Raw genomic sequence first — 72089 nt, forward strand, 5'->3', positions numbered from 1 at the left:
CATCATGAGATGGAAGCACTAGAGCCATATAATAAAGCCCCCAAAGCTTTTTGCTTTCTCAGCGGAGCGCTTTTAGAAAAATTAGAAAAAGCGGCTCAAATACATATCTGAGCGAAATACCTAACTCGGATTCAATTGTAGAATTTCACGAGAAATATGGTAGTTTGCACAACTAAAATAGCAAATAATCTTCAGTTTCTCCTTAAGATATGCAACACTTTTTATTCTTCCCTTGATGGGCATTTACGTTGCGAATGCAGAAAGCTGCTACTTAAAATTTAGTTTTTTGCGCCTTAGAAAAGGATTTGATTGTTCTTAACACCTAATAAAGCGCTCGAGATGTTAGTTAACTTGCCTGCTCTAAATCTGGTAGCAGAATACGTTTACGCAGCTTCAGCGAATGGATCCAAGCTAGAAAATAAAGTAGGCTATGTAGTTTTTTCAAAAGAATTAGAACTAAAATTATGTGCCCGACTTCCGGACTGCTGTAGCGTCTACCAGGCAGAACTCCTACCCATAAAGGAGACAAGTGTGTACCTTAACACACACGCCGCAACAAGAACTTCGATAAATATCTTGCCGAACAGCTATGCCAGGCAGCCATAAAATCAATGGAGGCAGTTCAAGGTCAGCCTTATATGGGTTCTGAAAGAATTTGGAAGGCCGATGAGCTAGCCAGAAAGGGTACTAATCTTCCACTGCTTGAAAACAGAGGCAATATTGGGATTCCTATGGGGAAAACAATATCAGGAGAGAACAGCTTGACGGTCGTGGCTTGTGGCACCAGTCATTGGCTGTTAGGTAGGCACTCTTCTAGGCTAGGAGTACTTTCGCATGAATACTGCAGGAATTGGAACGACGAGGAAGAGGAAGAAACAGTAGAACACTTCATCCGTAATTGCCCAGCCTTAGCTAGAAGTAGGAAAATACCATTTTGGCTCTCCTACGAAAATATCCGGTGTTCGGATAAAAATAGGTTACTCTAAGCCGACTGCCTCAAAAACCTAACCTAACCTAACTATTTGTTCATAGAACTTTCTTTGTGTTCGAATATACAAAAACACCTGGCTAATAGTGATGCATTTTATTGCATTTTCAACCTTCAGTATATCGGTAAAATTCTTTTAAATTACTTCTATATTAGCACATAGCCCTTTTCTCGTGTACTACTTTGCAGTCACGTTTTGAGATTTACGGCAGTTCGCTACTGTTTCCGAATTAATCCTGACAAAAACACTAGGTGCCTTGATAATTGTTTAGATCTCTGAGTAGATATAACTTAAATTTTTTTGGGACAGCATTTATTGGTAGCTGTTAACAGCTTCTCACATTACAGCCAATTCGGCCTTAAGTAGTCCGAAACGAGGATCAGTGTTTGAATAAATTCGCTCTTCTCTACCGTGTTAGTAGCAAAATATTGGGTGTTTTTTTAAGAGCTTGAGAACTTGAAATGATAACATTTTTGGAATCAAAAATTCAGCCAGCATGGCTCTAAAAAGATTGGGTACAGTCCTTTATCGATTTTTATGTTAGTGCAGACCGAAATTGCCAGCGCCTCAGCCTGAAAGGCGGGTAAGAAACTTGCCCATTGCGGTTGAGAGTTTGGCGCCCGCCGTTCATCGTAACTGCAGCTGATTTCTTCATTTCGAAAGAAATAAGGACCGATAATTTCATCAGCGTGTAAGTCGCACGTAAAATGGAAAAAGTGCTCTTTTTCCAAGTAAATTCCCACAATTTGGAAGCGTAAGTCTTGCGTTAAACGATTCATGACGACTTCCAAAACTTTACTGAACAGAAATGTCAACACAGTTTTGCCATTCTCAGCTGTCACACCATAGTTATCGATATCGATAGTTTTCATGCAGCTAAAAAACACCCGATATAAGTTGAGTTCGATATCAACCCCATTTTCTCGGTCAGAAATTGCCGAGGTAAACTCCTGGCTTCTACTTCTTATCGGCTATAAAAAAAACTTGTTAATGATCGATAGTTTCTATCATAACAACAATACTTTCAACAAATGGTAAAATAAATAGATTGATGGAACAATTAGATTTTGTTCAGGCTAGAATTCCACTCCATTGTAGCTTTCGAAGTTGTTTAGACCTTTGACTCTCCAGTTGAAAATTCGACTTTTCCTTCAGGCTTTCTACGCTTTTCGAACTTCGATTATATAGCATCGTCCGTACAATTTTAATAAAGTTTATTTCTTTTCTCGTAATATTGTCACATTTATTCTGTTCTGCTTCAGTTAAGTTATTAGTGCCGTAAGTCACAGAGCCTGAAAGGTTTGTTGTGCCATTCTAGCACTATTTGAAAAGATTGGAAGTAAACGTCCGATCATAGAAGACCTTCATGGTCATATGGCCATCTAAAAATATGCCAATAAATAAATGCGGACTTCATACCTTTGACGAGTTTTATGTTGCCGCAGCTCGAAATTTGCCAGCAATTTGCCCATTGTGGTGGAGAGTTTGGAGTCAGGCTAGAAAACTGATTACTAGGGATTTACTCTCCTCGGCATACCATTTTGCACAAAGAATAGAGGTCCTCGTCTCAAATGATCAAGTCATCATTAACCCTGTAATCAAGGGTATTGTTGAAATTCTTCTCGATCCCATAAGGTGTAATGTATTTCGACAGTTTTCAAAGTTAAAGACAACTTATAAAAAAGTAAATACATAAATAATTGGCGCATACATACATTTCTGTTAGGTGTTTGGCCGCCTCCTATTTGTCGCGTGCGTCTTGATGATGTTCCACAAATGAACGGACCTACAGTTTTAAGCCTACTTTGAACGAGAAATGGTTTTTTATGAGAAGCTTTCCCATGGCAGAAATACACTCGGACACTTGTCATTGTCTGCCGAGGGGCGACCGCTATTAGAAAATACTTTTGTTATTAATCTTATTGATTTGGACAAATAAAGAGGACTATTCTATCCCCATCGAACCTTAGTTGAGGATCAGAGGAATCAAAGTTCATCCGCGACAGTGAACTGCTAGAATAAAAAAAAACAACACAACAGGGAGTTCTACGTTCGCCGCAATGCTCCGGTCCAAGGACTTTCACTCTAACAGCATTCACCAAGTTTTGGTCAAAATCAGCAAAATAGTTTTTTAGTGACAGCACTGATCGCACAGTGCTCGCAAATTGTTGTGTCCAACTCCATCCTCATCGAACTAAAATATAATAACATACATGTCGTGTCGTATACGCCAAAGAGCAGCTCTGCTCAAGGAACGAAGAACGGCAGAGACATAAGAGATTTAAAGAAAATAGCAAGGGGTGTCTGCGCACTGACTATATACGCTGCGCAGTCGCGACGCTGCGTACAACAGCCGAGGAGCCGAAACATCCACATATATTCGAATTATCCAGCTGCTTACGTTGCGGTGTGAGGCGAGAAGCGGCAGCTGCAAACACAAAGAGCAAACAGGCAAACTTCACATTAACCAAACAAAAAAATCGTCTTCGTTGAATTTCCTTGCACGCCTTGTGAGTGCCAATGAAATGATGTTGGTCGCATTGTGTATGTGTACGTTTATGTGGTGGTGGCCTTCATGCGCTACGAACATGCTCGACGTCGCTTTAGCAATCGCTGACGCTACTGCCTTTATTGAGTGCAGTTATTTACGTGGTCATTGTTTTACTGTGTTGTTGTTGTTGCTCTGCTGTATGACTGCTATTTTTTCGTTTATTTCTTGCTTTACGTTTGTTCGTTCGATGGTATTCTAGTTTGAAATTTTTGAGGAGTTGAAGTTTGCGTGTGCATTGTGGCTGAAATTACAGTTGGCGTAGTCGCTGCTCAGTTGGTAGGCAGAGCATTTTTGTAGAATCAGTAGCGACAGCAGCAGCAGCAGGAGGCAAATAGCCGTTGTGCGAATCTGTGACACAGAAGGAATCACTTGTACGCGCGCCATCGAAATGGACGGTTGTTCTCTTAAAAGATTCGCTTGGAACAATTTTCATCAGACTAGCGAGGCCGGCTAGAGTGGCGAAACCTTCTTGAGGAAATCACATAGTGCAATAACTATCATTGACATAGAGAGATTTTATAGAATATAGTTGACTTGGAATTCTACTTCTGGCGTGGGAGAAAAATGGGAACTACTAGCTGGTTGGTGTGTTCAATCAAGTCCAACTAAAATGAACAGTTTGTTCCGTATTGTGAACTTTTCCAGTGTAATTTGTATGTACCTGCGTGTGTTGACTACTGAGAAAAAAATGGAAAACCGTTAATTTTTTTTCGGTTTTTCGTGTAATTCCAGTGCTTTGACAAATTCAAGAAGAAATAGTGCTAGTTCGTGCTACCTAACGTTATAATTTTAAAAAGGATATAAAAATACTGGGTGCGCTCAATTTAACATTCTTAGACTAAAACAAAGTAATTGGTAAAAAAAAAAATGTGAAACGTCCAGTGAATCTCCCAAAGATAGCAGGAAGTGAGTTGTTAACATGAAGATGACATTAACTGGGTATAATTGTTGACGAAACTAACTCGCGGTCTTCCAGCGCATAGTGAATCCAGTAACTTTGCTTTAGGGCGCAAATATTCGAACGCCTGTTGTTTAGATGGTAAGTAAAATTAGAAAAGACAGAATCAACAGATTCTTTACTCATAACTAATTTTTAATAATATAATAAAATTTAATATAGGTTGCCATAATCACGAAATTTACATGCTCTTTCAAGTTCGAGTTTTCTATCTAAATACGAATTGGTCACATATTTTGAAAGGAAAAATTCTTATCTTTGTATTGATATACATATATACATATGTTTGTACATAATGGAGAGCCTACAATTTATGAGCTATACATAAATCATAATATCCAAATGTCTACAGATTGAGGATTCTGTCTTAGAAGATTACGCGCCGAATGTTGCCTTTAAATTTTTTCTGGTTTATGCACATTAACTATTTTTGGAAAAACTTTCCTTTACTACCACGATATATTTGAATGGGGGGCGGAGGGGGAGGGGGCGTGGCACCACCCACCACGCCCATTAGAAAGAACAAGGTCACACCATTATAACTGTGAAAGTCCCAACCTCCTAGGGTCCCTATAGAGCCCCCAGGAGAAGTTTAAAAATTAGGTTTTTTCCGACCACATTTGCAGTTTGTACTGAAATACAGTTGAAGAGAAGAGAATACAGCAGTCGACAACCCAGCAAGCATTTAACTTAGGTTTTATAATTCATACCACTTATGAATTTGTTGTTTCATCGTAAAAGTTATGAGTGCCGATGGCGAAAATTTAGGCGATTTTTATTCCAAATTTTCAGCTTTTGTAAAAATATTTGTTTTTGTAATATATATGTATATTTGAAAGCAAAAATGCGCCGCAGGCGAAAATTTGGACTAAAAATCGCGCGATTTTTATTCCAAATTTTCAGCATTTGTAAAAATATTTGTTTTTGTAATATATGTGTATATTTGAAAGCAAAAAAGCGCCGCAGGCGAAAATTTGGACTAAAAATCGCGCGATTATTTTTCCAAATTTTCAGTGTTTGTAAAAATATTTGTTTTTGTAATATGTATGTATATTTGAAAGCAAAAATGCGCCGCAGGCGAAAATTTGGACTAAAAATCGCGCGATTTTTATTCCAAATTTTCAGTATTTGTAAAAATATTTGTTTTTGTAATATATATGTATATTTGAAAGCAAAAAAGCGCCGCAGGCGAAAATTTGGACTAAAAATCGCGCGATTTTTATTCCAAATTTTCAGCATTTGTAAAAATATTTGTTTTTGTAATATATGTGTATATTTGAAAGCAAAAAAGCGCCGCAGGCGAAAATTTGGACTAAAAATCGCGCGATTTTTTTTCCAAATTTTCAGTGTTTGTAAAAATATTTGTTTTTGTAATATGTATGTATATTTGAAAGCAAAAATGCGCCGCAGGCGAAAATTTGGACTAAAAATCGCGCGATTTTTATTCCAAATTTTCAGTATTTGTAAAAATATTTGTTTTTGTAATATATATGTATATTTGAAAGCAAAAAAGCGCCGCAGGCGAAAATTTGGACTAAAAATCGCGCGATTTTTATTCCAAATTTTCAGTATTTGTAAAAATATTTGTTTTTGTAATATGTATGTATATTTGAAAGCAAAAAAGCGCCGCAGGCGAAAATTTGGACTAAAAATCGCGCGATAATAATATAAGAGTTATTCCCTTTTTGTTGACTGGGTTTTTCTCATTTCGCTTTGTTCTTCTCTCTCTCATCGTTCGTATGACAGTTCGCTCCTCACATTTATTCTGCACGGCATTACAAACGTTTAGAAGAACATTTGTAATAATAAAATTCTAATAGAATTTGTAGTATTATTTAGTGAAAATAGCTTTAAATCAAATCTTCAATTAATAAAGAGTGTTTATAAGTGAATTCGTTACTTTTCTGTGTTTGTATTTAAGTGAAATAAGCATCTGTAATAGGGCATTTTTTCAAGCTTATGCAAAAAAAGTGCATTTTTAACGTTAAATATTGCTATTAATTCTTAATTTTAATTTATAAAAAGTAATATAAATCAAAAGGCTGATATAGTGACTACATTTGCGTGTTATAATTTTTAAATTCGGTCCACGCACTTAGACATTATAAGCAAATATATCGTGGTAGAAAAGGAAAGCTCAGCCCTATTTTTATATACATATTAGCGGTACAGAAAATAGTCAGGCTTTAGATCCTGTCGTCAATGCTGGCTCTTTGTCGGACATTAGTGTACAGTGCCAGAGACATCTAAGATTGATAAGCTGTGCTTTTGGTCCGTTGTTGGACTACCAAAATTTTCGAATTGTTTATGGTATCCACCTTTTTTCAGATTTTGGATGTGTTTAGTTTTAGATGTTCAATGATCTGGTCATGACATTATCTTTGTAAATATCGCATTTTTATGATCGTCTGTCGAATTCTGTATTCTTGTTTTACCGAACATGCCAACATTTTTTTAAACATTCAAATTCAAATAACTTTATCCCTAACAAAATTTCGCAATTTTATTTCATTTCAATATATGTATGTACAAAAATATTATTGTAATTTTTCAAGTTTAATATAGTAGGTTTTTCGAGTTATTCGAGGATGCCGAACTTTCTTGAGAACTTAACTTTATTTTGACAGTAGCAGAACCCAGAAAAAACAAATAAACAAATTGTCCTTAAACCAAAATAAAAGCATAAAAGCGGAAGATGTATAAACTGATTGAGTAGCTAAATCTGATTTATATTCCTTTGAAACATTATTGTCCATATTAACAAAATTACATCTCCACAATTAAAATTATTTGCTTATTGGGCGTAAAATGAGCCTGAATGACACGAGACACCACGACAGCTCATCTTTAGGTCGCATATGTTTGTAAGTGTGCGCATACATACATGTATACGTCATTGGACTAGTCAAGCAACTATGACCATTTCCCGCTTAGCTAGCATAGTGGCACTACTACTAAAGCAGCACCACGAACAACTGTTGATCTTTGGTTTACTCCTCACAGAACTTGGCAGCAACTCATCATTTGCCATGTGATGATCACCACAGTGATTCCTTCTTGTCGTCGTCTTCGTGGCGGCATAACAACGCGTGGCATACCATAGCCATAGCCATTGCCATGGTCAAATGTTGCTAGATTATCCGCTCCTCTGTGGATATGTAGGTATTTATGCACATACATACATACATACAGATGAACATCAGTTCCTCATTCATGAAAACTGGTCTGACTGTTCTACTGGACCATTTGATGCAGTCTCTAGTTGACTAGCTTCAAATTCAGGTTTTTTTGTGTTGCGTTCAAGAGCATGCAATATTCAGTATTCCTAGCTGCTGCTGCTGTTATTGTTGATTGGACTGTGGATACCCATACCCATACTCTGATATTCCTGCTGCTCTTGCTCCCGTAGCTGTTGATTTTGCCAAGGTAATTTTAGCCTTAGGTAATAAAGTGCCGTTAGCTTTTATGATTGCACTATTCTGTTTAAAAAAATGTATACCTACTTCTCAAGCTGCTGCTGAAAATCTTCCTCATATGCCCCTGTTGATAGTCTTTCAAGGAGTTTACCCATTATAACTCGGTAAGTACGTACATACATACATACATACACATGTAGATGAGCATAGCATTCACTATTGGTAGACTACTGGTACAATTGTGTATTTTGTTGTAATTTCTCTGTTATTTATGTCCACGAAATTTAATGTAGTTTTAAATACTATAGTTTCCTGCAATTGTGTTTTTTGCCCAACCTTCAATGTTTGGAGTTTAGGCCGGGCATTGGACTTTTACGTATTGCTACATAAATATACATACACATGTATGTACATACATTGATGGTTAAAATTAGAGCGATTTGCCTATGACATTCATGTTAGCTGTACAATTTTTTATGATAAAGAAAAGCTTAATGTTTCGACAGTTTTAAATAAAGCTGTGTGTGAGAAAAGACATTTCATTTTCGATGCACGTTCAAAAATATTTTTGTACACACCGCTCTTGCTAATCCAGTTGACATTTCAAAAGGCCTCGGGCGAATTTCGCGAATAATTTTTTGGCCTCTATGCCGCGAAGTTTTCCGGGGTCTTCCGCCAGAATTCACTTTAACTAAGGATTCCTTTGAGTTACATCGACTTATTATTTGCGAAATGGCAGACTTACATACATACAGTGAGTCACAGTCAAAGTGAGCCACACTTCCTAGTCATCAGATTTAGTAGAAATTTGTTTAAAAATACCACAGATTGGAAAAAAGATTTATGTGTTTTTATTGTTTGAATATTAGCTTCAATAATTTATCGCTTTCATGAAGAACTTTCTTTGTTTATTATAAAAAAATGAACAAAAACTAAAATAATTCACAAATCTATCTCACAGTGAAAGTGAGCCACCTTAGCTGAACTGAACTTAAATAACAAATTAATACTTTGTTGGGCCACCTTTGGCGGAAATAACGGCTTTTAGACGTCAGGGCATTGATTCTAATAACTTACAGGCATATGTGGAACGAATTGCACGCCACTCGTCTTGTAAGGCATCTAAAAGACTTTGTTTTGAAGAAATGCTATGTTTCCGCAGGTTTTGGTCAAGACGGAACCATAAGTTTTCAATTATATTTATATCTGGAGACTGCGGTGGTACTTCCAATACGTGGGGGCAGTTATATAATAGATATTCCCGCGCAACAAACGACTTGTGCTTAGGATCATTGTTCTGGTAAAAATAGAAGTCGCCTTCGATCCCTAGTTTTTCGACACTTGGCTTAAGATTTTGCTTTAAAACGTCTATATAAACGTATTTATCCATTATGCCTGGAATATGTTGAAGATTTCCAGTTCCACCACCTGCCATGCAGCCCTAAACCATGACGGAGCCACCGCCGTACTTCATACTGGGAGTTAGGTTTTTCGGCTGAAAGTCTGTTTTTTTGTCGCCATACCATCTTCTTACCGTCAGAGCCAAATAAGTTAAATTTACTTTCGTCTGTAAAGAGAACCTACAAAAATATTATTATAGCCTCTTCGGTGCATTATACCGTTATGAACCTTTGCCAGAAACTCATATCCTTGTAGACATATTTCAGCGCAAACTCCAACTTTTTTTTCGATTTTTGCTGCTAATAAATGGCTTGTTTCTGGCCGTACGACCATTATAACCATGCTTTCTGAGAACTCTTCTTACAGTTTCGGGGTTAACGTGGATATTTAACTGCTCCTCAACCATCTTCGTCAATTTTGGAGCACTAAGATGAGGATTTTTCTTCACTTCCCGCAAAATAAATGCCTCGTCTCTTTCTGAAAACGCCTTTTTTTTTGCTTTCTTTCTGCTTGTTTCCTACTCTTCCTCCTCTAGTAAAGCGATGTATGATGTGCTGGACAGTTCCTCGACATTTATTCACATATTCCGCAATTTTTCTTTGGGATTTTCCTTTTTTAAAAAGATCAATTACTAACTGTCTAATTTCAACACTTGTTAGTCGACCCATCTTTCTAAGCCGCTTGATAATAAACAACTAAAACTTTAAGAATAAGATGCAAGCGAAAATTAATATCCAAAAATACATATCCCGTTATTTTAAAAGAAACAATGTTAGGTGGCTCACTTTGAGTGTGACGTTAGTTTGTGCGTTTGTTTTTGTTCTTCATTATTACTCTTACTTCGGCAGCAAACAAACAGAAAAAATACAGTAAGATTACACAAGCATGCTGACTTGATAAAGTTAACAAAAAATAATGGGTGTTTGAAAGTATTTACAAAAGTTGTTTAAACAAATATCTTCAAGGAATTGGTGGCTCACTTTGACTGTGACTCACTGTATATATTTTTTAGAAACTTCTTCAATGGCTTAATGGCTGGTAATTTACGCTTTTAACAGAGAATTGTACTTGTTAGCATATTTCCAGCGGTAAATATCGCAGGTGTTGGTTGAAAAATCAGTGATGCAATTTATTGACTATAGTTTTGACCGCGGCAAATTGCATACCGTTACCTACATACATGCATTTGTTTGAAAATAAAACATATCGTTTTAACTTCCAAAAATTGTAAAGTATTTTGCGAAAGTTTCATTTCTAATACCATATTTGGAAATTCAGTAATTATGATCTAACCTTTCATTTGTTCTGTTTGGAATAACTGAGGATAGACGAAAAAAAAAAAAATCTGTTAGTAGAAGAAAAAATTAAAATTTTAGGCAAAGTTCAGTATAAAATACTGTTTTTGGTATAACAACTCCTTGTAAAATTTGTTATTAATAAAGGGTTTTCCAATAACAGGTGTTATCTATCGCTATAGAGAGATGACTAACGATTTTTATGGCCGGAATTGGATGGTATTGATCTGGACTACGTTTATTTTCAACAATACGGCGCTACGTGCCACACAAGCAACGAAACCATTGAGATACGGGAAAAGTTTCCACACCGTGTTATCTCCCGAAGAGGTGATCACAATTGGCCACCTAGATCTTTTGATTTAACACCTTGTGACTTTTTTCTTTGGGGCCACGTGAAAGAGAAGGTCTACGCCAACAGCCCAGGGTCGATTCAAGACCTCAAAGATGGAATTCGTGAGGCTATCGAGGACATAGGGTAGCCACTTTGCAATTCGGTTATGGGAAAATTTCATGAAAAGGATATTGACCTGTAAGCGTGTTCATGGTGGTCATTTGCCTAATGTTATTTTCCACTATTAACGGCATACTTTCCTCTTTATAATGAAATAAACATCCGATCATTTATATAATATTAAAAAATAGTATTTTTCTTTGAATATCAAAATAACACCTTTGAAACACATTTGAACACCCTATATTCTGAATTACTGGTTTCTGTTCCTTTAGACCCTTTGATCACCAGTGTATTTTCAGTATACAGTGACTGCCACAAAAAGTCGTATAGATTTTTGACAATGTTTTTAAAGTAAAATTTGTTTTGTTAGTTTATTAAAAATATAATAGGATATGAAATATATCACATACTCTGAAAAAAGATGTGAATTAAATTACCCATTTAAAGGAAACCTTTGAAAATTTACAAAATTTCTTCGAAATTGCAATTCGACTTTTTTTTTACTATATGCAGTTTTGTCTATGAACACGCAAATTTGAGGAAGCTACTGTTACCAAACATGATTGACAGTCTTGTGTCTTTTTAGAAACAAAAATTATAAGCTTAATGGTTGTTGTTGTAGTAGCATAAAACGTTTCTCATAAATTTTTGGGGAATGCTAATGCGTCCTTGGCTGGATATCCTACATTCGGGTCGTCCCTGTAACGTAGAATCGAGTGTCGTGGGAACGCTGAGTTTTGTGGTAAAAACCTCTCTTCAATCACCATCAATGTAGCACCTTATTTTACAAAAATTAACTAAGCTATACTATAAAACTGCGTACCCTATTCTATGGGATCTGACTAAAATTGTTGAAGCTTTGGTGAAATTTTATCTTTTTTGTGAATAAAAAAAAACAATATTTAGATTTCCAGTGTAATTTCCACTATATGCAATATATACAAGATGGCGCAAAATTAATCATCCCATTTTGTTTTTGAATAACTTTTTTGTTAAAAAATGATTTTGAGTGATGGGTATCTTTATTTTGAGAAAGATTTACGCACTCCTTTGCTTGTCTGTTTGTATGCCGCAGCTGTCTAGTTCACAAGTGTCAAATATGATTCACGTACGACGCCATTTGCAAACATTATAAATCTCCCGAGTGATTAGTTTTGCGCCGCATTATATAATATGCACACTAACTTTAAAACAACTTCACCCACTCGCTGTCGTCCAATTTCAAGCGACACATACCATCAAGAGTGCATTCAATAATAACAAACAAATCCAATTGAAACCCTACACTACGCAGCAATAATAAACAAATTAGGAAAACACTCAACGGCGCAATAGACCTGAAAAATATGCCTGCAGCAATAAACCCACCCAGCAGCAGCGATCGAACGGCATGATGATGCTCATGCTCACTCCCTTACTACAATAAAGGAAACCACCTACAAGAATTATGATTGAATTTTAAAAATCTACGTTGTTAATAATTATTATTTTAATGAGTGGAAAATGTGTACCAATTGCACAAAGAGTCCACCAACCAAACCTACCACTGCCTCAGCGCTTCACCTCACTGACTATCTGCCAGACTGACTCATGCATGCTGCTGCGCCGTAGAAAAGAAAAATTCTGACAAATGTTTGAGAATCAAATCAAATCCAACTGAATAGCTGACTACTACTACTCATTCCAACACAAAAAACAAAAAGGAGGAAGAGCGCACATGACGCGCAGTATACAGTATATATTTGAATGTAAGTATGTGTGTAAGTATTATTTATGCAGCCCTTAAAATTCGTACTAAATTATTGGCCTGGTCGCTTCTTTGGCAAACGTGCAAATGCCCCAAAGCCTGGTAGCGAGTGTAATGCAGTAGTACTAAGGAAAGGGGCGTTCAAAGACTTCGTCACCAAATAGTTTGTTGCGCCGGCTATTTGCTGTTGTTGGACTATAATTTGGGGGAGTTAAATGCACAAAAACCCTGCTGCTATGCGCTTTTTATGCGCACTTATTGCTTGCTGGCTTACTTGGCTGCTTGTTTGCTCGTTTGGTGGTTTTACAAATGAGTCATCCGCTTTTTGAATGGGTGAGTTGTTGAAAATACCACGTGTTCATTCACTAAGCGTGGCATACGTACTCGGTTGTGTGCACATATGCACATATGTATGTACAAACATGTGTGTGTAAGTAGCTCAAGCGGGAGCTATAGATTTTAAATTTTACGGTTAAGAAAAAGTGATGCTAAATTTTTCATTTGTTTTTGAGTCACTGTACGTTTCCGTTTTGCTTTTTCTCTTATTTTTCGGCCTGCAATTAATCGTCATAAAATTTTTGCTGCATCATTATTATCAACACCGAAAAACGCCAATGCGGCTTTTATAATTTCACAATTCGTTTTTGGCACTTAATACAGTGGTTAAAGGTGCTCCTATAAGCGAGAGAAATATTTGAGCGCCCATACATACAAACATATGTAAGTACAAAAATAAACAGAGGGTACGAATTTTTCCCCCTATGCCGGTTTGTTTTTCACTTTTTCAAACGTAATAGCCCTATTTTAGCTTGCAAAGGCTTCAATGATGCAAAAAATAAATAAATATAATCACATATTTGGACATTCTAAAATAAACAAAAAGTGTAGAAGTATTCAGGAGCAGTAGCAGTTGATCTCTAGCAAATGGGCCACCAATAAAAGTCAAATAATTTTTTTTAATGTGCTGTAATATATAATATGTATGTATGTATAAATGGACTAAAAAATAGAAAGTAATTTTACCTAGAATCTTAATCGCATAAGGTCCATTGTGAAGCTGTGTGGGGAACTTGTCCTTATCTCTCCTAAAAGTAGTGTATGCTTTTCACAAATTGTAGAATATACCTGGTTTCTGCAGAACTGAGATGTTCTAATTCATTAAAAAATTCTCTACCTAGAATAGTAAACCTACGTCTGAATAGAGCAGGACAATTGCACAGAAGGTGCGAGATTGATTCTGCCGCCTCCTCATCTAGACAACTTCTACAGAAGTCATGTGATTGCACACTCATACTTTGAGCGTGTCTACATATTAGGCTGTGCCCTGGTATGACTGAAATCAGGGTGCTAAGACTGTACTTATTTTGCCGGCCACAATTGTCGGGCGATTCTGCAGGCGATTTTATTACACCAACTTTCGTTCGCTGTTCTCACTGTTTCCTCAAGGATAAGTAGCCTACATGTTTGTAAAGGTATACCTATATCGGTGTCTATGTACTCATCAGTCAATTTGGTGCCGAGTCTCGCTAATTCATCGGCACTACAGTTACATCCTTAATGTCGCAGTGGCCCGAAAGCCATGTTACTTTTAGGTGAAATGACTCAGCCATCTTGTTGAAAGATGTGCGGCATTTTATGGTTACCTTGGAGGTTGTCGGGAATTTATCACCGCCTGGCTATCCAGATATTCCGTCCATTTCCAGATATCGAATCACACAGTATCAGTGTCGCAGCTCTCATTTTTGCAATCAGTTCAGACTGAAAGACACTACAGTAGTCGGAGAGCCGAAAACTGAAGGAGATCGATCTCCACATGTTCGGAATATACACCTCCGCCCACCCTGCCCTCATAATCATAAATGCCTCCTTAGATCCAGGTTTAGTTAAATTGGAACTAAACATTTAGAACTGAGTTTATTTTCTTTACTAACGAAGGCAATTTGTTACTGAGTTTTAGTAAGAAACAACTTTTATATATTTGATACGTACTGCTACAACAACAACGACAAGAACCCATTTCACAAATGTGACGATTTCATTACGTTTCAGAAAGGAATTATAGGCGCCAATTCGGGGCAAAAGTTGGTTTTTTTTCTTTTTATTCCCTTTGAGATCAACCTTAGGCAAATCTTTCCGAACGGATTTCTGTGTAATATTCAGTTCTCTTAAGCAATGATGTATTAGTTTACGCGTCCGTCCGACTCCATGATTATATCGACTTCTGTTACATGCGTTACTTTAGAAGGACCATAAATGTTGGAGAATTTTTCGTCTCCTGATTCAAATACAATTTTCCAATTTTATTTTTGAATAACTTTTTTACTGAAAAAAAAAAATGATTTTAAATAGCGGAAATCTTTACGCGCTCCATTGATTGCCAATTATAAATCTTATCTTAGTTTCTTGAATTTTTCACTTTTATTTTAATAATTTGTTGAAATTTGAATTTGAATTTTTGATATCAATTAGTTTTTTGTTTTCTTACTTTAACCCTTGCCATTATATCCACTGCACCAGTTTTTGCTTTATTTTCGTCAACTTTTCCTTATCCCAAAACATCAGAAATGACACGATAATGACGATAGTGTTGATGAGCCATTATCATTACTCGGTCTGATGAATCCTTGCCGTTTTGGGCTTGTCTGCTTGGCTGTCTGTCTTTCGGCTGTTAGCTATTGATGGCATGTGAAACACGCATTTTCGCTGCACCGCGCCGCAGCCAAAACTAAACCACAATGCCTTGACGTAGATCTGTATGAATGTATCATGTATGTATATGTAAGTAGTTTTATATTATATGTGTGTGTATTTACAGTATTTTCTCAGAATTGCCATGTTTGTCTGACTTTCATTCATTTTATTATAGTGTTTATGCATATTTGTTTTTTGTTTATTTTTGCAACACTTAATTGATAATAATTACGCTGAAAGCGACCGCCTTAGTTTGCCGAAAAGAGTCCTTCAATAAAAATTACTTATGAGGTCATAAATGCTATGTTGATAACCGCATTTGTATGACTATGTGCCTAGGTCTAGGCACCTTGTAATGTATGATTTGGATTTCATTTCAAATGTTGTTCAAAGAGTGCAACTTTTTCTAGTCGCATTGCACTATCGACTACATTTCGGCGTACATCCTAGACCTTCATATTCATGTATTCTCCAGCCTCACCATAAAAACTACAGAAAACTGTGCCTAAACCTCAGTATATGGATTCTTACCTATCGTAAAATCCTGGGAATTCCCGCAGCTCCCCTTATTACTATTTGAAATATGCTTGCGCTAGTCAAAGTCTTTATAGAAACGATTGTATGGCGATGCTGTTTCACTTACGTTCCGCCAATTAGTCGACAATACTCAAAAATTCACAGTTTAGGGTACCGCACACGTATCATTCCCATCCACAGGTGGTCGATAAAACAAGCAACGCACGGCGTGAGCACATAAAAGCAGCTTTATGAACTGCAACTGTCCACAAGGGAACAAGCTCTCTTTTACAAGGATATATGCTTTAGCGAGAATTGCCACAAAAGCAGATAAAAATATATGCCAATATTCTGTGACTCTTGGAGAACGTCATGTACATATGTATGTACATATTAAAGACCCAAGCCGCTTAAGGATGCAATGTCTTGTAAAAAAGATACCACACCACCACCTGTAGATTTCTCTTGCGAAACTCAATGTTGATGGTGTAGGCGTCTTGATACTTCTACTAATTTTGAATGGAAAAATAGTGTCTGGTGTGTAGATAAGGCACTCTTGAGACCAACCAAACAATTCTATACATGTCAGAATGAACAGAGTCACATGAAGAGCAAAATATGAAATTCACCAACTATGTTTGAATATTTCGACTGATATCCATAGTTTGGGTAGGAAATTGGACTCCTGCATAGCATTCGACATGCATTTTATAGTGCTGGAAGTCTTCATCAGTCAGTGTCTCAAGAAGCTTTTTTTTTTTAAATTATTTTTCTATTGCATATTTCATGTCCCCAGTAGACATTGAACCTACAGAGAACCCACCTAATGGTAGCCATGTACAAACCCACTACGATAAGCCGGGTTTGCTTAACAGAATTTTTCAAAAGAACGAAAAAAAAATCCAAAAAAAAACGTTATTTTTGATTTGAAATGTTTGAACGAATACTTTAAAAATCTTCGCTTTGCTGTGCAATTGCGGTAATCAGTTTCCGAACTCTACCTTAACATATCTAAGTAAACGAAGGGTGGGCAAGGGCAACCAGACTAGCAGTAGGCAGAAACCGTCTGCAAAGGGAGCAAAAGAAAGCCAGCAATAAATGGTCGGCAAAATGTTATTGATCTTATTTTGAGGTTTATCTTCTACTTTGAAGCGCAAATGAACAAAACTAATAGCAGACCTAAAGTTTGGCCAAGCGAAGAAGTAGAAAAAGTTTGTGTAGGTAGAATTAGTTAAGGAAATTATTTCACAAAAACCAAAAACAAAAAAAGGAGTGTTAAAGAAGCTAAGTGTAGAATTGAAGATTTGCACAACAAATGCAGAATGCAGAAGAAAATTAATATGTATATGTATTTATGTACATAAATAAATATTACATTAGGGTGCGTCGCACCGCAAAACAAAAACGGTACTGTTTTTCGATCAGTTATAAAATTTATTAAATTTTAAAATTCTGGAAAAATATTAAAAGCTATTTGTAGATCCTTTCATAATTTTTTTTTTATAAAAATATTTATTTTCTTTAAAAATATTTTTTTTTATTCAAAAATATTTGTTTTTCTTTAAAAATATTTTTATTTTCTTTAAAAATATTTTGTTTTTCTTTAAACATACTTTAGTTTTTCTTTAATAATACTTTATTTTTTTCTTTATCTTTATTTTTTTTTTCTTCAAAAAAAAAAGTTTGTTTTTCAATAAAATATATTTTTTTAATTACCTCAGATGATGAACGGGTTTAAGCTAAAAGATCTGCATAAAAATGTTTAAAAATTTGGTCAATAGAGTCAACAAAACGAAGGTGTCCTGAATGGGTTAAGAGCAAACAACGAATGAAAATAGTGGAAATACCTTTACAGTGAAAATTTAAAAGTCTAAATCGGTCAATATCTGGTTTTCCAACAAGTTTTCGAGCGTATTTCACCTGTATTCACTGTTTGTTCAGTTTCCAGAGAAATTGATTAAATCATTACTTTTGCCGCTAACTTCTGCTGTTGGGCTTTAATGTTCTGTCCAGCTGTGCTGCTCTGTGTGTGTTTTTTATAATTTTTTTTGATTAAGTTTTTTTTAACTTTTTTTTATTTTTATTTTTTTTTTTTGACTTTTTATAATTTTTATTTAACGATTTTTGTTGTTTTGTTTTTATTATTATTTTGTTTTTTTTTTTTTTAATTTTTATTTTATTTCTTTTTTTTTAAATTATTATTTTATTTGTTTTTTATTATTATTGTTATTTTGTTGTTTTATTATTATTATTTTTTTTAACCTTTTTATTGTTTTTTTTTATTATTTTTTTATTTCAATTTTTATTTTCAATTTCAATGTGTTCAGCGAAAATTTATCGGCCGTCCTAAAATAAAGAAAATTAAAAAATATGTTAAATAAATTTTAAAATTAGCTAATTTGAATGCAATATTTGCTGTTCATTCTACTAAAACACTTGTAACCTATTTTTGTGCGCATACATATCCACCTACACATAAAAAAATCTCAATTCAAAATTATTTATTGTAATTTTATATCAAATGTTCGCTATTAATTTACACTTTAAACGCCATCATAATTAGCTTATCTCAATAAACCGTTTTCATTTTCAGCCAACTCGGCTTCTTCACATTTTTGTGCGTTGCTTTGCTTACTCTTCGTTAAATTTCGCGCGCAAACCGGCTTTCCTTCCTGCGCAGCTTCCTTATGAGACTGTTAAGCATTTTACGGTCACATTAGTGTACCTAATTGTGGACAAAAAAAAAACAAAAATAAAATAAAAACAGCTGCACCGCGGTCTGAGTAAGCGGATAGTTTTACGTCCCGTATATACCGTGAATCCTTTTTTTTTTTTGTCATATTAATATGTCTTGAATCAAGATTATGTCGATGCTATTCTTTATAAATTTCATTCCTGCGTTTTTTGATACTCACTTCTTATACGAAGACGACGGCGGCGGCGTAGCTTTAAAATTTCTAGCTTTGGTGCGTGGCCACTTACTAATACTTCGCCTGGTGGCTCACGAAACCAAATTTCTACTGGCATTTTAGTTGCTCAGTAATAAAATTTTTTTTATCTTTGCCTTTTACTGCAGGTAGTCTCGCTTGTTGCGACGCATCATTTGCCTTTTTTCTGCGAATTTAATTTTAGGTATTTTATTTATCCATTTTTGTCGATTTATAAATAAGTGGAGCAAGTCAGCGGTAAAGCCTGAGAAATTATCCCATTAATTGGCTTGGTACCCTAAAAAAAACTAAAAGAGAAACAATCAACAATACTATTTTTTTCTTTTATGTGTTCAAATTGGCAAAAACTGCTTTACATATCGAAGTCAATGGGTTACTTAAGTAATCAGTAGACGTATGCAAACATATGTATGTATGTATGTATGTATGTATGTATGTACGTATGTGTGTTTGTCTAGAGAAAGTTGGTATATATGATTTATGTAGTGTCTAATAGGGACTGCTCAGTTTATTTTTTTCCCAGTAGATACATATGTTTTTGTTGGTGCCGCAATCATTTAAATTGATTTATTTTTGTATCATTTGATTAATTAAATTATACAACATTTAAAAAGATAATATACATGTTATCTAAAGAATATTTTGTGAGCAAAATAACATGGTTGACTCTGGTAAATTTTTTAGAACAAATAATTCCGATTTTTCATTAAAAAAAATGTAATATTTGAAATCAGATTTTATTATGATTGCTTCTTTGTATTCCGAGGATCGCTCTTTAGATAAAATTTGCAATTCTCAGGTGTCACTGTTGTTATTAGTTTTAAACTCTAAAGCCAAGTCCCTGGATTAAATATAAAAACATCCTAACTTATAATGAAATATAATTTGTTTCGGTACTATAAGTAGTGTTGTTGTTGTTGCAGCAGCATAAACGTTCCTTACACGTCCTTATACACGGCGAATGCTGCTGAAGTGGCAGTCCTTGGCCGAACATAAATCCGGGTTGTCCCGGTTACGTAGAACCGAGTTAAGCTATAAATGATCACAACTGATGGCACACACAGTACCTTAATAAAACTAGCTAACGGCTCATATGAGGATCCATGTCAGTGCACTAGACAGGGCCACTCACCTAATACCCCCCTCCTCGTCGGAACAGCATGTTTTCTGGGCCTAACGTTAGCTGAGTTAGACGATAATGATCGGTGAATACAACGCGATTGATATACTACAACAACAACAACCACAACAGGGCCCATGTCAACTGATCCAAGTAAATTTTTATGAAAATTAGTTTCTTTGTTGGCAGGCAATGGCAAACCTCCGAGTGTATTTCTGCCATGAAAAAGCTCCTCATAAAAATATCTGCCGTTCGGAGTCGGCTTGAAACTGTAGGTCCCTCCATTTGTGGAACAACATCAAGACGCACACCACAAATAGGAGGAGGAGCTCGGCCAAACACTTAAACAGAAGTGTACGCGCCAATTATTATTATTATTAGTTTCTTTGTTGTCTTGAAGTGAAGTGAAAAATTGTTCGAAAAAAAGTTATTTTAAAATTTATTTAATGTTGAAAATTTTGGTATACAGTTTTTTTAAAGGGTAATGCACTTCGGGACTTTTTAACATTAAACATTTTTTTTATTTTTTTGTCAACTAAAATATACTTTTTATTTAAATCAAAATACTACTTTAGAAGAAAACAATTCGAGAGAGTGTCGTTCAAAAAAGAAAAAAAAAATTTTAAATTTTGAACAAAAATATTAAAAGGTTTGGATAATAATCTAATATCTCTCAAACAAAATAGTGTAGTCATTTAGGATTATAATCTCGAATATTGTTCTTTGTGGCATCATAAAACATTTCCCATGATGTTGTTCCACAAATGAAGGGGCTTAAAGCTTTAAGTCGATTCCAAACGGCAAATGGTTTTTTATTAAGACCTTTATTTTCTATGGCAGAAATACACTCGGAGGTTTACTATTGCCTGCGAGCGACCGCTATTATTATGCACGGAGATTCGAACCTACGCACTTCCAACCCATTCAACTCGGCAGCCCATTTAGTTTTGGGGAAATTTCATGGCAGTGACAATCCTTGGTCGGCTATAAAACCGGTCAGTAACGTTCAATTTTCAATTTCAATTTCAATTTATTTGATTTGTTTTGCACATAGTAAGACAGAGTCTTGTGGTAGTACATCTTCTTATAATTCTAGAATACGAGGATGGTATACATAGAAATGCTACTTAGATTTAAAACTAGATTAACTATAAAACTTATAGACTAAAACTTAGAGTAGTAAGTGAGAAGAAGAGAAAGATGGTGGGAATGGGAGAAGGAAAGGGGTATTAAAGGTTAGAAGTAGTTAGAAACTGCAGTTTTAAAACACCTTGCTTGTTTTATAAGCTTTATTGTAGTTGGTATAGAATTCCATAGTTTAATGGCACTGACAAAGAACATGCGTTCTGATTCCAAGTAAGTGTAAGTCGGAACAATTAGATTCAATGTTCGGGTGCACTGACATTGTTTAATGTTTTTATACAGGTACAATGGTTTTTGTGTGTGTATTAGTTTATGCAGGAACAAAACAGAGCGTATTTTGAGATACGAGTCGAGGTTATGATCGAGAATCTGTTTTGAGTAGATAGATATATGGTCATATTTCCGTTTTTCAAACACGAAACGCGCTGCATTATTTAAAACGATTTGCAATTTTTGTTTCGAATTATTATCAAGCCTGCAATATACTAATTCAGCGTACGAAACATGAGGAACAATGAGTGATCTAACAAGTTTTAATTTAGTTTGCCGTGGCAGTAAGTAGGCAGTACAATATAGCTTTCTAAGAATATTATATACCTTGTTTACAACAAAGTTTACATGGTCAACGCATGATAATCTTGAATTTATTCTGAAACCCAGGTTAGTTACTATGTCATCAAAGTTAATATTTACTTCATTAAGTAATATTGGCGGCAAAGAGTTAAGGTCATACTTTGAATGAGAAATAGCAATCGCCTTCGTCTTTGACTCATTTAATTTCAAGTTGTTAGATTTGGACCAGTTAGAAATACGAGTGAGGTCTTCATTAAGCCTTGCTATCAAATCTTCAATAAGACCTATTGGCCTTGACAGGTAGATCTGGGTGTCATCAGCATAGAGATGAATCGACGAATTTTGGCAACACTCAACAATATCATTAATGAAAATGCAAAATAAAATTGGACCTAAAATAGAGCCCTGCGGCACACCTGACGTAATTGGTTTTAGACTTGAGTAGTTACCACCACATTTAACTTGTTGTAGCCGATTCGAAAGGTAACTTTTTATTAGTTGCAGAGAAAATGCTCCAAACTTATAGTGATAGCACAATTTTTGCAGTAAAATGTTGTGATCAATAGTATCAAATGCTTTTGAAAAATCGAGTAATACTAGCACTGTTAGGTAGTTTTTATCATAAGCAGAGCGAACATCTTCAAAAATTTTAAGCATAGCTGTGGAGCAACTATGCAGACTTCTGAAACCCGACTGGAAATTACTCAGCAGATTATTCTTGTCCAAGTAGTAGGTAATTTGTCGCGCCAAAAATTTTTCAAATACTTTCGATAGGGCAGGTAAAATGCTTATTGGTCTGAAGTGCTGAGGAGCGGTAGGGCATTTTGTTTTTGGCACAGGTATTATATTTGCTATCTTCCAAAGATATGGAAATGTAGATGAGGTGATTGAAAAGTTAATTATGTGCGTAAGTGGTGGTACTACAAATGGTAGAATAATTTTAAGAAATTTAAGGCAAATGCCGTCGGTCCCTATAGCATTAGATTTGACAGTTTGTACACACTGTATCAAATCCATCTCTGTTGCAGACACAAATTCAAACTCACCGTCATCAACATGCACTCGTAGAGGAACTTTTACAGATATGTCGAGTGGAGTCCTGTTAGAAGCTAGAAAGTGAGTATTTAAGATTTCTGGGTCCAAACTGCACACGGGCTTATTCTCTCCTGAGACACCTAAGGTTTTAAGGTTTTTCCATAGGACTTTCGGAGGTAAACTATCATTGAGCTTCCATTGTAAATATGCCCTTTTGGCATCTCTAGTGATTGCAATTACTTTATTTCTTGCTACACGATATTTTTGCCACGAGTGAGTGTTTCTATCAATTTTCCATTTCTTATATGCTTTACTACGCTCTCTAATTAAAGACAATATCTCACGCGTAAACCATGGTTTCCTATTTCCGTGGACTTTAATTTTACGCAACGGAACAAACCTATCAAATAGATGGCTGACTAAAGCATTGAAATGTTGCAGTTTTTCATCCACTGTTGTGAATAACCGACACATATTCCAATTAAGCTCGGCAGCCTCCTTATTTAAGAGATCATGCTGAATAAGTTTAAAGTCTCTAAAAAATATCTCCTTTTCTTGATTGTGTCTGTTGAACTGGATGTTGTAAGATAAGAATATCAACTCGTGGTCGGAAATTCCAGCCATAGGAAGCTGATCAATATGACTGACGTAATCTCTGTCACTGACGCAAAATACATCCAAAAGACTTGGTTTGCAGTGGGGTGCAAAGCGAGTAGCATATTCATTGATTAAGGAAATTCCTAATGATTGGAAACTATCTATCAAACTCCTGGAAGAAAAATTATCACAAAGAAGGTCTACATTTAAATCACCACACACAATAATATGTTCATAGGATATGTGGAATTCCGCTAATTTATCAAATATCACTGAGAGGTCATTTCTATTGCTAGGGTTGTAAATGCATGCAACAAGACATTTGGTATTGTTATCATAAAATTCAACAAAAATGTATTCGACTTCTTGAAAATGATCTGATCTACAGATCTCTTTCCATTTCAAATTATTTTTAAAATATAAAGCAATGCCACCTCCTCGAGTTTTCGTAGTCCTATCACATCTAATAATAGTATAGTCGCACAGGGAATACACATTATTATCAATATAGTCTTTAAACCATGTCTCTGTAATACATATTAAGTCAATGCTCAAATTATCAAAAACAAAATTTAGATAGTCAATTTTTTCAGCATTCAAACTTCGCGCATTCAACTGACACACATTAAACCCATTGTAGCGATTAGAAATGAGTTTAAGCAATCCTCTTGCATGTTCTTTGTCTACTTGTTTTGCTATTTCATTACACATTGACAGTTTATGGTTGGGAGTATACGCAAGGTGGAGGAATTTAAATAAAGCAAGGGGATAATGAGATAGATAGGAATGAGATCAAAATAAAAAAGATTACATTGTAAAGCCAAGAATATGAAAAGTACAAATGAGATGAACGAAATAGAAGTGATACTAAAATAAAAATGATTACAATGTAAAGCAAAGAGTTTGGAAAACATAAATGATAAATAAGAGAATAAATTTAACGCAGACATAACATTAATAATATAACGCATAAATGTTTTTGTTTTTACATATTAGGAGTTGCAATGCTCTCTATACTCGTTTTTTCAGTTATAATTACAGCATCAGTTTGGGGTCGAGCTCTAACAAACACTTGCCCACGAACAGAGAAAACTGACGTTAGACGCTTTTGCTTTTTGTATTGCATAGCCAAACGCATTAGTTCGCGATTTTTTTTCGTAAGACATTCGTGGATAAATAGCTTCCCTTCAATACTGACGCCGACATCACTAAGAGAAAGTGCTCGTCTCTTATCTTTGCAGAATTTAGCTACAGCTTTCAACAGTTGAGAGCGATCTGCAGCAGAGCTCAATTTGATTATAATTGGAGCTGCGCTTTTATTGTTTGGTCGTAACCGAAAAGCAGAACGTACGGGCGCTAGTCTTACTTGAAGCGTTTGGCACAGCTTGGAGAAATCATTTAGAATGTCCTCATCTTTCCTTATAGGCAACCCACTAACAATCACATCTGTTGATATTGCGTTGTTCTCATATACATTTAATTGTTCGGTGAGTGCATATACCTCGCTGCGCAATTTGTCTACATCAGCACATTTCAGTTCAGTTTTTTTTACGCGCTCTTCCATGTGCCTAACTGCCGACTTCAAGTTCATAACATCCGCTGACAACTCACTGAATCGCTCCATTACTCGCTCTTCCGATTCTCTTAGTCGTAAGGTTAGCTCTTCAATGATGCTCTGCTTCTGTGATTCTAGGCGACTCTCAATTTTCGCAAACCACGCATTGAGAGTAGCGCTTGATGCATCGGTACTAAGGGACTTACTTTGTACTGAAGGCGTTTGCGGGGATGGTGACAATTTGTTTAAGGCCGTTGTTCGTGTTGACATTTTTGGCATGTTAGTAAATTCAAACAATTTAACAGGTGTAACAACAAGGCTTTTTCGCAGTATTTGAAGTAGTTATGTTAAACTTTATTACGATTTTGATTTACCCGGACAAAAGAACCACTTTTAAAGGATTTACCTAGTTTTTTAGCAAACTAACACTCAGTGGATTAAATAAAAATACGGATTAAACTGCAACTACTCAAAAACACGTCTACACAGTCTGCTTATACATTTGTCAATGTGGACTCTTTATCGTAGTAATTTACTCTCTGAAGCCGTGGATGCGACTAGGGAATATTTCGGATATTCTAAATTGGCTTTAGATATTTTTCAAGTTTATGAGGTCCGAAGTAAGGAAAAATTATTATTAAATGAAGTTTAGTTAAACTTATTATTAAATGAAGTATAGTTGAAATTGTTCATATTTCAAAAATTTGGTTCCCTCCAATAATGTATGCACGCCTTATGCACTTAACTATCACTCACATGGGCCGCGCATTGCAATAAATTTAAAAAAAAGAAAAAAAAAAAGCGAAGTCGTTTGAGTTTTCGTTACTGTTACATGTCATAGTTAGTAGGAGGTGCAGCAAACAGAGTAACAGTTACAAGTCGTAGATAGTTGAAAGTATTGTAATGAAGTGTGGTAGGAAGAAGGAAACGAAAAATGGAGCGCATTCACCGATAACCGACCCAAACCAACCAAGCCAGCCAGCAAGTCAGCCAATGTGCCACGCATGCGCGCAAACTTACAGCGCCCATTACTGTACGTGAAGACGCTATTAATGTTGTTGTTGGAGTTGGTAAATTTTTCTTTTTAAAATACCATAAATGCGGTTGTTTTTGTTTTAGCTGTCTCTAGGCCAAACCTGGAAAACCCCGCGTTACCGCACCACTTTTTTTTCCAACCTTCCCTGCTTTGAACGAGAGCTGGGCATAAACAACCAAAAAAAGAAAATAGTCAGCTGAAAGGTGCAGCTAACAGCAAAAAGAACACAAGTGCCTAGCATAGAGGAGGACTCGGTTGCAAAAAGGTGCAAAACTGGTTTCCTGCAGAGAGGAGAGTGCATAACACAGCGGTTTCGAGTTCTGTGTTTGCCTGCATGTGTGTGTGTACGTCAAACTAAGAACGTAGTGGTTGTGCAGCTAGAAAGTGGAGGGCGTAAACTCACCGCGCCTGGCGTACACAGGATGCCACAACTTAGCCAAAGCACCGTTACAGTTTTAGTATATGTAGCAAATGCTGATTTCGCAACAACTTTGCTTTGCCACAGTTGCAGTTGCATTTTTCCACCCAACCAGTCAACTAGCCTCATCTGCCCACCAACCAACTTGGGCAGCATTCACAGTGGCATACTGCCATTGCCATTAGCATCCCCGTCTCCCGGTCACGATATGTGGATATGGTGGTGGCGTACCGTCTATTCAACGACTAACTGAATGCATGTCCGAGCAAATAGTCTGCGCTGTCCACTCAGTGAACGCCACCACACTCGTGTTTCAGCTGCACAGCTGCTGCAGCTGTTACTATCGTAAATGGTACACCTATATATGTGTGTATGTATGTATGTATGTGTATGTGTGTGTGTGTGTGTGTGTGCCTTGCAACTGGTATCTCTGCTCCTTTTACTGTTGCAACAGTTGTTGTTACCTTTCGCGTGTTCACAAGTGGTTGATTACAGCTTTACAATTGCTATTGTTGTTGTTGTAGTTGTTATTGTCGCTGTGGCACTGCTAATGTTACAGCTTGTTGCTTTTAGTGGGGCACATTTTATTCCTATTTACTAGCTTGATTGTGGCATAATATGCTGTTTGTTGTACGCTGCAGCGGTGGGCTGAGTGGCGCTGCGCCACCGACCGAGCTGGTTTATTCGATCATCTGGTTGTAGTTGGCAGCAATTGCATCACCGATTTTGTTTTTGTTTATGTGTAGTACCTTGTTATTGTTGCTGTCTGCTGCTGTCATTGCCAGCGTTGCTAAAGTGGTGTAGTGGAGCACGGGCGCACGCGCGCTTTATAATCGAGTTTTTCGTGTGTTTAGCTATTTTCTTGGCTTGCCTATGGTTACCACAACGATTCCTATATTCTTAACACCCTTCTCTTATTTACTTGCTTGTCTGATAAGTAATGAATTTCACCCAGCTGCTTACAAAGCTAAAGGGGTTTCCTAAGGAGGCGCTTGAATTTGAACTTAAATATTTTTAAACAAATTGTGGATAAGATAACACTAGACAAATGTAATTCATATCGCTGGAAGAACGTCATAACCAAAATATAAAAAAACTTATTTCTATTTGGTTCTTTTTTATTATTATGTTTTGTTTTTAGATAAGCATAGTTTCTGCTATCTACAACACTTTTTTTGCCATATAAAAAATCCCTGCGATTGTTATCAGTATTAGATGAAAATGTGTATTTACTTTTACTTAAGAAGACATGGCAAATTGATAACTTCTCAGCCGCTGGATTTTTGATTTTTTTTGTTATGAGATTGTTTTTTTTAGAAAAGTAGCGATATCTTGCAAAAGTGACTTATTTTATTCGAACGTTGCTATGTTGCTCGTGCATCAAAATCAGCTAATTATTGTAAAAAGTCTCTTAAAGTTTCCTTTCAAAACAATGCGGTTTCAGCCCGAATTTCGGGCCACGGAAAAAACACGACAAATCGAGATTCGGGATGCTGGATCCCGTTATTGATAGATACCCATTGTATGATTTGTTGCGTTTTAGGGGCCTGCTTTACTCAAAATTTAATGCCTACCATCGTTTCTGAATTATATTTGTTGTTTTATCTCATTACATCTATAAAAACGTATAAAATTTCTTCGTAATAGATTCATTCAAAAACTGCTGCCCCGATTTCAACATGTTCCACAAATGGAGGGCCCTACAGTTTCAGGCCAACTCCGAGGGGCAGATATGTTTTATGCGGAGCTTTTTCATGGCAGAAATACACTCGGACGATTGCCATTGCCGGCCGAGGGGCGACCGTTATTAGAAAAAACTTTTTCTTCATTTTAGTCTTTCACCGAGATTCGAACCTACTTTCTCTCTGAACTCCGAATGGTAGTCACAAACACAACCCATTCGGCTACGGCGGCTAGTACGGGAAACAAAACCCGCTCTCTTCGCCGTCCGTTCTTGTGTTTCCTTGCATAAATCGGGACTGTGTTTAAAGTTTTCCGGTATATTATTGTAATATTTGGGAAAAATATTGGGTACGGTTTTTTTGTTTTTAATTTTGTTATATAAAACAGAATAATGATAGTTTTGATTATCTTTTGAAAGATAGGTTTGAGGAAAAATTTAACAACTCTAAATCTGGACAAATTTCTGGTTTTAAGGTATCATTTGGAAGCCATTTTATTTCTTGAATTTACCCTTTTACGTTACTTTTTTTTCGCAGGTAATTTGGTTCTTTTGAAAAAATAAAAGAAAAAATTTTAACTGTCAATAAAATGAAAATAAAAATAAAATAAAATATAAATTAAAAATTAATGAAATTAAAAAAATATTATAAAAGTTTGATTAAATGAAAATAAAAATTAAATTAAACAAAAAAATCAAGTAAAATAAAAATTAAATTGAATAAAATTAAAATAAAATTAAATAAAATGAAAATAAAAATTAAGTAAAATGAAAATAAAAATTAAATAAAATGAAAATAAAAATTAAATAACAGATAAAAGTAAATAAAACCCGTCAAAAACGAACTTTACATACATACATATTTATTTGGTTTTCCTCTGGGTATTCTACTATTTTTTTGAGGGCAAGATAGATTTCTATCATTTAGCAATGCGTATTTATTATTGTACACACATACATGTGTACGTAAGTGTTTCTTATTACAAATATTGCACGCCATTTATTTGCCATCGCGCCACCCCATATTGCCAGCTCTATCGCACCGTGTTTTACGCAAACAACTGGCACCCCAATTTCAAACCATACAGGGGTGCACAATAAAAGCACACCAAAGATTAGCAAAGCTTTGGAATATCATTGTATTTTTATGAAAATAATAAAAAAAAATTAAATTAAATGAAAATAAAAATTTAATATAAAAATTATATTGAATTAAAAGTAAATAAATATTTAATACTATAATAAACACCAAATAACTCAAATATTTCAAATTTTGCACAAAATTAAAACAATATGAGTATGCAGTTTTTGACCCATTAAATTTTGGAATAATAAAATGTAAGTTTGAAGTAGTTCAAAAATCTTGTTGATTTTTGCAAATTTTTTTTTTTCTTCTATTTATTTTTTTGCTTACCTGTTGGATGTTTTTGTAACGAATACTCAAATTTTTTTTATTTAAAAACAAATGCGTAACACCGTTAACAAACAAATTATCAAAACTTAAAAAAAATTAAATGTCAAAACTGCAAAATGCGTATGGGTTTATTTGTGTTATTGAGGAGACGTTACATTGTTATTGTTTATATAATATTTGTTTGTTACCCTTTTTATGATTTATATTGCGGCAATACAAATGCATACACACATATGTATGTATGTACCTATTAATATTTTATAACTTTGGAGCCATTTCTTGAGCTTTGTACGCAGTAGTAGTAGTGCGTCTTCAATTTGTTCTCCCCATGGATTTGGGTTTATTTGCTTATAGATTATTACGATTCATGAAACCAATTTATTTCCTCCCTTTCTCATTCATTCACACATACATACATATGTGCATTAGTATGTGTAACATACAAGGTACTTATTTCGTTTCATTTATGCGTTGCGTTGCTTGTACTTTTTATATCGGTAGCTTTCCACAAACAAAAGCCAAATATCTTTGAAAATTTTCAAACTTTTTTTGTGCGGCGTCAGCTCTTTTATGTTGTATGCCTCTGTTGTTGGTGTTTTTTCCGTTCCATTTTTTTATTATCAGATTATTTCTTGAGCTCAGCTTCACTTCAGCAAGATCGCAGATCAATTTGCGATTGGATAGAATTCTTTCCACGAATTGTTTGACTGCTGCTTCAAAAGTATTTGTTGCTCATTCGCCGTAGTATACAAATGGCGTTTAGTGGTGGTGGTTGTGGTGGAGATGGCAGTGTAGTAGTCGTCGCGTTGTCGTTGAATTTGCGCTGGTGGCAACTTCCTTTTCCAGTAAATCCAACCGACCGATGCCAAATTATAAACTAAAACGTTTTGTGTTTTGTCGCATTAATTTGTGTGGTTCCATCGTTTTGTTTATACGAACTGTGCAATGCTTTTTAAAGTTTTGATTTCAATTGCCTTTTGTTTATTTTGTTTTCATAAAAAGAAAAATATGTATTGGTGTGAAAAATTTTGCCGCTTAATTGCTGCGTCAGTAGATCTTTATGTAAATTGCGGAACTGATTATGTGGGATGCATGCATGAATGTTTGTGCATTGTATGTGAAAAGTAGTGAAGTGGAAAGAGGCTTTGTTTAAGAAAAAACTATTTGGGCAATCTTGTTTAGGATAATGATTTTTCTTTTCTTTTTCCAACGCCGAATGTGAGTACAAAAATAATATATGTATGTTTGTACCACCTACGAGCATAGTCAGTCCAAAAAGTTTTGGCACAGTGGTTGTTTTACTACGATGTTCACAATATTTTTCATGCTAAATTTTTTCGTTAATTTTGTATGGATGTATATTGCAGAATTTTGACTATTTATTAATTTTTTGTAATCTTTAATTTTTTTTAATTTTTTTTTTTTTAATTTTGGAAAATATGTACATGTACTTGTCCTCATAACAATAGAAACGCGACACATATTGCAAAGTTTTGACTATTTATTTAATTTTTATACGAAATATTTTGACTATTTAGTTATTTTTTTATTTAATTTTTATGACGACTTATTGCAAAGTTTTGACTATTTATTTGTATATTTTAATTTTTTTTCTTATGAAAATATATATTTGTGTAGTAGCGCGACACATTTTTTATGCTTTTATAAAAATATAGTTTATACCTCAAGTTTCAAACTTTATAAATTATTTTAGAAAATTCAAAAAAAAAGCTTCTTAAAAATTCTAAATTTTTTGGCCAGAATTTTCACGAAGAATTTTAAAGTGCAAGTTTAAGTGGCACCAAAATCGCGTTGATTTTTGTTTTTTTTTTTTTTTTGTTTTTGGAGACTGTCTTTGCATTTATACACATATATATATATAATTGGCGCGTACACCCTTTTTGGGTGTTTGGTAGAGCTCCTCCTATTTGTGGTGTACGTCTTGATGTAGTTCCACAAATGGAGGGGCCTACAGTTTCAAGCCGACTCCGAACGGCAGATATTTTTATGAGGAGCTTTTTCATGGCAAAAATACACTCGGAGGTTTGCCATTGCCTGCCGAGGGGCGATCGCTATTAGAAAAAAACTTTTTCTTCATTTTAGTTTTTCAACGCGATTCGTACTTACGTTCTCTTTGAATTCCGAATGGAAGTCACGCACCAACTCATTCGGCTACGGCGGTCTCCAAAAATATATGTATATCCAGTGTTAAAAGTATCAACAATTTTGCCAATATAAATTTTCCCATATACATACCTATACGGCCCACCAAACAAATATAATAATTTTGTCAATATATTTAGTCCATCATTTCTTTTCCTAAAGCTTTTTATTCCTTTAAACTTCTTCATCTTAAAGGTGCTCTTTTTCTTAGTCCTCGTGAAACGTTTCTACAGCAGCAAGTATCACCTCGCTAACTTTGTAAATATTCGCTTTTGAGCTGTTCCTTGAGGCTAGAAGAGATATCTGAAGATCAGAAGAACAGGGAGGCAGACAATTCGAAACCCACTTCAACTTGGTGTGCGGTTGCGTAGTCGTTTGTTCATAGGTTCTTCGGTTAACACTCCATCGGTATCCCTCGCGCGAAAACCTTCGTCATGTTAAAAGGTGCAGATTTACATGATTTTGGTATCCCACTATACAACTTGATGAACTATTCTAGAATCACGTGCCATCAGAAATTAAGACCCAAATGCTAAACTGCTACAATAACAGCCTAAATATTTTTGGCATAACATTTTGAAAATTTGCATCCGCTACTACATACCACATTTTCGGCGGCTAAAATTGCCACGAGCAAGAAAGGGAACACGTGAAACAAGAGTAGAAAGAAATACTATACGTAGATACATACATACATATGCACGTTCATACATACGTGCATCCATATGTATATATATCGAAAGGATCAAATTATCTGAGCCTAAATACGGCTACCAACTTCTATGCCACAAGTGTTTCTTCATTTATGTGGTCGTATGTATATATATTTGCCTGTACAGGGTCTGTCTAGTTCGAGTTTCGTTTTTGACAGTACTTTGCTTTGTGACAGCTTTCACATTTCGCTGACGTCTCTTTTGGCAGATGTTAAATAGGAAATCTGCAATTGGTGTGATTTCGCTCGTGGACCGCTGAAGAATAAATGAAATCCCCTACGAAAATGGAGCTATGAAAACAAAGAACCGAATATATGCTTTGATATTTTATGTTGCCTAAACGAGAAAAATTATTTTGATTTTGTTAATCTTCAACATTTTTTAAGTTGCCTCGTAACTAAAAATGAAGAAACATTATTTTTTAAGTGATTTTTTTTTTTTTTTGCCAAAGTACAATATATTTTTCACAAGAAAAGTGCAAAACCTTTTGTAAACGCTGTTGTTTTTTTAATATTTAGCCCCATACCACCTCAGCTAATTTATTAAATATTCCCTTACATATTTAAGAGTACTTAAAAAGCTGGGGGCAGTTATGCTCCGTTGCGCCATTTGAGAGAATTTGGTTCATACTTAAGTATACCGGACATTAATGTGTTATTTAAAGTATTGCCTAACTTCATGGATAATTGGCCACAACTATCTTTATACGTAGTGCAAATTTTTCTGTCGCTCAGAAGAATTGATAGAATCAACGTTAAAGGTACTTCCCTTATAACAGTTTTCGGAGACTCAACAGTCAAGAGACAACGTATCCCATTCCATCTCGTCTTAAACGGCAATTAGTGGTGTCGTACCGTAGCCATAACCGTAACCATAGCAATCAGCTGTTCTGATCAAACATATAGGCATCACTGTAAACGACGCCATAACCATAACCGTTGCCGTATGCATGTATTAAATTTTGGATTTTTCCCATAACCTTAAGCAGCTGTGAAATACTTTACATTTATTTTGATATTTGCGATAAAAATTTGGGTAATAGAAATGAACGACGAAAAATTATTTGAATTAGTGGGAAATTCTCCGTATTTTATAACAAAATGCAAATGTTGTCATTAACTCTACTTCAATATCAGCTGTTTGTGGTTACGGCTGTGACGTTCTGGCTACGGCACCACTAGTTGCACCTTTAGGTTTACTTAAAAAATTAGATTTGGATGAGGTACTGTGATGAGTAGAGGACACAAAAGACCATGAGGTCGAAGTGCAAATCTAATCTAATCTAAAATATCATTAGAAATTGTGGTGTTTCTTATATCTAGTTTTTACTTTGACGTTTCGCTTTACATTCGCAAAAATAATTATCTATTACATAGAAAACACGGTGTTGCATGTAAAAAAGTATGGTAATAATCTATGATTATTTTATAATCTCAGATTTCGGGAGAGAAATTTTGTAAGGGTAATCTCGCTTTTTATTTACGGATTGGGAGTTAAGCACATATTATTAGCCTATTGTTGATGGTAAAATGCTATGAAACATTTCAGCAAAAGAAACTAGAACTTGAACGACCCTTTATGTAGCATGCTTGTACCAATGTAAGTAGTGCTACAGATTTACCTGCTAACAACAACGAAATATCTACGTACATATATGTATTTGTACAGACACCGAACCACGCATATTTCACATATGTATGTAAGTATACACATACATACATATGTACGAATGCATAGCCGTGCATATGCAGAAAGATAGACATGATCGATGCCTCTTCGTTTCTTGTGGCACCTTTTAAGCAAAAATGTTTGTGTTTTATGTTGAGCCATCATCGTCATCATCATCATCAGCAGCAGCAGCACCACCAGCACCAGGCCAAGCTCAGGTAACCACTCTGTGAAATGCATACCCTACAGCTTGTTTCATTATTTAGTGCGCCAAAAATGTATTGACATATAATACCTGAAGAATAAAAGCATTTCAACTGAAAATAAAAGCATTTTCCGCATGATTTGTTTGGGAAGCGAGAAACTAGAAGAAGCAGAACGAGAAACAACCGACAACAGGAGTAGCAAAAAGGTAAAAACCAAAAGCAGCAGCGCCAGTGCTGGTATAAATAAATGTGTCTGTCTGTGTATGCAGGCTATATATGTATGTATGTATGTAGAATGAAGGCTATGGAGTTTCGCAGTCCAGAATCCTCCACCAAAGAGGTAATCGTCGTCGTAACTGCGACAAGGTGGATTGCAAAAAAATCTATGAGATCGAAGAGGAGGCAATGAGAAGAAAGAAGTATTATAGAATAAACAAATGCGCACACCTACATGCATACATACATTCACAAATGCGGAGGATACGCGACTTTGTATGTATGTGCATATGTAGACAGTCTGCAAATGGAGCAGCGATCAGTTGGCAGCTGCAAATGCGCTGGAGGAGGCGCCGCGACGTGGAAGCTCTTAGAAAATGATGAACAAACGTAAGCAGTAGCAGAGGTGAAAGAGAAGAGGAGGAGGCGTTGTTGATTGCTGCCTACCCAGACCACATGGTGTTTTTTACCTTGCCAAATTTTACGCCAGACATGACTGTCTGCCTGCCAATTTCACTTCACTGCCTGTTTGTGCGTTACGTACGGCGAGTATGTATGTTGTATGCACATATGTATGTATGTTTGCGTGTAGCTGCAAATATGATGTCGCTATTAAATCAAAATTTTAAAGATTCGGTTCACTTGTTGTTTATTGGGACTGCATGCGTCTGCTGCTGCTGTGCATGCAAGGTGCGAGTAACTCAATTGGCGACGGAGCATTACTGAAGTGGCGCGCAATGACGGTTGATGAATGTTGTGTATTGTGCGGGTGTTTACTTACACCGCAAAGGCGGTAGGAGAAGGGAGGAAGTGGAGCGCATGGCGACTGCACTCTAGCAGGATGCATTCATACTTCTTTAGTTTGTGTGTCAAGGGATGTCCTTCTGTGCTAAGTACACTGAATAAAGGGCGGAAATTTAATACTTAAGCTACAAGATTTAATGAAATTTTTTATTCGTATAAAAGAGTTGAGAAAATATTTTTTTATTTTTTTCTATGTCTTATTTATACGAAAAATTGTATTCACGTGTACATACATAGGTTCATATACATATGTATGTATAAAGATGGGTAATTATTTACTTGTATATCTACTTGAAAATAACTAGGCGCCGAATCGGATGGATATATGTACATACATACATATGTACTTGTACATACATATGCATACATATGTATGTATATAGTTTAATAAATATATGAAATATGAATGCAATCTTGGTACTCGACGTTTCGTATTTCTGCATCCATATGCACATACATAAATATGTATATATACATATGTACATACATATGTATATGAGACAGTCATAAATATATGTAGCATGGAATTGCGCGCAGGGCGGGAAAGTGACAATGTTTTATATTCAATTAAAAATTAATATTGCACTTGTCCCGGCCTATGTGCGGTTTACGTGAGCAACAAGTCTACGATAGTGAATGGCAAAACTAAAGAACAATACAGCTATACAACAGCGTACCTAAAGATTCTGATTAAAAAGTTGAAATTGCTGTTGATAATTTTTTTTTTTATTAAATTTTTTTTTTCTAATTTTTTTTTTAATTTTGTACAAAGTGTGAAATTTTGAGGTATTTGGATTTTTTTGTATGCTTTATACTTTTACAAAATATAAAAAAAACTGAATACAGAAAAATATAATCGAAACTGGGTAATTCGCCGCGCTCCTAATATTTGGAACACATGTGTATGGGGAAATGACCGCCAGCTGTTGTTGTTTTAGCAACTCTTTTTTTATGCTGTCTAAAGAAATTCATGGTTTTATCTATTAACAATGTCTTATTAGCTGAAAATTTGTCTTTAACATTCATTTAAGTTAATTATAAATTTAATGCTTTGACGTCGTTTTTCTCGAATTGTTGATATTTTCAGCATTGGCGTTTTCCAGCAAACGAGCGATATGTACTAAATTCCAAATAATATTTTAATTGTGTTATCTTCTAATTTTATTTTATGTTTTATTGATTTTGTTCATTTCTTTTATAAGTGTGGGGTATCCCGTTACGACTGCCTACTTAAAAAAAATGCAATACAATTTTCATGTTTCTAATTTTAATGTTTTTTGGTAATAAATACATAGCGCCTGTGTATGGAAATGAAGCACGGTTGAGAGAGAGTACAGGAGGTCAAGCTCATCGCAGTACCATTACTCGGTTATCAGCGAATTGAAAAGAATTAATTGTTGAGCTGACGAAATTTTTCTTTTAATTGATTTGTTGTTTACATTCTTTACTATTTTTTAAATATCTTTCAATGCCTAGGTATATCCATCTAATCTAACTTTTGATTTTTGTTTATAAAAGTTAGTTTTGTTTTAAATAAATGCGTAATGTCTCAAGAATGTTGTTTCAAATTTTCAATTCGGTAGGAGGAATTTTTTTATTTATTTAATTATTATTTTTTTAATTATTTATTTATTTATTATTATTATTTTTTTATTTATTTATTAAATTTTTTTATTTATTTATTTATTTTTTTTAATTAATTTATTATATTAATTAATTATTTTTATTTATTTAAGCAACGGCTCCAGGCAGGGTTGCGAAAGCAAAGCAATACCCAAAAATGGAATATGTTTGTATTTTTATTTGCAATTATTTACCGTTATGTAAGAAATTAAGTGAGGAATGTCGTTATTTTCTTTTGCTTTTGTCAATTTAGAATGTAGAGAGAAGAAATAAATAAATAAAATATGTCTTCAACTATAAATTTATATTGTGTTTTAATCAATTTAAAAATATTTGTAGGGTTTACTCAGACTTTATGTATATCCCGCCGAGAAACTGTTTTATTGTATTATGTGATGTTACAAAAACAACAAACTACTGAACGCGCTTCCTGGTTACTATTTTGGAATGTCCTTCTAATACCTGCAGTTCTCGTCAGGCGTATGAAAAGAATAATTTGTTTTGCATACTAGCACACTATATGCACATATTTCTAAGTGCTACCTGACTTGGAGCAATGCTGGAGGAAATCTGGATGATTACCACTGGCCTTAATCAGTCTGCTAGGTAGTAAGGCAGCTTACTTTCCGGCATTAATAGTTCAGCTGAGCTGAATAATTTTTGCAACCTCAACACTCAATGAATAAATCACTAACAAAAATGCAATAACTCTATATACATATACATAAATGGCTTATAAATTTGCCGCTCTTTCCCGCTCACTCTCTCTTGTTCTTTCACTAAATTATACCTTCTATTTTCTCTTTACAGATTTCAACATCAGCCATACCTACCTGCTTGGAATCCATTGTGGAACAAAATTAATTCTAAAAGTACTCAGTTTACCTCATGACTTTTAAAAATTATATGTTTTGTTTCGAAAAGGGTAAGTGTTTTAAAACCTTTAAAGAAAGCAACACAATTTATTCGCATTTTTTTGGTACAATTTCATTTTCTTGCATGAAGATTGTCTAAAAAAGTAACCAGTTAAATTTTTTCAATCGAAATTTTCCATTTATTTCTGAGATTTTAATCATGGGATTTTAATGTATAAATTTATTAGCCATTGAATAATAAATTAAAATAATAATTCGACTCCATATGCATAGCACTGACAACGCAATGGCCTTTAGAGGTCTAAGTTGAGATCTTTTTACAGATCATCCAGCACTAACTAACCGAACTTAGCCATTGATTGTTGTAAGAAAAAATAAAAAAATTGATAACTTAACACGCATCAACGCATTAGTTCCTGGCTAAAAATGTCAACCTTACTGACTTTAAAAAAATCATGTTTAAAGAATAAAAAATGAAAAAGTAAGAGAAGTCGAAGTCTGTATATTTATAGAAAACAAATAAAAATAAATTGAAAAATAAATACAAATTAAAAAAAGTATTATATAATATTAGTTGTGCTTCATATTTTTCAAACAAAATGAAATTGTTGTCAAAGTGACAAAAGGAATTGATGGATACGTCGTAAATATTTATTTTAATACGAAACGAATATTTACATAAAATCCTTTAATATTATTGAAAAATCTTCAGTGATTTTTGAAGATATTTAAATTATTTAAACACTTTATAAGGGGGGAAGCGCGAACTAAAATGAATATTGCCTGTAGTCGCGTAATTAAAAAGGAACACCGTACACGTCCGATTAACAATTGAAAAGTGAAATTCTTTATTACGTTCTGTCGTTATATTATGCTTAAAACTAAGATTAAAGAAATAGCGGAAATGGAAGAACAGTACGTAGAGAGTTAGAGAGAGTATAGGTGAGTAAGTTAAGTAAATAGAAATAAGAAGAACGGAAAGTATAGCTGTAGGATAGAGTCAATGATCGAAAGTAAATAGAGAAAGGTAAAGAAGATAGCGAAAGCGAGAAACAGTAATGTATATAATTATATAGAAAAATAACTTATATAATATATTATTAATAATATTTCTATTAGCTACTTAATTATCAATTATTAATTTATTATATTAATTTTAATTTATCAAATTTAATTTAATTTTATTTTATTTGATTCTATTAGAATAATTTGCCAGAAACTGGCTTGACAATTATTATTATATATTTTTTTATATGAAAATTAGTATTTTGTGAATGAAATTCTAAAACGTTTGTTTTATATTTGAAAAGTGTATTTCCTACGGTTTTTAAGCGATTTTTTTTTGTTTTGTTTTCAATTTTGCTCTTACAATTTTTGTTTTTTTAGCTTTTAATATGAACATTTTTAATCATTCCTCCTTACGTTCGTTTCCAGACAATCTCTTTTTTTTCTTTTTTCCACACTGGTCGGTTTCTACAATTTGAAGGCAAACAATATAAAATTATTAGTAAAAAATGTTAGAATTTTTTTTTTTAAATCAATCTTGCCCAAAATTCTCTTCATTCTAAAAGTTTTACACAAAACTCAGCTCTGTCTCCAATTTTGTTCGTAGTATCGGCAAAATGTCCATTTCATTCAACAAAATCTAGATGGCGATATTCTATTCGAGCACCTGCAAATAAAATTTATTTATTAGTTAAGCAGTAGACTAGTTTCAATTTTTACCTTTGAACTGAGGCAGAAAATATTCCAATTCAAATTTTTTTTCTATTTCCGCGTTTCGTTTTCCGCTTGCCTTCTAATGCACAGCAAAGCAAATATTTTAGCGAGAATGAACATGAAAGAAATTGCACGCTTTTTCAATCAAATGTTTTAAGTTATGTTCGTTTTGCAATACATTTAGAATATGAGCGTTTTACCGGTTGAATTTTCTCTTTGCACTTACATATATGTATGTATGTATGTGTGCATTACTCATGCCGAGCTTTAAGTGCAAACTTCCAACAAATATTACTTGAATTACGCTCAAGTATATTACAAATTAAATACTTAAATTAAAGATTTTATTTATAGACGAATTACACTTCAATAATAAAATAACAAAAATAATCTTATTTAGTTACTTGCTTCGTGTCACACATACTTGTTGTCGGCTTTTGCATGATGAAAATCAAAAATTTTAGATATTAGCGTCAAGCACCCGACACGCACACATATAAGCCTGCTGGACAAGCATGCTGGAGCGTCACCAGAGGCCATAAGAGCCCGGACTTTGTTATAAATTATCGCGATTTGCAACTTATCAAACTTACGAGTTATCGCAATGCTACTGTACGGCTAACATTTACAGTTTAAAAACTTCTATAAATTACACATTCATTATTATAACACATCCATTCAAATAGAGTTTGTACATACAGTGGCTCACTTAAGTATTTTAGATGTGAAGGAGATTAACGAAATCTTTAAACTTTTTTTATTAATTTTTTTATATTTTTTTAAGAAATTATTAAAACTAAATCTTGGTACTACATAAATTATTCAGCAAAACTTAAAAAGTAATTGTTATTTTTCATATAAACTCAACAGTACGTAAAAAAACCCAGAATCCGTTTTTAGCAGGGATAACAATAAAAATGAATATACAAAAATTTTATACATTGTTTATTAGTATTTAAGCTTTATAAAAAAATGTATTTTAATTTTTCTTTACAAAAGTTAGTATATAAAAAATCACGTAACCCAAAGTTCAATGAAAAAAAGTTGCTCCACGGTTTGCATCATTTCTCCTTGAAATGTTGATGGACCTGAAAAAAGTAAAAAAATCTTGAAAAATAAATTTGTAGTTATAGTCTTTCGAGCCGGACTTTTTAAATTTCGAAACATTTTTTGCAATTTACGGCATTTTAAAAAGGAGTATGCGTTTTACGTCATAAATGTCACACTTTAATTATGATTATAAAATTCTTTTATTAAAAATATCAAAAATCCGGCTCGACAGACTAGAGAGAAAACACTTTCGAATATTAAAACTGCATCAAAAAATATTAAAAGCTGTATGAGCTATCACGCAGACGGTGCCGGAGAAAGGAGTTTCGAGAAAAACGAGTTTAAACGGCCAGCTGACTCAAACGAAAGACCTGTGCTCATCAAACTCTCGTCGGGCAGCTACATTTTCTACCATAACTTTGGGTCTATGGGGAATTTTTACAATCGACTTGCACAGAAATACGCCTAAAACTATAAAGAATAATAATCTGTAAAAAAAATCAATATTTTTTTTAATTCCTGACGTACAAATGTAACACCTCAAGGCTTTTGTTTAACAGCTCTTCATTTGATTTCCGGCAGACCAATCCATTTCGCGGGTTCTACGTAGCCGGAACGACCGGGATTTATATCTGGCCAGGTATTGTCTTTAGTTTGTCGTTGGTTTTTGGGACTGATGCATGGGGGTTTTCGATATTTTCTCAGCAACTTTCACCAGCCACAGCTTGTTATATTTTCCAAATTACCATTTTATTACATTTGCTATCGTTTTTCTTTCGTTTGACGGCACCGACTAAACGTATTACGAATATATTTCGTAGATTTTCGTCCATTGTGAAGATATAATATAAAAGATTTTTTTTCAGCTCGAGTTATTTCTTTATCCCTCGACATTTTCGTTATGCACATACATATGTATGTACATCTGAAAGTAAAATTAATCACAATATATACTAGTAACCCCGGCTCAGCTTTAAATAAATAATCAAATCGAAAGACGGTTTCAAAAACAAGAAGCAAAATACTTTTGTGAGCACAGAATCGCATTGCGCCGCACGTTTTTTTTTGTGATTATTGATGTGATTATACTACTACTATTTAAACACTTAAATAATTGGAAATCTCTACATACACGAGTCTATGCAAAATACTTCTGTGAGCCACTGTACATACATGCATATGTATGGTATATCTCGTTACTCGTAAATATTTCTTAGTAGAACTTCTAATATAGTTTTACATGTCTAACGAGCACATTGTTGTAAGTGTGCATACAGACATGCATACATATATGCAATTTTGCTTCATTATTGATTTTCCTACCTTATAGAGCTCCTCGGGCACAAGTAATCTTTATTATTACAGGCGACAATTCGATTGAGTCATTTAAATTCAAAACAAAACAAAAAACAACAAAAGAATACTAAAAACAACGATAAATGCATACATACAAACCAAACATACTATATATATGTATGTACATACATATGTATGTACTTAAAATATGAATTAATAGGTACTTATCTGCTTTTTCCCTGTATATTCTTTCTCTTCCAAATGGCTTATCTAAGCAACGGCGGTAGAATAAATAATATGTGATCTAAAACAAATAAAGAGCGAGGAAATCTTAATACAATCTTTGATAAAAAGTAATAAAAGCATTTAAAAACTCGTTCAATACTTACGATACTATATATGTATATGTACTTATATGTATGTACATAAGTATATGTATGTATGTATGTACATAAGTATATGTATGCATGTACATATTTTGTATTATATTATATTTATTTTGTAGATACAAATTTGGCTTATATATGTATGTGTGTGTATATAATTATTATAACTAAGCTTTTTAAATTTTGTAATGTTTCTATTTTTCTCTTTTACTATTTTTTTCTTTTTCACAACTTTTTTCTTTTTTACAATTTTTTTTTTTTTTACAATTTTTTCCCCCCTAATTTACTAATTTGGTTTTTTCCCGTCTTTTACTATTTTTGTTTTTTTCCTCTTTTACTATTTTTTGTTCTTTGTTTTATTATTAATTTTATATTTAATGTGTAATATGCACACATACATATGTATGTATGTATATAAGTAGGTAAAATAACATTTGTTGAGCTTATTATTTTTTGTTTTTGTTTCGAGTTTACAATAACACTCTTTGTATTTGGAGCTGGTTGGAGCAGAAAATGTGCTATACTAGATTTTCACGTGAGCTTTTTATTTTGAAATTTGAATAAGGCAAAGCATTCAATTTCACATTGTGGGTGTAAAGTAAATAAAATTGAAGTAATGCTACAATAATGAAAGAGAGGTGTGATAGAGATATTAACTCTTGAAAAGGCGCGCTCATATTATGCTCACGTATTTTTGAAATCGTTCAGCTTCCTTAGCGCGAGACTTGCGTGTGTATGTGTTTAATTATATCTCTGCGCGACTGGTCATAGGCGAAAAGTCGCAGTTTTCGAGGTATTTGAACACTAGCTCTAAATTCTGTCATTTGCTATTTTATAATCAGGATTTTTAATGAAGTGACCCCAAAACACCTCCGAATAGTCACTTTAAGAGTTTAGGTCAATGGAATTTAATAACAAAGTGCAGATTCTAAAAAGGAGATCCACAGTGGTAGTCACGATTTCAGCACTTTTGTGCTATGCCAAGAAAACATGTTCTTTTTTTTTAGTTTACTAAATAATTACTATTTTTTTGTTTTTTGGAAAGTTACTTACCAAGTTAGAGTTGCCAGCAAGGTGGCGCTGTCGTACAATTTTATCTATTTTTTACGTATTTCATTGAAGAAATTTAATTTTTTTTTTGTTGAAAGATCCATTTTTGATGTATGCTTCATTGAAAAACTTTTGTTAGATGATGCAACAAAGATCGTTTGATATTTTTGTTAGAAAAAAATATATTTTATGTTAAATGTTTTGAAAAAAAAATTATGTCAAATGTTTTGAGAGAAAAAAAAATTTTTTTATGGAAAAATTACTTTTTACGGTTTCTTTTTTATATATGTAAAACCAGTATTGAAACATTGAAAATGGACTTCCAAGCCTTAAGGGGGTGGTAGGGTTTAGCGCTAAAAAAACACTTTTTTTGAATTTTTTACAGAAATATGGCTTAAGATACTTTAATAAAATCAGTTGCATGTTATTGTACATCTTTTCAATAAGTTTTTAAGAAATATTAATAATAAAATATTGACAAATAAGCCCATGACAGAGTTTTTTTGGAGATATGTTTTTCGAGAGGTGCTCTGCGGTGCCAATCGGCATTCGTCGTAGAATCATCTGAAACTAAAAAAGTCGAATTTTTCAGTTGAAGTATGCGTAACGCGTTTAAAAAAATGACTCTGAAAAATTATCGATGCTCCGCATTCGAGGTAGAGTGCCTACAAAGGCTATAACTTTGAGAGTTCTGCTCCGATCCACTTAAAATTTTGACACAACATTCTTGAAATGTGCTTGATTACTATTCGGGAGTGCGTAAATTCGAATCTCCGTGCATGAAACAGCGAAATGATAGAAAGTTTTTTCTAATAGCGGTCACAGGCAATGGCAAACCTCCAACTGAAAAAGCTCCTCATAAAAAACCGTTTGCCGTTCGGAGTCGGCTTAGAACGGTAGGACTCTCCGAACACACCACAAATAGGAAAAGGAGCTCGGCCAAACATCTAACAGAAATGTACGCACCAATTATTTATTAATTTTTTTTATGTATGGCTATTGTAGTGCAAGATGTAAGCTTTTGTATGAGTATAAGTTTAGGCCCCCCATGATATGTCGGGCATAAAAAAGTGCCGTATAAAAAAAAACTAGGTAGATCTTTGTAATACTTCGTTCAACAACGCATTCACAGCTTATTCAATCCGGTGCGTGGGAAGTTGCTCTTTCTCGTCAAAAATTCTTGCACATTAAACTTGAACTTTTAAAAAATTTCAAACTTTTAAATTTTCTTTGGTTTTGTTTTTCGAATTATTATGATTGTTTTCAGAATGTTTTTTTTTAGAAATTTTTGTTTTCTCAACATTTTGTTTTTTGTTTTTAGTATATTTTTCTTTTAGATTTTTTTGTTTTTCAGAATTTTTTTTTTAGAAACGTGTTTTTTTAATTTTGTTTTCTTTAGAAATGTTTTTTCTTTAAATTTTTTTTTTGTTTTCAAATTTTTTTTTTTTAATTTTAAATATTTTTTTGTTCAGAGATGTTTTTTTATATTTTTTGAGTTTAGAATGGTTTTTTCTTAAATTTCTTTATGGATTTGTTTTTTTTTTTGTTTTTTTCTTGTTTTTTTTGTTTTTTTTTTTGTTTTTTTTTGGTTTTTTTTTTAATAACATAGTTTGTTTAGAAATGTTTTTTTTTATTTTTTTTTGTTTTTTTTTTTAATAGTTTGTTTAGAAATGTTTTTTTTTTTTGATTTTTTTTTTTTTATATTTTTTTTAAATTTTTTTTTTATTTGTTTTTTTTTTATTTGTTTTTTTTTAATTTGTTTTTTTTTTTTTACTGTTTTAGACTTTTTCCCACAATTTTTTAAAGAAGTGTAACCTATGCTTAAATTTACAATATGTAGTGTTTTATATGACATTTTTAAGGAACGTATGTACCGTGTAAAAACAGTTGGGTGTATTTGAAAAAATCCATACAAAACTACCCGAATGATATTTATGTGTTGTTTGTGTTTTTTTTTCTTTTGTTTGGTGTCATGGCAACCTTTGGTCTTCTCTGTACATTCTTATATTTGTTTTATTAACACGAGTACAGTGACTATACATATGTATGTAGGTAATTTTATCTATAAGAACGGTTGTTTCATTTGGTATTTTTAATTGAGACCCAAGGGATCCTTAACCCATTCGAGACAGCACATATTTTTTGGAGACCACCCGCAGGAGCCCAAAATTTTATTTGCTTTATATAATATCAACCATTTTTGACAAACAAAAAACATCTTTGCAATAGAAATCAGTGGCTTTGTAATGATTGCTCACCGTGTGTGCAGGTACATACATAGTAGCTGCTCTGAATATTTTTAATATGACGGACAGATTGATATAAGTGTGCAATGTAAAATAAAAGAAAAAATATGTACTAATTAAATTTTTATTCTAAAAATAGTCAGGTAACACGAATTCTCAGTTCAGTAACAATCAAATAATATAATCTATATACTTAAATAAGAATAGGTGTACTTTTGGTGTGCGTAATGATAACGCTTGAAATTTGGGACAATTTAATCCAGGGTTATCGACACAAGCGGGACAATATTAGTGTGTGTATATTTATCTTTTTCTAGGAACATATTTCATTTATCAGTGTTGACAAATCTTTCTTTGCACTTTTCCGTTCTTGCCTCTCGGTAGAATTGCAAGTAGGTGATCCTTTGATACTGGTGTGGTCAATAAATCGTCTCGGGGATTTCCAATTAATTTTTCTAAAATCACCAAACAATACTGATAAAATTTAATTTTGTTGTTAATGGTAAATATTTTTTGTGCAGGTTGAATGAAATTCAAAGTTTCTATTAAATTAAGCCAAAATTTTCTGCAAACAACTAATCATCACTTTCACTATCACTGCTTATTTTCTGCAATCCTGATGATCCTGGCCTTGGTTCACTCATTTAGGGGTTAAATTGAACATCAAATATTAGATAATTTTTCTATAATAATATAAGATAATACTAAAATCTAAGATAATTTTTATTTTCATACAGTTTTGTCCTCACGGCTAATGAGATGATGGCTGGCTGATAATTGCAATTCAATATCATTGCACATGAGGGGGGTGCAGTCGGTCTCGAATAGGTTAAGCGGGATTATTTATGCGCCCTAAAAAGTGTTATTTAAACGTCATATTTCACACTTGTAAACTAGACAGCTGCAAAAATTTAAGCTCGTAAAGGTGAACATAAAATCATTCAAAAGGGTTTTTTTTTGTTATTTAGAAAAAAAGCTATTTAAAAACAAAACTGGATGCTTAATTTTGTATATAAAAAATATGTTAAGCAAAAAACCTTGCAACTTCTTCCACGCTGTCACTAGTTCTGAATTGTACCCCATTTAACGAGCTACAAAACTACATACTCAGAAAATTATACGCCAAAAGTATGTAACTTTATTTAATTTCTTTAAAAGTTTGCAATATACATTTTTTGTTAGAGTATAAACTATATGTTCGTAAAAATTTAGCACGAAATGATGATGGACATTGCAAAAAAACACGAAAAAAAGCTGTCCGGGTTGGCTTTTTTGGTTGCACCCTGTACTCCTTCCTTCCATACTGGCTGCAAAATGAACAAATTTAGATAAGACATTGCGTTTCACTGTGAACTAAAATATCGAAAAAACTGTGTAGTAGACTTTGCAACGTTTTAATATTTCCAGGGAAGACATTATTTCGGATTGCCGATTTCTTGGAAGTGCACACTTTGCATATTCTGGGGAAGCCATAAGCCATAGCTCATGAAAATTCGATGAAAAACAGCCCCTTCACATAATTGAAATATGCAGGTTTGTGTTCATTCTTTGAACCTTCAGTGTTTGATTTGTTCGTGCTCACTATTTGAGTGGCTACATAGTTTTTGTATTTGCCTTACCACAAAAAAATAAAATTTAATTTTTTTGTTTTTAAATTAATCGAATTTGAACGCTTTTTATTTTATATAAACATAATTTTTTTATTATTTTAATTAAATTTTTTCTCTACATTTCAGGTTTGCTAAAAATAACCTCACAAGATATACATCTTTATCGATTTTGTCTTTGCTTTCTCATTTATTCATATGTATATTAGGTTATTTATCATTTTAATTTGTTTTTTCTACAGCAAAACATTTTCTCTCTACCCACATTTTGTATATATTAAATTGAAATATAAAAGTAAATACTTAAAAGTAAATAAAATATCCGACATCTAAAGAGAGAAAAGAGACAAAGAAGAGCATAAGCGGTAGAGTTGACTTGCTTGAGAACTTGTGTATGTGTGAATGTGTGCGGGTTGAGAGTCCATTAGCGGAAATACGCACACAATAGAAAATGGGCAATACACACTTACGTGAATAGTAAAAAACAAAAACAATTTAAAACAATAATAATACTGCCAAAGGTAGATAGTCAGGCAGAATATTTAATTAAAAAAAGTTGAAAGTAATTTAATTTTTCTCTTATAGTATGTATGTATGTATGTGTGTACAAACTTATGTGTATTTAATACAGTTACTACACTTTGTTCATACATATCTTCTGCTTTTTTTTCTATACATTTTTGATGGCTTCTATTCGAATATTACAAAGGAAAATTTTATAAACTCAAAGTGTGTCATCAAAATTACTTTGATTTAAAAATTACCCTTTAATTCGCTACAACCACACCTTCAACGCCAACTATGACTTTGCATTTAAAATCACAGCGACATAGTGTGCGCGCATGTGTTCATACATACAATACATGCGCTGCACCTCTGTTCCTTATTGAAATGCTTTCTTTCTTTCTCCAGCAGCTTAGGAAAATTGTCTTTGTTTTGCACGTCTTGTTCTAGGCGCTCTAAAACTTAGGTGTTTCATTATTTTTTTTTTTTATTCATTATTGACTGCTTCTGCAAGTACATGGTTTTTTGCGACTCGAATTCGCAGGAATCGGTGAGAACTTGATAATGTAACCCAACAAACAAAAAATGTGTACAAAATTAAAGAAATCCTGAAAGGACGACTTGTTGTTAATTTTGCTTCATTCTGCAATTTATACAAAATGGTATGCATTTGAAATTAATTATTTTTTTAACAACTCATTTTAAAAATGACGCAGAAAATAATCTCATTAAATAATCGTCGACCTATATATAGACATATTCATATTCAGCATTGATAATCATTATAGAGTAAAGAAACCTTCATCTTTAAATAAAATCGTCCGCCGTACTTTCGAAATTAACTGTTTTTTATCATTTGCAAATAAATAATATATTTAGTTATAAATTATTTGCGTTATATATATTTTTATGACGCTGATCGCATGCAAATCACCTCGTACGATATATGGCAATACAAATGGAGGCCGCTCTTATCAGGAGTTTGGTTAGGGAAAGGTTTAACGTATGAAATGTTACGTTGGTGTTTTGATAGCTATATTCTCATTTATACGAAATCTTTGTAGTGGCAACATTATAAAATCAAAAGCGAAATTTAAAAATGGAGGTGAACGATTTTTTTCTTTTGCTCGAAAATGTACTTAATACCTTTTTTTTCTTTTTTTGTAATGAAAAGTCCTTTGGCCGGATATAAATCAGGGTCGTTCCGGTAACGTAGAACCGTCGTGGAAACGCTTAATAAAGAGTTGTCAGACCCAATTCTGCTTCTGACAAAAATTTAAAATTTTGTCAATACTTTTTGAAAACCAGCCCACTCAAAAATTTCAAATATACAAATTTATTGTAAAATAAAAGCCAAAGCAATTCAATATAGATTAATTATTGTTAACTTGGTGGAATACTTTGCTTTTGCTTAATTTGGGCTTGCTGTTTGAAATATATTAATTAAAAAAAAGGAAACTGTCTACTCACAAAAATATAGCAGAGTATCCACTTTTTTCCAGGTTTAAATTTGTTTTATTGTTTTCTAATATATAAAAAACGAGAAACATAAAAAAAAATTTATTTTTATTTGTCAAAACGTACCTTTGTCAATATACCCTTAACATGCCAGTATCTGGCGCAGTATTAATACACTTTGTTACCGACATGCTTTCATTTAATGAGATACTGTTAATTGATATCGCATCGATTTATTCTCACAATGTAAAAAGGAGCTGGCGATAATTTCTGTATATTTATATGAAAAAACAGCTTTGCAAAATCCGTTAGTCTAATTCGGTAGGAATTTCTCTATTAAAAAAGCAATTCAAACCAATTATTATCAACTGAAAACCACTCAGTCTTTTGTTTTTGTGTTAAAGTTACGTTCGTTGCTGGTGTACAAGCCTTCATCTTTCACATCTGTTAACTCTCTAACGCATCCTGCTCAATTACGTCAATCTCTTGCAATGCTTTCCCCGATTTCTTCCACGTGCTACAAAACAAACACCTTGTGGCTGCTTGGGATTATCTGCAAATAGCCAATGTTGCATGTGCAAAGACTCGCAACTCAAGACACGAAACCGGTATGTTTTCGTACTCTTTGTTTAGTTTCTTGCCACCAAAGAGCGCACGCTGGCATATGAGCGCGTGAGTACGCGTTTTTAACCAAACACACAGCACACTATGAACTCTTCGCTCTTTAGTGTGCCTGTGTGTGTGTATGGATGAGTATATTCTGCATTTTGTTTTTATCACGTTCGGTGTGAGCGCGTGCCTTCGTGTTTTTATGCTTTACAAATATTCGAAAAACTTATACATGTGAATTGCTATTATATTTTTATATATTTTCTTCTGTTGCCTTGGCTCGTCTTTTTTACATTTTCATTATATTTAAGCGTAACGTTGAGTGAGCGGCGTAAGTGTTAAAGCAAAATAATAAAATTTCATATTTTAGTTTTAAAATTATTGTCGTTGTGTGCGGTCGTTCGTACGTTCACTGGCGTGATGAGTTATTTGCTGAAAGGAGAATTTTTTTAAAACTTAAATTTATATTACTTATGGAAATACATTACAAAAAAAAAACAGCAAACGCTAAAAAAATAAAAATAAAAAAAATTAGTTGGCTAAAAATCGAAGTTTGACGTATTTTTTAAGCATAAAAAGAGATTGGAACTAAAATATATTTATTTTTCCGTGGAAATTTGTACATTGTGAAACTAATACAGATCGACCGATATTAAATGGAAAATCTGGCTGGTAAGTATTTATTATTTTATATCTGCATATAAATATTTTCTACATACATACATTCAAGTGGAATACTACATGGAAATTGAGCAATTCACAATAGAGAAAACAGATAGTCAGTCAGAAAGGCCGCGCGGCGCGTATTACAATAGATAACATGGATTTTTCTATTCAGATATGTGGGTAGCATAGGGCATGCGACGACGAACGAGCTGCCACTAATAAAAAAAAATATGTACATACATGTGCACGTACTTGTGCACATTTAAAATTTTTTTTTTATTTTTATATGCTTTCAATATAATCAATGCGCGTTATTATAAAACGTTTGATTCTTAAACTTTCATTATGTATGTATATTAATTTGCTTTTACTCCCTTTGTGCCTGGTAGCCCTTCGTCGCAGTATGTGTAGGTAATTACGCGGTGGCAGCGGTTTTTTAATTAAATTTTGTATACATATGTACATACATATATACATACTTATATTTCACTTAAAGTTCAAAGTTTTTTTTTTTTCATTAATATTATTTTACTGGATTAAACAGCAGTCGCAGCAAAAATTGAAAAGTTGTTAGCTGCTCTACTATAACTTGTGTAAGTAGAAAATTATTTTTTATTCTTTAACTTTGCGCAGTACAGCGCACGAATGTGTAAAGTGAGTAGGATAGTGAGAGAGAGAGAGAGTTAGTGGTAGATTGAGAGGGCGGTGAAGTGGAGTGATTAAATAAGAATACGAGACCATTTCATATTGCCATCGTTAATTTGCCGTTAAACGATTGAATCTTTTTACAAACCAAACGCAATAAGAGATAGAAAAAAGAGATAAAGAGAGAGCGCTCGCGCACCTCTGAGAGCTAGTGAGCGAGTGGCTTTTTGCGAAGTGGCGTGGCATAGTGTTGGTGGCAAAATAAAATGCTTCTGCTGCTGCCGCTGCTTGCTTATTGACTTATAAAATTTAATTAAACTGGAAAAAATAATAATTTGGTATCTCTTGTTGATATAAAATATAGCACAATTTAGATTTTTTCCCCTTTGGTTTGTATTATTGTAATATTATTCGCTGCACTACGTATATTCGTGTAAGACTTTTTATGTTTGATTTTTCACATTGTACCATATATAATACAATAATTAGAGAATTTTAATGTTTTCTCTCTAATTTCAATTGGAAGCGTAGCATTTTGCTTGCTGCCTGCCACAGTCATTGCTTAATCATAGAAGACAAAAAGTTACTTAAAACAAATTATTAAAAAAGTGATAATAAAACGAAACGGCGAAAACTGGCATACATACATGCAAACAAAAAAATTATCGTAATTGAACGTCGTGGAAAGATAAACAAAACGTAATTCCGATAAATAAAAATCTATTAAAATAAACGCAACCAAATACGTATAACACAACTATTAAATTTGAGTCATAAAAATGTGAATCTACTTGCAAAGAAAGCACAAATATTAAAACTGAAAATTTCCGTTGTCTATCGGTTTTGTGAATTTCGCAAACTTGCGCTAGTTCTACTCGAATACAAGCATACATACATACATATTTGCATATTTACCAAAAATAAACAAAATGTAGTCCAATGAATAAAAAAGGGGGTTGTATGCAAAGCTCAGTTCAGATTTGTTGTATGTGTATCGTATATGTATACATATGTATGTATGTATGTAGTATGTAGAAATATGATTTTATGGTGAAATAAAAAATAAAATAAAAATATATAAAAATATACGTGAGATGAAAAATTAAACCGAATTAAGCTCTTTGATTGCAAACTTTTAAATGGAAAATATGTTTATTTCATTAGAAGTAAAATTTCTTAGTCATGCGGCACATGAAACGTCGCGTAAAAAATGTGAAACGTTGGATGAAAAATTTGCGGTAGATTGTTTTTTTGTGCTTTTAAGTACTAAAATTGTAAGATTTACACTATTAATCACATAAGCGCTAGGAATCCATTTCAACAAAATATCGCGACTTCGTTAAGCTAGAGGTGAAGGCATAGCCGTTAAAGTCAGATACATAAGTTTTTTATACAGAAGTTCACTGAACATATGGCATGAATATTTCGGGTCTCATAAATTTTGAAAAGGCCCTGCGATCAACGCTAAGAAAATTGCAGATGATTTTAAGTGTGGCAAAAGGATATTAACACCCCTTCTTTAGCGACGCGATTCTTTCACATAAAAAAGTATATCTAGCGCTAGTTTTTGAAAAATTAAAATTTAAAGTTGCCGTTGATTTCACTTGAGGCTAAAACTTTCAAAATTGATACAAAATTAAAAAAAAATTCAAACATTTTCATCAAAATTTCAAACCAATTAGTCAGAGTTTTTAGAAAAATTCTAGGTTACAGTTATGTGGCCTAATAAAATGTTGGTGTAATATTGAACCAGTTAACATAAAGTGGCTCAAAATTTGCATTGCTTCCTTCCATATAACGAATGTTCGAACTTTGCCTTTTATTATACCAAATTCCAATAGTCTTTAAAACTGCGTACTCAAATTTTTCTAAAAATGGCGATTGAAATTTTGATGAAAATTTGTTAATTTTTTTTTTTTTAATTTTGCATAAAGTTTTAAAAATGGGTTTCTGTTGTAGTAAAAATTATATTTTTATAAAAAATAATGAAGGGGAAAAATTAATAAAATGAAACAAAATAAATAAATAAATATACGATCAAATAACAATATTAAATAAAATAAAATACTATTATGATAAACAAATAATAAAATAATAAATATATAAACAAATAAATATATAAAAAAATAATAAATAAATAAATAAAAAATAATAAATAAATAAATAAAATAAGAAATAAATAATAAATAAATAAAAAAATAATACAATAATAATACAATAATATATACAATAAATAAATAGTCAAAACTTTACAATATATCGCAATGCTATTATTTTGAATAGATGTACATATGTACATACATATCCATATAATAATAATAAAATTTATATTTTGAAAATCTGCTCACTCAAAATCATTTACTGTGTAGTAAATCGTTTTCTAAAATTGATTCCGATATAATTTTCCATTGCCATTATAAAATTTATAATAGTCTTAAGATTCCTGTCAAAATACATGCATATATCGGAAAAAAATTAAGATTTTACTGATCTTGAATCCATTTGTGAAAGTACCCCCAAAAATGTCATTGTTTTATTCCGTTGAATAAATTTTTATAAATTTTTATGCAGACTTTTTAAAAGAGATACCTCTCGAGATATTTGAACCTTAAAGTGCAAAAAAAAGCCACTTTGGCTTATATTTGAGGTTATGTAGTATTACGATCACTTTTTTTTTTAAGAAAAGCAAAGTAAAAGTATTCTTAGAATTCTGTGGAATTGACTTCATACATATGTATTTGCAAAAATAGGAAAAGCAAACGCCTTAAACTCTAAATAATTGAAGCATCGAAATTAACTTAGATGTACTTACATATACATATGTATGTAAATGTAGTTCTTCTTTTTTAAATAATTTATTTAACATCCCTTCAACGGGCAACGCCTCTTTTTGCAGCACCATCAAACAACATAAATCAAAACAACGCTACCGCTGTGGATTACGGGAATTATGATTATCCGCCAGCAACTAAACGCGGGCGTGGCTATGCACCAATGGGCGAATTCGATTTAAGTCTCATACGAGAGTTTCGTGCTCGACCTGGCTTCTATGACCGCAATTCGGTTAGTTTCAAGGATAAACTGCAAACGGCACATCAATGGCAAGAGATTTCCAACAAACTGGGTTTCGATGGTGAGTAGCTAATTGCTAATTGTTTCGAATATTGTCAGACAATTTCAGTGGAATTCACTCAAAAGTGAATTACAGAACCTACGCTTGCGCGATTGTTTGAAATTATTTGTCAAATCAAGGATCATTATACTTCTAATCGTCTGGTGGCAGCGCAGTGGTGTAGTTCAGTTAATTCAAATAGTAGGAAAGGAAGTAGGAAGAGTAATAGGTTATAGTACAATTGTTGTTTTTTTTTTTTTTCATTTAAAATGTAATATTTTTATAGCAATAAATAACCAAAAATTTGCTCACTATACAAGTCGCACTTCATAGTTCATTTAACACATGGGCCTAACATTTCAATACCTCTTTTGAAGAACAATTTATCATTTGCCTCAAAATTTAAAATAGATCTTAGCCACTGCGAAGAACCAGTAGTCGCCGGGAGCCAAATTTTGTTTTAACTAGTTTTCTTTTTTTATTATGTAATTTAAAAGTCGTGTCTTGCATTCGTTAAATATAGAAAAAGTGCAACATCGCCAAGGAAAAAAATTATAAAAAATTGTAAAAAATTAATTAAAATTGTGAGCCACTTATTATATTAAAATTTAATGGCTTCATAGAGTACCCAATTTTTTTTTTGAATTTCTGATTAAAAAGTTTGAAATTTTCAGGAAAAATTGTAGAATTTTTTATAAATCTCATACAAAGTTTGAAACTCTGATTTATACGATAATTGTTATAGAATGAGTCATATATTATAAAAAAAAGTATGAAAATTAGAAAAGTACCCAAAACAAATTCGTGACATTTACTCGAAGAATCAAACAGCATTCAGTCACTTTAGTGATTAGTGCCTCTTATATTGCACGTATTCCTTAAAAGAGACAAAACTCAAAATTTTTGTTGAAAGAAAAAGAAAAATTTCAGAAGTGCCACGTGATATAGTAGGACGAGGACAACATCATAACTATTTAGGCAGAAATTTTCAACAAGACCTGAATTTTTTTATTACCAGTAAACGTATGAAGTACGAATAGTGTAAATAAGTTTTCTAAAAATGTCTCGAAATCAGTGCGACAAGTGAAATTCGGTTCCGCCCACACGCCTTTCTTTGCATCTTGTACTCTTTAGTTCTCATGAAATGATTATGACATTGCATATTCGCAAAAAATTTAACGGAATGCTGAAAAATATATTTTTGATTTAAATAAACTCAGTAGTATTTCGTATGCGTGCATTCACAATAGTTTCGTTTTTTAGTATGTTTGAGCAATTGCTTTTACATCAATAAATATTTAATTCGAAGCCAAAGAGCGAAAGGCAGATACGATAATGCATGCGTAGATAAAAACAAAATGCACAAACCTGGCAACGGAAGTATTGAGACGGTTAATAAATTGTAGTGGTTTCATTGAGTTGAGTTGTTTGTTTTGATTTTTGTGTGAGCAAACGTGCCCACCAAACAAAAAATAAATGAGCAACAATGAAAAAATCTCAAAACATGTGAACACAAATCGTTTGTAAACAAACCTCGCCGTTGTTATTAGTTGCTATTGTTGCTGTATAGGAGACTGTTGCTTATAGCATCATGTGTTTTATTTAATACGTATCTATGTATGTAGCCGTATAGGCTTTGTGAGTGGCATTTACTGTGGGTTGATGGTAGGGGGGTGGGTTGATGGGTTGGTACGCAATTTAGTGTTGTTTGTAAATTTCAGAGCACGAAGAAAATTAGATTGAGATATGTTACACCATCTTCACTCTACGATTTGTTGCACATTTCAATAACGAATTTTGTTTTATTTCCAGTTTCTTTGCTAAAGGATCGCATGCTACAGCTGCGCAATCGTTACAATCTCGAGAAGCGTCGCCTTGAGCAGTTGCGCGATGAGAATCCCGGCCAGCAGATTGAGTCACCATGGCCCCTATTTGAACATCTACATTTCCTCTCCGAACATATACGGCCGCGACGCTCTTATAAAAGCATGCAACCGCGTACTTCGCTCGCAGAAACGGGCGACGACGAGGATGAACACTCACAACAGCAGCAGCAACAGCGATCAGAACAGCTGCAACAGCGGCAGCAGCAACAACATTTGGCTGCAGCTGGTGGGCGTGATTCGTTCAGTGATGGTGGTGGCGGTGGCGGTGTTGGTAGCAATAATAACAGTGCTGATATGACAACTTTCGCTAATGGCTTGCTAACCGTCAAAATGGAGGAACCCGACGCTGATGATGCAAATGCCGCAGATGCTGAATCGTAATAAATGATTATTTAAATAACTTTCGTAATGCATTTACTATTTTACTCTACCGTTTTTATTTTTTAGTGGCAGTCAAAGTGGCACCGAAGACACGAATAGCGCTCATCCTTTAAAGCTAAGTGCCGCATCCACACTGCTTAGCATGCAACAACGCCAATCACATTCCATTTCGCCGTTTAACAAGTCAACTACGTCGTCGTCAATGGCTTTAAATAAACGTCCATTGAAATATTCAGCTTCACCTGCTGCGCTGCCGGCATCCATCAAAATACGTCGCTTGGATACGATGCAAGAGCGTGCATCGGCGGGTGTTATGCATTTACAACCGCGTCCCAACAACATTCCGCATAGTAGTTTCAACAATAATGACACTAACAAAAATGCTGCTCGTCAAAGACAGCAGGAGTACACTCCGTTGGCGCCACGCCCACCCTTCAGCGTGCAAGTAAGTCGTCGTTGTTTGAGCAATTCGGAGCAAAAGTATGCCTCTTTTGGGGATTTTGTGTCCGCCTCATTGTTGGAGTTGCCAGCACAACGTGCCCTGCAGTTGGTAGAAAAGTTCACGTCGGAGGTGGTGCGTGTGCTGTTGGAAAGCAAAGATAAAGGTGTACAAGAAGAAACTGAACGAAATGTGGTGCAACAGCAGCAGCCGCCGCAGCAGGTGTCACCGCAATTTCAACAAATTAATGGAAGTATTAGTAATGAAGCAGTGAATGGCGTTTAAGGAGTACATCATACATATGTATATGTTTTTGTTCTAAACAAGAGCAAAAGTTTTCGTTTATTTAATTTTAATTATTTTTAAATGAATTGACTGACTGTCAGTGTTTTCGCACTCGTAATTTTTAGTTATTTCTTACAAATAATACAATAATGCGCATATTTGAGCGCCTGACTACGCTTGTATATTGAATAAAGTTATCCGCATGTGCTTTTAAAGAAGTGGCGTTGTTTTATGGGGTGGGGGTAGGTATGGGGTTTAGATTATCTTTTATTTGTTTTTTTTTATTTTTAATGAAATATTTTAAAAAATTTACATATATGCATATTTCAATAATACAAATACAGAATCACGAGGCCGTACGGATTACTAGAGTGTATGGGTAATATTTAGATGTGGAATAAACATGAAAACTAGGACGACTAGCACAATATCAAAAAGGTACTGTGAATGAAATTAACACAACTTTGTTTGAAAGGCTTGTCAGGTTTGTAGTAGTGTCCGGATAATAGATGTGTCGGAACGACAACTTTGAGAAATGAAATAGAAAAATTCAAAAAAGTTTCAAATGTTCGAATGTTTGTTGTAGTAGCATTAACATTCCCAATACATGCACGGGGAATGCTGCTCCTTATCCGGATATAAGTTCGAGACGTCCCAGTAACGAAAACTCGGTCCATTTTACAGTTTTTTTTTTGAAAATGGCGAAAATCCAAGCCGCTGAAATTGTGAATGGAATTTATAGTGCCGATAGTGTAACAGCCAATTACGTACAATTTTGGTTTCGTCGTTTCCGTGCAGGCATTTTTGATGTTAAAGGTGCACCTCGCACAGGCAGGCCCGTTGTCGAAAATGTCGATAAAATCAGGAAATATTTCGAAGCTGACCGGCATGTTGTAGTCGGAGCATCGCCCAGGAACTAAAGATCGACCATAAAACAGTTTTAAACCATTTGCGCAAAAATAATGGATTTCTTTTTCCCCATACTAATATTTATTGGGCGTATAGAGTTCGCAAAAACTATTTCCTAACCCAAGGAAGAACCTTTTCCAAAATTGCAGAATGATGAAGCCATATATATTTTTTTTTTTTTGGATTTTAACTGCTTAAATAACACACAGGGTGTCAAGAAATTTTTGTAGAAACCATATTAATATTTTCCAAAGGTTTTTGACGTACTGAATCCAAGTATGGAGTCATAACTCAGATGTTTTTTGTCTAAACGTGCAAAAAACGTAATTTGCAAACGCTATTTTGGCCTCTATTTGAGGTTATTGAAGCATGGTGAATACTTTTTCTATTCGAAAAAAAAAACAGCATATTAACCCATGTACATACTAGGGGTGGGATTATTTTCGAATAATATTCGAATAAACATTATTCGAATAAAACGAATAATACTATTCGTTTCAAATAATTCGAATAGTTCATTATTCGAATACCTTACTATTCGAATACCTCACTATTCGAATAGTTTACTATTCGAATACCTCACTATTCGAATACCTTACTATTCGAATACCTTACTATTCGAATACCTCACTATATATTCATTTACATCAGGGAGAAAATGCTTTTAAAAATATAAAAATTACATTGGCCCTTCTCATGGTGCATGCGCTTGTACATAAACCGATTAGTAGTCCGCTAATCTAAATAAATATTTACCAAAAATATTCGAATAGTGAAGTATTCGAATAGTGATGTATTCGAATAGTAAGGTATTCGAATAGTAAGGTATTCGAATAGTGAGGTATTCGAATAGTGAGGTATTCGAATAGCATTATTCGAATAAACGAATAAAAAATTCGAATAAATATTATTCGAATTACGAATACCTCTCGAATAAAAGATTTTATTATTCGAATAATTTTTATTCGAATAGTCCCACCCCTAGTACATACTATATGTGCACGAATTTGCTAGTGCAACAATTTTCTTAAATTCCTTTTTCATAAATTCCTTTTCGTTCAAAACACTGAAATTTAAAATAATTTTTTTTTTATTCATGCGCTATGTTCTGTGACACAACAAATCGGTTAGCAAATTTTAAGCATTGTTAGCGCAGCACCCTGAAAAAAATAATTGCACTAGAAGTAGTACATTTCGCATATCTGAGTTAAAGTATCAGTTCTTGAATGCCGTTGAATTTGCTCCACTATGTTTTTTTCGTTTTTTTTCCGTAATATTGAATTAAAAAAATATATTTATCTTAAAAATTTGGAGAAAACTCTTTCCAATGGCATGGATGCTGCTTTAATTCATTTTGAAGTAACTCATAAAGTTTGTTATTGTTGTTGTAGCAGCATAAACATTCCCCTATACATGTACGGGGAATGCTGCTGAAGTGGCAGTCATAAAATTGGTTGTTGTTGTTGTAACAGCATAAAAACTCCCCATGCGTATATATGTAAGTATATGAGGAATGCTGCTGAAGTGATAGTCCTTGGCCGAATATAAATCCGGGTAGTTCCGGTTACGTAGAACCGACTGTCGTGGAGACGTCATAAAATTGGTAACCTTGCACGCTTATTTTCAGATATTAAATTTTCGTATATTTTTCTATTTTAGAAAGTAAAACATTTAAAAACACGCACACTTGAATTTATTTTGATTTTCAAAAGTAATAAAATTTACTTTAATTTATTTTCTTATTGCATTTAAATTTATTTTAATTTAATTTTCTTATTGCATCTAAATTTATTTTAATTTAATGTTTTTATTGCACTTAAGTTTATTTTTTATTTCACATATTTCATTTTACTCACATTGGAAAGGAATTTTTTTTCGAAGTGCAAAAGTAGTTAAAAAATTTAAAAGTAATGATATTTCGTGTAAAATGTTACATTGAAAATATTCTTATTTGTTGCAAATGTACATACACATATACTTACGTATTTTTTGCAACCACAGAATGAAGATCTTCGAAACACCGCAGGCGTCGTGGAATGCATTTGCTTGCTGATGATGCTGTCTCCACATACAACTACTTTTTCCAGCCGTACTCACCGCAACTACACCAACGGTAGTTTCACTCATTCACATTTCAATAAATTAATTGCCCAAGTCACTTGGCGGCGCTCACGGCGGTTGGTGGACATTAAAGAACAAACAAAAATAACAAAATTGGTATGAAAATAAGTAAGAAGTAATGTAAAGTAAATGTGATAAAAATAAATTCGCTTACGGCATTTTGGTAGCAGGTGAATGTCGAATGTGGTTATACGAGTATGTACATACAGATGTGTGAAGTGAGCGAAGAGCAGCTGCCATTTTTTATTTACAACATTTGTGAATATCATTATCACCATATTCGCTAGTAATTTCTTTTCATTTAATCGCCTTCTCTAGTGTCATTTTGCGTAGGTCGTGCCTGGTGCTTAATTTGTTTTTATTACTCTTGAGTCTCAAATTGCACTAGTCCCGGCCTGCAGATTTTGACATAACCAACATGGCGATGCGATGAATTTTATAAATAGGTGAGGTAAGTATAAAAAAGTGCGAAACAGATCGTATTTTCATGACAACTGTAAAAAGGAAATTATTTTCCAAAGCAATAAAAGCTATCTTATTTGCATTCATTTAATCTGCACAGCAGTATAACATAGCAAAAATATTTTGTTAAAGGAAGCTTTTTAGGGGGGAGCTGCTTCAGCTCCTTCAGCACTTTTAAATTTTCCATTAATTTTTATTTTTCTCGAAATACGTTTTTTTTCGCGCTGTCGAATATAAATAACTAAAAAAAATAATCAAGATATCAACTTAAAATTTTACAGGAATATTTTTTAACATATTTTCAAATTTTATATTAATTATCACTAAAAATATTGTTTTGATTAATTTGATAAAAAAAGTGCAGTTTTTTTCTTTTTCATTTCAAATTTTTCTTTTTCTTAGTGCTTACCTCTTTTAAAGAGGTTATATACAGTTAGGCCGAAAAAAGCGAATTTTCCAGAGTTTCTGAGAAAACTTAAATGTATTGATCTAAAAATTTGTACACATATTATTTTATCTTTTACCTGTATTTTAAGACTTAGTATTAGTAAAAATATTAATTTGGAAAAGAGCTATAGCTGATCTCCGGGAGCTCCTCTCAAAAAAGACGTTTTGCGGTGACCACTGTATCTTTGAACTGGATCCTCTGAAATTAAAAAACCAAACAGATTTCGTTAAAGTAATGTTAAATCTAGTAACTAATCGAAGAAATAAGCAAAATAAATTTGTTTGACAAAATTGGCGATTTCTCAAAAAAAATATCGATTCTTGACCACAATTTCGGCCTTAAATTGTTTATAAAAAAATATTTATCGGTGAGAAAAAATCTTCATTAATTACTAATAAATGTATTTAAGAGGCTCGTGTTAAAATTTGAGACTAATCGGTTTAGCCGTTTTCCAGTAATGTTGGTCACCGACTTTGAAAACACCCATTTTGAGAAAAGCACGTTTAAAGTTTGAAAAGCACCTTACAAGCACTCTGAAACGGCTTTTCAAATTTGCGTGTAACTTCAAAAATATCACCGGAACGATAGCGCCCCCCGTCCATCCATCAGAGCTCTAGCTTTAAAAGTTTTTTTATATTGTGCTACATCCATTTCTCTTTAAAACACAATAAAACAACAATGGCTACTGTAGCAATAAGGAATATTTTTTAACGAATGTTTTTGAGAAAGGTACCAAAAAAAAAAAATGTAACAAAAATTTGGTCATCAGGTTAGCGCCCCCTGCGATAAATTCAATTTAATTAAGCTGATGACCAATAATGGTAGTTTATAACACCTGTACATTAAATTTCAATCATTTTTAATAATATTAATAGTGCGTAGTCCCGCCTTTTTTTGAAATTACTTCAAAAATTCAATTAGGAATTGATAAAGTTGTTCAATATAATTCAATGATATGGTTGACCAAGCGGGTTTGATACCTTCGATTAACTCTGTTTTTGTACTATACAGCTTTCCGGACTCATACACTCTCCTGACCAACCATCCCCAGACGTTTTCAATGATGTTAAGGTCGGGTGAGTATGGTAGCCACTCCATGAGATCAACTTTTTGGCCCTGAATCCAAGACTTCACGGATCGGGCGGTGTGAATTGGAGCATTATCATGCTGGAAAGTGCACTGCAGGATTTGAAAAAGGTTTTGGAAATGCGGAAAAGCCGTTTTTAACACGGAGTTGTAGTCCTGTGGGTTCATGCGCGAAGGCAAAAATTGAAGCGCGCAAGAACCGTAGTACGACTCGCTCCCCACACCATAAGTCGATTTTTTGAAAATTCTAACTGTATATAACCCCTTAATGAAAAATGTGTTTCTGGTTGATTCCAGTTGGTCACAAGAGGCTGTAAATTCCACGGCGCAAATTAAAGGAGCCATATTTGAGCAGCTGCAGCGAAATTTTTGTATATTCATTTAAGCATGAATATTAATATGTAATTTATTTTAAAATAATAAATACTCTCAGTTTTTCGCAAAAAATGATTGAAAAACTCGTCTGGAAGAGCTGCCCCCCTTAATAGACCAATTATATCACAGACATTAGAAGAGCAATGGTAAGAATGTGCCACATTTTATTCAAAAAAAGCCTACCAAAACACTACAATCAGGATCCCGATGGCATGCATTCTGATATCGTCCGCACATTGTCTTCACAACTAGCCGGGATCGAGCTGTAATAATGCGGCAGCGCTACTTTTTATGAAATGACGTCACGTTCTGTCATAAAATTTCTGCAACAATGCTAACGTCACGTGCTTTGTCAATAAAATGTTGACAATAGTTCTGTTCGATACCAAAATTAGCCATCATCAGCCAGCAAACAAAATCAAGAGCGTACGCGAGAATTCACTTCCATATAGCAGAAAAAGCAAAAGAGTTAACAAACGCCAAAATTTACCACCACTTGCAAACACCGGCGAAGACGAAGACATATTATAGTCCGGGAGCCAGGGGTTGATTTTGGACTGCGTTTTTATACCGTTAAATTCTTGACTATACTTGTGATTTAGCTTTCATGAATAACGAAAGTGAACGTCAGGTGGCGCACCCGCGGTGGGTGTGTTTGGGGGAGGGTACGAAACGTGTCGAAAAAAAATGTCTACTAACTCATTTAATACCGGCTGAAAATTTTTTTGTGTATTGTTGACATTTAGTAAAATAAAAAAAATTGTCAGCTGCGCCGTAGAGGGGGTAAGATACGTCAGCTGAACAGGCGAACTTGTAAAATAAATTAAAAAGTAAAACCACTTTATGCCGATTCAAATGTTTTTACATAATTTTGGATACATATGAAAATATAATAATGATGGTCAGCTGCGACCGTCAGCCGAAGCATTGAAAATTCCGCGCGCCACCGAGATGTATGAATGCAATGATACATTCTTGCTTCGGCTGACGGTCTTTTTTCGACACGATTCGTACCCTCCCACAATCACACCCACCGCGGGTGCGCCACCTGACGTTCACTTTCGTTATTCATGAAAGCTAAATCACAAGTATAGTCAAGAATTTAACGGTATAAAAACGCAGTCCAAAAACGACCCTTGGCTACCGGACTAAAAGTAGTTTTACTTTTTAATTTATTTTACAAGTTCGCCTGTTCAGCTGACGTATTTTCCCCCCTCTACGGCGCAGCTGACTATTTTTTTTTATTGTACTAAATGTCAACAATACACACAAAAATTTCAGCCGGAATTAAATGAGTTGTTAAAAAATTTTTTCGACACGTTTCGCAGCATCCCACGCACGTACCCACCGCTACTGGACCAGCTGACGGTTGGTTTCGTCATCCATTGTATGGCGTCTGCCTTCAGTATTAAAATCAGTCGGCATGAAATGATGAGGTCAAAATGACCCCTGGCTGCCGGACTATTAGCTGGTTCCACGACTGTCAGTTCTTCGTAACCGGAACGACCCAGATTTATATCCGGCCAAGGACTGTCACTTCAGCAACATTCACCGGATATGTGTGGGGAATGTTTATGTTGTGCAAAAAACTGACCATAAATATATATTTTATATACGCACGTTTTTTGTTGCTAAATTATTGAAATTATAATATTTTTATAAACTGAAATTTTCCGACCCGTGCAATGGGCAGAAGTGGACAAAAGACCAGATTCCACAAAATAAACTATTTGGTTCATAAAAAGTTCAATCCCGTTTTCAGATCATTCCGTGATGAATAATTTTTACTGACTAAAATGTCTATAGCACAAAATAAGCGGCTCGTTTGTATGGAGCTATCACTTTGCTCTCTCACTTTTTGAGTGATGGATAAGTAAAAAAAAAACACATAGAAATAACTAATAATAACAAATTTTTGAGGAAAAGTAAGTTTTTATTTAATAAACACTACTTTGAAGTTTAGTATTGTTTATTTATTGATGTTAGCGTAAAATCAAGTTCAAATGGAACGAAGTTATTGGTTGAAACAACACGTTTGACGCGAGTAGTAACGCGAAGTGCAGAAACTAGAGAAAAGATAACAACAAGTACTTACTCGTATATACCACAATGCAGCAAATCACAATACAACACAATGCAACTGGTTATGGCTATGGCGAAAAACAAAAGTTGAATTGGTCTCTACGGTTATGGTTATAACTACGGAATTATGGCATGCCACTTCTAATCGATTACAATATTGCTCATATGTTGGTTCGATCAGCAAATTTATGGACTTATGGCTATGATTCCTCTACTTTGGGCCTTATATATATTATATGTACAATTTGTGGCGCGCGTCTTGATGTTGTTGCGCATCCTGCTGAGGGGCGACCGCTATTCTCCCTCTTGGTGCTTCACGGAGATTCGACCCAACGAATGGTAGTCACGCACCAAAGCATTCGGCTACTGCGGCCTTACTTCTGCAATATTGCGGCAGCTAATCAGGCCTGAGTATCAGCAACAGGGTATCAAAAAAGTAGCAGGATTGCAATATTGTTGTAATTATTGAGTGCGGCGCACACACCCACCATAATAAGCAAGCAGAAAAAAAATGAATTTTTACAACAATAACAAAAGTAATAACTACCGGCATGCTACCGCAGGAACAACTCCATTAATCTCCTGCGGGGGGCAGAAGCAGCAGCAATATTCTCCAAATGACACCTCTTCCTTTGACCACACCCTTTCGCAACCATCTGAATCCTGGGACTACCGTTAGATGAGATTGACGATGACTGATGTCTTCACTGCACTGCAGGCGTCTCTAAGCTGCTACAACAACAACAACCAGCAGATGTATTTATTTGTTATTTGATAAAACAATGATTCAATATGGGTGCCTAATGCAGGAATAACCGAATTAAAAACTAAAAACTCAAATAAAAATTGATTCATGGAGTTTTTGGCGTTTAAGTACCCAAACATTTAAAAAAATTGTGAATGCATTGGCTTCCCGAGGATTATGCTGAGGTTTTCACATCTGGAATTTATTTTGTCAAATTGCCCTCCGAGATGAGAATGAGCCTCGTCCGAGAAGATGATTTTTCGACCAAATTCAATTGGAATTGAATTTAAATGCTTAATCAATTGTTATCTGAGGAAATGTTTGCACAAAGCTGATCCGAACGCCCTGGATTTATACCCCGTCAAGGGCTGTAACTTCAGCAGCATTTTCCCGAACTTTAATAGGGAATAGTAATGCTACTACAAAACCAAGAACAAGTAAGTTGTGATATTTCTTTATTTCAGATAAACAGTGAGTCAAAAAGTATTGGCACACTCGAAAAATCAAAGTTCTCAGTGCTATCACTTTTTTTCTAATGAAAGTATAAAAAAATAGAAAACGGTATTTTCTAAATGCATTTATTTATTACTTATCTGAACAAAAAAAAAATATCGACATAGGTTTACAAGCTCAACTTGGAAGGTAAAATGAGGCACAAATTCACATCAACAAAGTATTGGCACATTCTTTATGCTAGCTTATGCTTTTGGCGTCGTAACGGTAAGCTCCCGTTATTTTCACTCTTGCTTTTTACTTATTCGTAAATTGGCAAACTTGTCGATAAATCATGGTCCAGCGTTCGAAACATCGTTAGGCATTATTGCAATACTGGCAAAATAGCTCCGTAGAGATCTGACCGCCCAAAAAAATTGTGTGGTTTTCACGGTGGCACAAATTCCAAAAATTCTAAATTCTGCAAAATTCATTTGAAATCAATATCAACCCCCAAACTGGTCGGAATACCGTATATAAGTCTGGAAGGTAAATAAGAAAACGAGGCTAGAATTTGCTAAACAGCATTTCAATAAGCCGAACGCTTTTTGGAACACTGTCATATTTAGTGATTAATCAAAATTCAATTTATTTGTTCATAGATGAGATAATGGATTAGCATGTGTATCGCGACATTCTTTAAAAAAATTTAAGTCCAAGTGTCGAAAAACTGAGCTTTAATGGGGCAACTTGGCAATTTCAACAAGATAATGTCCTAAAACATTCATCTTATCTTGTGCAGGAGTGGTTGATATACCATTGCATACAGCTTAAAACACCCCCCAATTGCCGAATTCAAATCCTACTGACCATGTGTGGCATCTTCTGGAACGGGAGATACGATCTCACCACATAACGTCAAAGATTTCTCTAAAAGAGGCAATAATTGCTGAATGCACTAAAATAATACCTCCCGAAACTTCAAATCTGGTAAATAGTATGAAGAGACGTTTGCAGGTTGTTACTCAGTCTAAAAGAGGACCCATAAAGTATTAGCGTGATACAGCTGCAATGGAGCAAGCTGATTACGCTACGTGTGCCAATACTTTTTTGATGTGAATTTGTGCCTTATTTTACCTTTCAAGGTTGAGCTTGTAAACCTAAGTCGAAATGTTTTTTTTTTTTTTTTTGATCAGATACGTAATAAATAAATACATTTAGAAAATACCATTTTCTATTTTTTTATACTGAGAACTTTGATTTTTCGAGTGTGCCAATACTTTTTTGACTCGCTGTATATCTTAAGGGAAATATAGTTTGAAAGAAACTTAATACACACTGTTATCTCATTGTTTTTGTAACACACTTTTTTTTCGTACCGCAAATACTATTCGTATCTCATTACAAAGTATCAAAATAAAACACACCAATACATTTTTGAGAGGGAGAGACAAATTACTTCTGTTGTTAGTGACATTTTTTTTTTTATTTTTTCTGGATTTCGGCCGCCGTAGCCGAATGGGTTGGTGCGTGATTACCATATGGAATCCACAGAGAGAACGTGGGTTCGAATATCTGTGAAACACCAAATTAAGAAAAACATTTTTCTAATAGCGGTCACCCCTCGGCAGGCAATGGGAAACTTCCGAGTGTATTTCTGCCATGAAAAAGCTCCTCATAAAAATATCTGCCGTTCGGCGTCGGTTTGAAACCGTACGTCCCTCCATTTGTGGAACAACATCAAGACGCACGCCACAAAAAGGGGGAGGAGCTCGGCCAAACACCCAAAAAGGAGGTACGCGCCAATTATAATATATATATATATACATATGTATATATGTATCTATATATGTATATTTTAACATGGATGAATTGTTGATTCATCTATCGAAGTACGTTACTTCATCTCCGTTTATACATATCTTGTATAGAATTATATGAATTATGGTATTATAACTGAATGGTAATTTTTCGGCGTTAATATTGGTTATTCGTAGTTAGTTTTCGTTCATGTTTGGGATTTTGTGAGCACCGCTGCTATGTGCTGCTTTCAAACTACTGAAGTACCATTTTTAAGAAACATTTGCATTTCTATCTATAACTAAAATTCTAAAAAAAAATTTTTTTTTTTTCAAATTTTGCGAACAAAAACAGCTTTCCAAATATATATTAGTATTAGACTAAGAGCCCGCGACGCCCAGACCTTCATTAAATTATAAAAGTTGGAAATTTTTCTATATACGTCTCCTATACAGGTATAAGCAAACCCAGATTATTAAACCTGGGTCGCGGTGGCTTTGGCAGGTAACAGATAGTAAAGGTGAGTAAAATTGAGTCTCAAATTTGTAATAGTATAAAGCTTAGTTTTTATACATTTCAACTTACAGTCATATCAGAAACTGCCTCGTCCATTGGCGGACACTTAGGGCGGTAACAACCCCTCCCCAGACACCCTAACATTCTAATTATTTATAAATCTACTTTCGTCATAGTATAAAATCTAATTTTTATATATGTTATTCAGAGATCTATAAAAATAATGTTTTCACAATCCCCAGACAGTTTCGATGGTTCCCCTATCTTCCCAGACATAATGATGAACGATGGTTCAAAGTAAAAAAATAGCTGAAGAGTTACAGCAACCTTACATACAAGTTACATACGATCTTGCGATAGCCAAAGTTGCTCTTCAATTACAGGCTACGGAAAAACCTCGAAAAACAAAATTTATATTATAAATATTATTCACATTCATACACATTTTGATTCCAAAAAGAAGTTGCTTTTTCTATGACGCGCGTGATTTCTATTAATTCTTAAAAATTATGATGGACATATGGCAGATCAAATTAAGAAAGTAATTATGTTTTAGGCTGACAAAAGCATATTATGGTTCGGAAATTTGTAAAACTTTCAAAAGTACTTTAGCCATGGGTTTGAAGGGTTAAATTTATAATACAATTACTTATTTTTTCATATTTTTATAAATTGCATGCCGTATGCCGAATACCATCTTTGCGCCTTGTAATTATCTCATTACAGGCGAGATTGCTCCAAATGTTGCGCTCAGTCAGCATAACTCGTATAAGCATACGTAAGCCGAAGTGAGACTTCGTAAACATATGAGCTCATATACATATGTACGCCTTGTCCATATGCATGCATGTGTGGATACACGGAAAAGCCGCAAAGTGTCAGTCATTCAAAAACACATAACCACAGCAGCAACAACAAAAGCGACATTAACAGCAACATCAGATACAAAACCAACAACAACTCTGCAAAATTAATGAATGAACAGCTTGGTGATGAGTGTGTTTGGGTTGGGCGTAGTGTGGAGTACATATTTGCATTGCCGCCGGACTCTAGCAACAACATTGTTGTTCACGTCTTTTTCTGACTACCCAGCTACCTTAACCGCACTGACAATTCAGTTTCTTTTTTATTGGTTCTCTTCTTCATTTAGGCTTTCGAAAAGTAAAGCTTTTACAAATTGCACTTTAATGATCAGTAGTCGCATTATATTTTCCTACAATTTTAGGCATTCGGTCATGTATCATTTTTTCTTTGGAAATGTTATTTGTGTTAATTCGCGCATGTTGTTGTTGGAGGTATTAAAGTAAAACAAAATGATTGCAGCTGCCTCCAGGCTGAGTTTTAAAGCTTCGGTTGACAGCTGACGAATTGGTAACGGGATGCAAAACGTGCGCTCCGCACACATACTTACGCATTTGAATGTGTGTAAAGATAATATGCTAACAAAAAAGAAAAAAAATAATTGTAGATGTTGCTAGCAACATGTATCAAGCACAAGTGTTGTACAACAATGTTAACAGTCACTAATTAATAGATATTCAAACTAAAAATTATATGGTTTACTTAATATAATATATCAATATATTGTATTTCTATTCAAATTTGTCACGTATAATAAAAGCTGTTTTTTACTCCCTTGAAAGTAGTTGTCATGGAATCTCCAATCTTCAAAATGCTTTTCATAGCGCATTTTTGGAATCACCTTTCACTTTTTCAATGAATTGTGCTTTATCGTCCAAATAATATCTAAACACTCGCGAATGACACCTTGAGTAGTAGAGAACAGGAAGTCTTGAGTAGTAGAGAACAGGAAGTCAATTGGGGCCATGTCTGATGGAAACGGAGCTCCCGGGACGGCGTGATATTGCTGTTTTAAGCCAAATAGTTACTTAGAAGAGGAAATGTGCGAGCCGAAGTGTTGTCGTAGTGAAGAAATCACAAGTTGTTTCTGCACAATTTCGGTCTCTGGTGACGAATGTGTTTGTTGTTGTAACAGTATAACGAGATTACTGCCGAAGTTACAGTCCTTGCCCAGATGTAAATCTGGGTTGTTCCGGCAATGTAAAATCGACTATCGTGGGAGCGTTGGCGATCTCAGTATACTGAAATAATAATCCTTATTTACTGTTTGTTCTGCTGAAAAGCATTTAGAGTGGATCACACCACATCCATTATTGCGAATTCACTAGCGAATTGCCATGTGAAGCTATTTTTGCAGAAAAATCTGCAATCTTGGCACAAGCTGCATCTTAACTCATCTGATGTATAAAACTTCATACCAGCTTCGCTATCTCCCTGATGCTCACGCCATGATTTTGTCACAGAAGTGGATGTACAACGGGGATGAGGTAAATAATCAACCACACTATGACTTCCGTAAACACTTTAGTGACAGTCAGGCTGCGCTAAAGACTCTGGAGAACACAAAGCAAACCACAAAGACTGTTCAAGAATGTAAGAAGAAGCTTTATTATGTTGCAAGACCGAATAAGTTCGTACTTATACGGGGTCTAGACACTGCGGGGATCAAGGGAATGAAATTGCCAATGAATTGGCAAAGAAGTGGATCAGCGATTATGTATGTGATTATGTTTATGCGATGGTCCGGTGTAGAGCGCTGAAAAACTGCAAAGTGTTTTGTGACAAGCCCGAACAGAAAACTGTCGGACTTTCTTCTAAAACTGAAAAAAACATTCGGTTGATGTTCGGTATTAGTACAGGACACAGTCCATTTACACCTGTCTTGCTTAGTGGAGCACGGCTACAAGTTTTGGGTTCTGATGTCGTGAGAATGAGTAATATTCGTTCTCTAAAACTGGAGGACATTTTCAGATTTATCAAAGAATCTGGAAAATTCTCACAGGTCTACCTACCTCTATTCTATCCTATCTTTTCTCTTCGGTTACTTCTCTCCTTTCCTCCTTGACTATCTACCCTTTCACTTTCCAGAGCTTTAAATACAATGGGCTTTTTAGCCTGATTGTTTTAGGAATTACCAAATCTCTCGGTGCTTCTTGGCTCGACCTTTCAAATTTCAGTTCAATTTCATTCAATCAGTCTTTTCGATATTGTTATATCGTTGGAGCCTACCGCTAACATTTGCAAAATTCCATATATTTTTAGAAGAGCAGCTACAAAGCAATTATAAGGTGTATTTCAAAAGTGACGCCTATATGTCAGTAGAGATAATTCCTGGACAGTAAATTTTTTTTACGTTATCTTTAACATTTTTGACAATTAGACATTTGACAAGTAGAATTGAACAATTTTACTCGATAAAACAACGCGTTAAAATTCGTTCCAATTTCGTACCACAGTTGGTCTATGTAACCGGAACGACCTATATTAATATCCGGCTAAGGACTCTCACTTCAGCAGCATTTCCCGTATATGTATGGGAAATGTTAGTGCTGCTTCACCCACAACAACAACAAGAACGCTTTAAAATTATTGAAACTTGAGCGAATTCGACAGAATTAGCTGATGGGCTGACGTCACATAGAATGTGTTTAAAAAAAATTTAGCTTGTCTTAGTATATGCGAAAAAATCATCCAATCACACTTCGTTGGATGAGTGTGTGAATACATGTGAAATGACCGTGCAGAATTCGGCTGGCGAATCACCCCCGTTACGTGGCAGCCGAAGTTCCCCTCACAATTTTGTTTTTCACCATAGTTATTGACCAAACCTAGTAATCTATCTTGCTTGCTCTCGATGGAAATTTAAAATATATTATTGTATTTTGACATATAATAGTAAAGTGCCGTATTTTGAATAAAAATAGAGAAATCTGAAAGAATCTACTTATAAATTCTACATGTTTCATTTTAAAACATCTAGCGGGTCTTTTGAAAGACTTGCATGGCAGCAAGTTGACGAAACAATAATGTTTGCAAACCAAGGTTTTTATCAGATTTCAACAAAAAAAAAAAAATATTTTTATTACACCGGCAGGCACCTGTAC

At 34.0% G+C, this 72089-nt stretch overlaps 1 protein-coding gene across 7 annotated transcripts; it reads left to right on the top strand.

Annotated features, from left to right (window-relative positions):
• The first annotated feature begins 3898 nt into the window (after positions 1-3898).
• On the top strand, positions 3899-57366 carry LOC129249068 (uncharacterized). 7 transcript variants are annotated; one of them, XM_054888702.1, is made up of 6 exons: positions 3899-4193; positions 4273-4579; positions 37745-37859; positions 53942-54178; positions 55970-56420; positions 56491-57366. In XM_054888702.1, the coding sequence occupies exons 3-6, from the start codon at positions 37823-37825 to the stop codon at positions 57146-57148; spliced, it is 1383 nt and encodes a 460-aa protein (XP_054744677.1). In that variant the 5' UTR covers positions 3899-4193; positions 4273-4579; positions 37745-37822; the 3' UTR covers positions 57149-57366. The 7 variants fall into 7 exon arrangements, with proteins under 7 accessions (XP_054744677.1, XP_054744669.1, XP_054744684.1 ...); XM_054888694.1 differs by having other exon boundaries at positions 3899-4579; XM_054888709.1 differs by lacking the exons at positions 3899-4193; positions 4273-4579; positions 37745-37859 and adding an exon at positions 49217-50406.
• Positions 57367-72089: the final 14723 nt, after the last annotated feature.

This window comes from Anastrepha obliqua, chromosome 1 (genome assembly GCF_027943255.1).
Source record: "Anastrepha obliqua isolate idAnaObli1 chromosome 1, idAnaObli1_1.0, whole genome shotgun sequence".
Taxonomy (NCBI): domain Eukaryota; kingdom Metazoa; phylum Arthropoda; class Insecta; order Diptera; family Tephritidae; genus Anastrepha; species Anastrepha obliqua.

Coding starts and splice junctions, on each gene's coding strand:
- LOC129249068 (XM_054888694.1), top strand. CDS start 37,823: ATGACTTTTAAAAATTATATGTTTTGTTTCGAAAAGG. Junction 37,860..53,941: donor TATGTTTTGTTTCGAAAAGG/GTAAGTGTTTTA, acceptor CTCTTTTTGCAG/CACCATCAAACAACATAAAT. Junction 54,179..55,969: donor CAACAAACTGGGTTTCGATG/GTGAGTAGCTAA, acceptor TTTTATTTCCAG/TTTCTTTGCTAAAGGATCGC.